Below are 72,089 nucleotides of genomic sequence, written 5' to 3'. Positions count from 1 at the left end.
AGGTACGTGGACATGCAATCGACTACCATAAAGATCTTTGCATGGACATAGCAGTCAGGGAGAGCTCTAGGGGTTTTATAGGGCTCACCCATATGCTTCTTAGTTTGGGATCAAGCCAGTCGGATGTTTATTTATAAGTTCCAGCTTTCTGCAACACCATCCGTGACAGCAGGCCAGCACCTCCAATGCATAAAGGGCAAGCTCAGGCCATGTGTCCAATTTGGAAACCCAGAAGTTGAATGGGGCTGACCCATCAGTCAGTATGTGTAGGCGTGTGCACACGTACTGTTCCACCATGTTGCTTAAATGCTGCCTCCTGCTAAGACATTCCGTATCAGCTAGTGGTGCTGGTTGTTGTGGTGTGCTGACAAAGCTTTTCCACATTTTGGCCATACTAACCCTCCCTTCTTAGGTGCTGGCGGTGCCCCAGCTGTGTTGGCGACTTCTTCCTCCTCCTCTGCCCTTGCTTTGTGCTTTCACTGAGCTCCCGCTGTTAGGTGGGAATGCCATCAGCAGTGCATCTACCAGCGTGCGCTAGTACTCGCGCATCTTCCGATCATGCTCCAGTGATGGAATTAGGGACAGCACGTTGTCCTTGTAGCGGGGATCCAGCAGGGTGGAAATCCAGTAATCAGCACTGGTTAGAATGTAGGCAACTCAGCAGAGCAGGCACGGCAGCATGTGTGCCAGGCTGCCCAGAGGCAACAACAAGCTATCCTCTGTGGGAGGTATATAGTATGTGTCCTCTGTATCCCCCAAGCCATGCTCCAGTGATGCACATGAGCTGATTTTAGTGCCACCCTGTTGTGAACATGGTTCCTCCTCCTCATCATCCTCCTCCTCCATATCCTCTAGAACTGTGTCATGGCTGGACAGTTGTGTACCTGGCCTCTGTTGGTGCAGGAACCCACCCTCCGAGCCACTTGTGAATGACTGGCCTGATCACCGTGGAAATTATGCTTCTTCTTTCTCCTCTTCCTCCTGTGCCACATCCTCTTTCATCATCGCCCAAAGCGTTTTTTTCAAGGAAACATAGAAGTGGTATAGTAACGCTGAGGACTGCGCCATCAACACTGGCCATGTTAGTGGAGTACTCGAAACAGCACAATACGGCACACACGTCCCGCATGGAGGTCCACTCGTTGGTGGTGAAATGGTGCTGTTCCGCAGAGTGACTCACTGAAGCTCCACTATCGCCTGCTGCTGCTCACACAGTCTCTCCAGCATGTGCAAGGTGGAGTTCAACCTTGTGGGTACCTCGCATATGAGGCGGTGAGCGGGAAGGCCAAAGTTAAGCTGAAGAGCAGACAGGCGAACAGCAGAAGTGTGAGAACCCTGAAAGGGCGCACAGACGGCCCGCACTTTCTGCAGCAGCTCTGACATTTTGGGGTAATTTTTCAGGAACCTCTGCACCACCAAATTCAGCACATGTGCCAGGCAAGGGATGTGTGTCAAACCGGCTTGGCCCAGAACTGCTATGAGATTTTGCCCATTATCGCACACCTTGAGGCTTGAGGCTCTGTGGCACCAACCATTGATCTGTTGTTCCATGCCCGTCCACAGCTTCTGCGTGGTGTGGGGATTTTCCCCCAAACAAATGAGTTTTAAAACAGCCTGCTGTCATTTCCCCCTGGCTATGCTAAAGTTGGTGGTGCAGGTAATTTGCTGACTGGATGAGGAGGCGGTAGAGGAGGAAGTGGAGTAGGAGGAGGAGGCAATTGTAGGCAACGAGAAGCGTCCTGCAATCCTTGGTGGCGGAAGGACTAGCGCCAAACTGCTATCTGCCTCCGGCCCAGCCGCCACTGTATTTACCCAGTGTGCAGTTAGGGAGATATAACGTCCCTGCCTGTGCTTAATGGTCCACCCATCAGTGGTTATATGGACCTTGCCACAGATGGTGTTGCGCAGTGCACACCTGATTTTGTCCACTTGGTTGTGCAGAGCAGGGCTGGCTCGCCTGGAAAAGTAGTGGCGGCTGAGAACCACTTACTGTGGGACAGCCAGCACCATAAGGTTTTTAAAAGTCTCCCTCGCCATCAGATGGAATGACAGCATTTCAAAGGCCAGGAATTTTGAAATGCTGGCATTCAGAGCCAGGGATTGCTGGTGGGTAGGGGCTACTTCATCTTTCTCTCCAGTGTTTGGGGGATAAACAGCTGAACGCTTTTATGGGACAGTGTGGAGATGCTTGGTGATGGTGACGATGGTGGTGTTGCTGGAAGAGGACGAGACTGCAGCAGAAGAGGGAGCAGGAGGAACTTGGGAACTTTTGTGGTTTTTGCGGTGTGTAGTCCACTGCAGCTCGTGCTTTGCGACCGGGTGGGAGACAATGTGAAGGAACTGGAGGCACTGTCAGCCACCCAATCTACTACCACCGCTACTTGTTCTAGCCTCACCATTCGTACACAGGTATTCGGGCCTACAAAGTAACGCTGAACATTCTGTTGCCTATGTTCACCTGAGGAAGGTGTTTTTTTTTTGGGTGTGTAGCTGGCACAGATCGACCACGTCCTTTCCCTGCAACAGGAGCTCCACCAACACCAGCAGCACTACGACCTGGGCCACGTCCCTTATTTGATGCTCTCCTCATTATTTGAAGTCACCCACTGAACTAACAGACAGATTAACTATATTAATTTACCTGTTACGTATGCAGTGCAGGTGTACCTGACACTAAAAATTGGTATATGTCACCCACTTATCTAACAGATGGATTAACTATATTATTTTCCATGTCACGGATGCAATGCAGGTGTACCTCACACAAAAAATGGTTATATGTCACCCACCGAATTAACAGACGGATTAACTATATTCATTTCCCTGTCACGGATGCAGTGCAGGTGTAACTGACACAAAAATAGGTATATGTCACCCACCAAACAACCAGACGGATTAACTATATTAATTTCTCTGTCATGCATGCAGTGCAGGTGTACCTCACACCAAAATAGGAATATATCACTCACCGATCTAACAAACGGATTAACTATATTAATTTCCCTGCCACGGATGTGTACTTCACACCAAAAATGGGTATATGTCACCCACTGATCTAACAGATGGATTAACTATATTCATTTCCTTGTCACGGATGCAGTGCAGGTGTATCTCACAAAAAAAATGGGTATATGTCACCCACCGATCTAACAGACGGATTAACTATATTAATTTCCCTGTCACGGATGCAGTGCAGGTGTATCTCACAAAAAAAATGGGTATATGTCACCCACCAAACTAACAGACGGATTAACTATATTAATTTCCCTGTCACGTATGCAGTGCAGGTGTACCTCACACCAAAAATGGGTATATGTCACCCACCAAACTAACTATTATATTTTTGTGTCAGGGGTACAAAGATGGTGCATTGCACCCACACAAAAAAATCGCTATTGGTCACCCACAGAATTAACAGCCAGATTAATTATTATATTTCTGTGTCAGGGGTGCAAAGCTTGTGTATTGCACCTACAAAAAAATAACTATAGGTCACCCACAGAATAAATAGTCATATGAGATTCCTAACACTTTCCCTCACTTCAGCTGCCTGCTTCCTGTCCCTGCACTATTCAGAGCTGATGGGCGGTGCTACATGTGATCTAGCTTGTATAGAGACTGGGTCATATGATGCACTGGCCAATCACAGCCATGCCTTTGCTAGGCATGGCTGTGATGGCTTCTAAGTGCCCACAGCTTAAAAGATTGTTGATTGGCTGCCCTGCAGCCTTTCAACAAGCTTTATTAAATGCCCGAACACCAAACTTGAACTCAAACTTTTGCTGCAAAGTGCGGGTTCGGGTCCGGGTAATCAAACTCTCAAAGTTAGGTACATACCCAAACTTTTCAGTTCGGGTTCTCTCAACACTATTCCTGATTCCAATCAGACAATCAGAAGAACTTTCTGGATCAACGACCCTTCTCCAGAATTTTAGTAACTATAACCGGTAATATTTTTACACTCCAGAAATACATCCAGGTCCCTCTTGAACTCTTTTAGTGAGTTCACCATCACCATCTCCTCAGGCAAAGAGTTCCATAGTCTCACTGCTCTAACAGTAAAGAATTCATGAATGAATTCATGAAAGAATGTGGATGTACCGTAGAAACATTCATTTCTCTAGATGTAGAGGACAGGGGCGTAGCTATAGGGGGTGCAGAGGTAGAAGTCATTTCGAGCCCAGGAGCCTGAGGGGGCCCAAAGACCCTTGTGCCACATAAGAAGACACCAGTGTTATAGAAAGTTCATGCTGGTCAATTTAAACCTCTGGCTGGAGGGAAGGGGTTAGGTCAAGAATTTTGCCGGGGGTGGGTGCTTAGGCAGCACGAAGGCTATGTGCATCCCTGCCCCTGACTACAAAGCACTGAGGGAAGGGGGGCCCAAGTTGAACTCTTGCACCAGGGCCCGAGCCTTTAGCTACACCTATGGTACAGGATGTCCCCTTATCACAGTCACAGTCCTGGGTATGAATAGCTCATAGGAGATGTTCCTGTACTGACCCCTGATATGTCTATACATAGTTATTAGATCGCTCCTTAGTTGTCTTTTTTTCTAAACTGAATAACCCTAATGTTGACAATCTTCCTGGGTACTGTAGTCCACCGATTCCAGTTATTACTTTAGTTGCTCTCCTCTGAACACTCTCCAGCTCTGCTGTGTCTGCCTTGTTTAGAGGAGCTTAGAATTGTACACAATACTCCATGTGCAGTCTAATGAATAATTTGTAAAGTGGAAGAACTATTCCTCTTTTGATGTATCCAATAATCTTATTAGCCTTTGCGGCAGCTGTCTGTCGCTGGTTGCTAAAGTTTACTATACTGTCAACTAAAATTCCTTATTCTTTTCCAGTCAGTGTTACCAAGAGTTTTACCATTTAGTATGCACTGCTGACTTTAATTTTCCATTTCCATGTGCATAACCTTAGATTTATCAGTGCTAAAGGTAATTTACCACTTCTCTGCCAAAGTCTCCAATCTTTATCAAATATTCACATATAGGCAGTTAATTTCTGATAAAAAGGTTTGATGACAGTGTTCCTTTAATACTCCAGTTTCCTCGCTGTGCACCCACAAACCACCTGTGTAATGAATTGAGAGGACTATGGAGCATGTGAACATAAAGGAGCAGACTCCAGGAGGCGTCCTCTCAATGCATTACAATGCATGCCATTTTGCGAGTATCGGTTGTGCGATATAATTAAAAATCCCCCAAAATTTCCTAAAATAAAAAAACTGATTATAATCACCCCTTTCTTTCTTAGAACGCTGAGTACAGTGATTAGTTGCAGTGATCACGTGTTGAGGACTGGAACAGAGTCACATAGATTGGCATTGAAGAATAGAGATGTCGCGAACATAAAAATTTCCGTTGGCGCATAGATTGGCATTGAAGAATAGAGATGTCGCGAACATAAAAATTTCCGTTGGCGAACGCGAATTTCCGCAAATGTTCGCGGACGGCCGAACCGGGCAAACCGCCATAGACTTCAATAGATCTGAGTTCCTAATGGTTGTATTGCTAGAATTGACGAATATAACGGATATAGCACTATATTCTCAATCTTCGTTATATGCTAGCAATACAACCATTAGGAACCCAGCTCTAAGTTGAATTCGCAATGCGATTTATATAACCTGTATTAATCGCATTGCGATTACAACTTAGATCCAGTGGCGTTGCGAGGGGGGTGCGGTGGGTACGGGCCGCACCGGGTGACACCAGTCTGGCGCAGGAGTTCTCACTCACAAGTTCAACTTCTAAACTTCGCAAGCAAGCTTGTCGCGCCGTCATGTGGTAAAGGGGGACGGGGGTGTGACTCACTGCATCCTGGTCAGTGGTGGGGCGCCGCGGCAGCTGCCCTGCAGGAGTCTCTGGTGCCGGGAGGAGGAGGTAGGTAGAGCGGCTCTGACTTTATAGACCAAAATATTTTAATAATACCCCAATAATAATAAGTTATATAATAATAAGTTAATAACCTAACCCCTTTCATAAATTACTGGTGGATTATTATAGAGACGGCCACAGGCCAGGAGACATAAGGGGTTGGGTTGAACTGTGGGCTGGGGCCACCCGGCCACATTTACTAATCTTTGCTCAGGGGGGTCCTCATAAATATAGACCCACATGGTGTGGACTGGTCATTTTTACTAAGGAATATAGTTTAAACGTTTATGTGCAAAAGAGAAAATAAGAAGTCAGCTCCAATCCGATATCTGCACATAGACAAAGACTCTGGGTCTATGCAGATATCTGATTGGAGCTGACTTAGTGACTATTATGGCTTCGGGGGGGAAGGGGGGGGCAGGGGTGACAACATTTTCTACCGCACCGGGTGACACCAGCCATAGCAACGCCAAACATTAGGAACCCAGCTCTAAGTTGAATTCGCAATGCGATTAATATAACCTGTATTAATCGCATTGCGATTACAACTTAGATCTGAGTTCCTAATGGTTGTATTGCTAGATTTGACGAATATAACGAATATAGCACTATATTCTCAATCTTCGTTATATTCTAGCAATACAACCATTAGGAACCCAGCTCTAAGTTGAATTCGCAATGCGATTAACATAACCTGTATTAATCACATTTCGATTACAACTTAGTCAAATTTGTGACACTGCAGCTTCAGAATGAATCTAAGATGTATGCTGTCCTTACTTTTTGATAGGAGGTGGGAGGGTCTGGGAGGGAGGGTATGCTGATTGGCTGGAATGTGTCTGCTGACTGTGAGGTACAGGGTCAAAGTTTGCTCAATGATGATGTATAGGGGCGGACCGAACATCGCATATGTTCGCCTGCCGCGGCGAACGCGAACGCGCTATGTTCGCCGGGAACTGTTCGCCGGCGAATAGTTCAGGACATCTCTATTGAAGAAAGGGGTGAGTATATATGTGAGGAAACGCTACCTCTATATTTAACATTATTGTTACAATAAATAATGTGGTGGCATGACTGCTTCAGGAGAAAATACTGCATAATGTGCAGTGTGTTGTGTATTTTATAGCACAGATTTTATACTGCAACTACTGTACACAGGGTTGTCAATTACAGTGGGATGCGAAAGTTTGGGCAACCTGGTTAATCGTCATGATTTTCCTGTATAAATCGTTGATTGTTACGATAAAAAATGTCAGTTAAATATATCATATAGGAGACACCCACAGTGATATTTGAGAAGTGAAATTAAGTTTATTGGATTTACAGAAAGTGTGCTATAATTGTCTAAACAAAATTAGGCAGGTGCATAAATTTGGGCACTGTTGTCATTTTATTGATTCCAAAACCTTTAAAACTAATTATTGGAACTCAAATTGGCTTGGTAAGCTCAGTGACCCTGACTACATACACAGGTGAATCCAATTATGAGAAAGAGTATTTAAGGGGGTCAATTGTAAGTTTCCCTCCTCTTTTAATTTTCTCTGAAGAGTAGCAACATGGGGGTCTCAAAACAACTCTCAAATGACCTGAAGACAAAGATTGTTCACCATCATGGTTTAGGGGAAGGATACAGAAAGCTGTCTCAGAGATTTCAGCTGTCTGTTTCCACAGTTAGGAACATATTGAGGAAATGGAAGACCACAGGCTCAGTTCAAGTTAAGGCTCGAAGTGGCAGACCAAGAAAAATCTTGGATAGACAGAAGCGACGAATGGTGAGAACAGTCAGAGTCAACCCACAGACCAGCATCAAAGACCTACAACATCATCTTGCTGCAGATGGAGTCACTGTGTATCGTTCAACCATTCGGCGCACTTTACACAAGGAGATGCTGTATGCGAGAGTGATGCAGAGGAAGCCTTTTCTCCGCCCACAGCACAAAAAGTGCGCTTGAGGTGGGCTAAAGCACATTTGGACAAGCCAGCTTCATTTTGGAATAAGGTGCTGTGGACTGATGACACTAAAATTTAGTTATTTGGCCATAACAAGGGGCGTTATGCATGGAGGAAAAAGAACACAGCATTCCAAGAAAAACACCTGCTACCTACAGTAAAATATGGTGGTGGTTCCATCATGCTGTGGGGCTGTGTGTCCAGTGCAGGGACTGGGAATCTTGTCAAAGTTGAGGGACGCATGGATTCCACTCAGTATCAACAGATTCTGGAGACCAATGTCCAGGAATCAGTGACAAAGCTGAAGCTGCGCCGGGGCTGGATCTTTCAACAAGACAACGACCCTAAACAGTGCTCAAAATCCACTAAGGCATTTATGCAGAGGAACAAGTACAACGTTCTGGAATGGCCATCTCAGTCCCCAGACCTGAATATAATTGAAATCTGTGGTGTGACTTAAAGACAGCTGTCCATGCTCGGAAGCCATCAACCTGAATGAACTAAAGATGTTTTGTAAAGAGGAATAGTCCAAAATACCTTCAACCAGAATCCAGACTCTCATTGGATCCTACAGGAAGCGTTTAGAGGCTGTAATTTCTGCAAAAGGGGGATCTACTAAATATTGATTTCATTTCTTTTTTGTGGTGCCCAAATTTATGCACCTGCCTAATTTTGTTTAAATAATTATAGCACACTTTCTGTAAATCCAATAAACTTCATTTCACTTCTCAAATATCACTGTGGGTATCTCCTATATGATATATTTAACTGACATTTTTTATCGTAACAACCAACGATTTATACAGGAAAATCATGACGATTAACAAGGTTGCCCAAACTTTTGCATACCACTGTATGTCTTGATATGTAATACATTAAGTGGGTCGCATGGCATAGACATAGATAGCGGTCGGCTGATGCTCCGCTATTTTCAGTAGTCCGATAGAAATTAAAGAGTTGCGCAGTCCGCTCTCCTTCACTTTGCAGGCTCCATTCGGGAGATACATGCGGGTCACAGAAGTAGGACCCACAACTATCAGTAATTGGGGGTATAACTTAGCTATATGCCCTCAATGTATGAGACTAGAACCTCCAATATTAGTGGTCATCTAATCTTTTTTTACAAACAATACGAAAGGGTCACAATAAAGTATGAATATGGTACAGATTTATTAATCCAACTATGACAGAATTTGCTTTATGATATGTCAATAGCTGGTGTACATGCACCAGATTTATTGATGGCTTGATCCGGCTTGACACATCTTCACATTGCCTCATTTAAGTTTTCTCTGTCTAATATTTGACAATAGGAAATATGAACCATTATGTTAAGAGTGCATATATATTTTCTAAAATATATTGGCCACATTTACTAATGTGAGTGCACCTAAACATTGTGCATTTCTCTTGATCACTTTTAACCCCTTAAGGACCGGGCTCATTTTCACCTTAAGGACCAGGCCATTTTTTGGAAATCTGACCAGTGTCACTTTAAGTGCTAATAACTTTAAAACGCTTTGACTTATCCAGGCCATTCTGAGATTGTTTTTTCGTCACATATTGTACTTCATGACACTGGTAAAATGAAGTCAAAAAAATTATTTTTTTTGCACAAAAAAAATACTTAATTTACCAAAAATTTTGAAAAATTTGCAAATTTCAAAGTTTCAGTTTCTCTACTTCTGTAATACATAGTAATACCCCAAAAAATTGTGATGACTTTACATTCCCCATATGTCTACTTCATGTGTGAATTGTTTTGGGAATGATATTTTATTTTCTGGGGATGTTATAAGGCTTAGAAGTTTAGAAGCAAATCTTGAAATTTTTCAGAAATTTACAAAAACTAAATTTTTAGGGACCAGTTCAAGTCTGAAGTCGATTTGCGAGGCTTACATAATAGAAACCACCCAAAAATGACCCCATCTAAGAAACTACACCCCTCAAGGTATTCAAAACTGATTTTGCATACATTATTAACCCTTTAGGTGTTGCACAAGAGTTATTGGCAAATGGGGAGGAAATTTGAGAATTTAATTTTTTTGTCTAATTTTTCATTTTAACCTATTTTTTTCCACTAACAAAGCAAGGGTTAACAGCCAAACAAGATTGTATCTTTATTGCCCTGACTCTGCCGTTTACAGAAACACCCAATATGTGGCCGTAAACTACTGTACGGGCACACAGTAGGGCGTAGATGTGAAAGGTGCGCCGTATGGTTTTTTGGAAGGCTGATTTTTATGGACTGGTTTTTTGACACCATGTCCCATTTGAAGCCCCCTGATGCACCCCTAGAGGAGAAACTCCCTAAAAGTGACCCCCATCTAAGAAACTACACCCCTCAAGGTATTCAAAACTGATTTTACATACGTCGTTAACCCTTTAGGTGTTGCACAAGAGTTATTGGCAAATGGGGATGAATTTGAGAATTTCATTTTTTTGCCTAATTTTCAATTTTAACCCATTTTTTCCACTAACAAAGCAAGGGTTAACAGCCAAACAAGACTGTATCTTTATTGCCCTGACTCTGCTGTTTACAGAAACACCCCATATGTGGCCGTAAACTACTGTAACGGGCACACAGTAGGGCGTAGAGTGAAAGGTGGCGCCGTTTGGTTTTTGGAAGGCTGATTTTGCTGGACTGTTTTTTTGACACCATGTCCCATTTGAAGCCCCCCTGATGCACCCCTAGAGTAGAAACTCCATAAAAGTGACCCCACTAAGAAACTACACCCTTCAAGGTATTCAAAACTGATTTTACAAACGTTGTTAACCCTTTAGGTGTTGCACAAGATTTAATGGAAAATAGAGACACAATTTAAAAATTTCTAATTTTTGGCAGATTTTCCATTTTAATATTTTTTTTCCAGTTACAAAGCAAGGGTTAACAGCCAAACAAAACTCATTATTTATGGCCCTGATTCTGTAGTTACAGAAACACCCCATATGTGGTCGTAAACAGCTGTACAGGCACACGGCAGGGTGCAGAAGGAAAGGAATGCCATAGGTTTTGGAGGCAGATTTTGCTGGACTGGTTTTTTGACACCATGTCCCATTTGAAGCCCCCCTGATGCACCCCTAGAGTGGAAACTCCAAAAAGTGACTCCATTTAGAAACTACAGGATAGGGTGGCAGTTTTGTTGGTACTAGTTTAGGGTACATATGATTTTTGGTTGCTCTATATTACACTTTTTGTGCAGCAAGGTAACAAGAATAGCTTTTTTGGCACGTTTTTTTTTTTTTGTTATTTACAACATTCATCTGACAGGTTAGATCATGGGGTAATTTTATAGAGCAGGTTGTCACGGACGCGGCGATACCTAATATGTATACAATTTTTTTTATTTATGTAAGTTTTATACAATTACTTCATTTTAAAACCAAAAAAATGTTTTAGTGTCTCCATAGTCTAAGAGCCATAGTTTTTCAGTTTTTGGGCGATTATCTTGAGTAGGGTCTCATTTTTGCGGGATGAGATGACGGTTTGATTGGCACTATTTTGGGGTGCATATGACTTTTGATCGCTTGCTATTACACTTTTTGTGACGTAAAATGGCAAAAAATGGCTTTTTTTACACTGTTTTTATTTTTTTATTTTTTACGGTGGTCATCTGAGGGGTTAGGTCATGTGATATTTTTATAGAGCCGGTCGATACGGACGCAGCGATACCTAATATGTATACTTTTTTTTTATTTATGTAAGTTTTACACAATGATTTCATTTTGAAACAAAAAAAAAATCATGTTTTAGTGTTTCCATAGTCTAAGAGCCATAGTTTTTTCAGCTTTTGGGCGATTATCTTGAGTAGGGTCTCATTTTTTGCGGGATGAGATGACGGTTTGATTGGTACTATTTTGGTGTACATGCGACTTTTTTGATCACTTTTATTACCTTTTTTGGGAAGTAAGGTGGGCAAAATTTCAATTTTCTCATAGTTTTTATTTTTTTATTTTTATGGCGTTCACCGTGCGGGGAAAGTAACATGACCATTTTATAGATCAGGTCGTTACGGACGCGGCGATACCTAATATGTGTAGTTTATTTTATTTTTTAATTTTTATTCAGTGATAAATGTGTTTTTTTTATCTTAACTTTTTTCACTTTTTTTTTACATTTTTTTGACCCAGACCCACTTGGTTCTTGAAGATCCAGTGGGTCTGATGTCTGTATAATACAGTACAGTACAATATATATTGTTCTGTACTGTATTTTACTTACACTGAACAGATCTATGCTTTCAGCACAGATCTGTTCAGCACCATGGACAGCAGGACGCCTGAGCAGGCGTCCTGTTGCCATGGGAACCCTCCCCGTCTGCTCAGAACTTCGCAGACGGGGAAGGGTAAGCACGGGGCTGAGGGGGGCTCTCTGGGGGCTCTCTCCCTCTCCATCGGGGGGCTGCAAAGGCACAGCAGCCCCCCGATGGAGAGGGAGTGAGCTCCCTTACCGATGACAGTTAACTTTTTCCATACAGCGGTCCGTACGGACCGCGGTTATGGAAAGGGTTAAACGGCTGACATCTGCACAGATGTCAGCCGTTTATACCAGGGTGCCAGCAATGTGCTGGCACCCTGGTATAACCACTAGAAGCCAACGATCATTCATGGGAGGCGGCGGGGGATCGCGATCCCGCCTGCCGCACCGCCCGCCTCCCGCAACGCCCCCACCGCATGCGACACCCCCCCCATAAAGTGGCATTTACTAGTGTTGAGCGAGCATGCTCATCCGAACACCATTTTACTCGATCAAATTGCTCGAGTCTCCTCCCGCAAGTTTGTTGGCTGTCTACGCAGCCAGTAAACATGCAGGAAGTACCTGGCACTCACTGTAATGCGTAGCCATGTTTGTTACTGTCTTACAGTGATTGGCTGGCCGAAACGCGCCATCCATGACACATGGTTCGGCTCAGTCTTAGTCAGGGAGAGTTGCAGCAGAAGGGACAGATAGTGTAGGGACAGGAAGTGCTTTTTTTTAGGCAGGGTTTACTGGTGAAAGGTGTTAGAGACCCAAAAGTCCTTTTAAGGACTATTGTTTTATCTGGCTGCAATATATATTATTAGCGCAACCTGCTCTAAATTGCGTGCAATTGTTTGGCCGCTGCTGACAGTGACACAAGCTCTACTACATCTGTTGTGTTGCATTTGCACATCCTAAATATCTGTGACATTCAGCGCAATTGTTTGCCGCTGCTGACAGCGACATTACCTGCGCTACATCTCCTGTACTACGTTTGCCCATCCTAAATATCAGTGACATTCAGTTTAATTTTTTTTGCGCTAGTGACAGCGACATACCTGCGCTACATCTCCTATATAACGTTTGCGCATCCTAAATATTTGTGACATTCAGTTAAAATTTTTTGCGCTGGTGACAGAGACATTTACCTGCGCTACATCTCCTGTATAACGTTTTCACATTTTAAATATCAGTGACCATTTCTAAAAAAAAATTTGCCGCTGGTGACAGCGACATTACCTGCCGCTATTTCTCCTGTATAATGTTTGTGCATCCTAAATATCAGTGACATTCAGTTAAATTTTTTCACCACTGGTGACAGGAATATGCGCTACATCTCTGTATAACATTTGCGCATCCTAATAATCTGTGCTAAACAGGGAGTGCAGAATTATTAGGCAAGTTGTATTTTTGAGGATTAAATTTATTATGAACAACAACCATGTTCTCAATGAACCCAAAAAACTCATTAATATCAAAGCTGAATATTCTTGGAAGTAGTTTTTAGTTTGTTTTTAGTTTTAGCTATTTTAGGGGGATATCTGTGGTGTGCAGGTGACTATTACTGTGCATAATTATTAGGCAACTTTAACAAAAACAAATATATAACCCATTTCAATTATTTATTTTTACCAGTGAAACCAATATAACATCTCAACATTCACAAATATACATTTCTGACATTCAAAAACAAAACAAAAACAAATCAGTGACCAATATAGCCACCTTTCTTTGCAAGGACACTAAAAGTCTGCCATCCATGGATACTGTCAGTGTTTTGATCTGTTCACCATCAACATTGCGTGCAGCAGCAACCACAGCCTCCCAGACACTGTTCAGAGAGGTGTACTGTTTTCCCTCCTTGTAAATCTCACATTTGATGATGGCCACAGGTTCTCAATGGGGTTCAGATCAGGTGAACAAGGAGGCCATGTCATTAGATTTTCCTTCTTTTATACCCTTTCTTGCCAGCCACGCTGTGGAGTACTTGGACGCGTGTGATGGAGCATTGTCCTGCATGAAAATCATGTTTTTCTTGAAGGATGCAGACTTCTTTCTGTACCACTGCTTGAAGAAGGTGTCTTCCAGAAACTGGCAGTAGGACTGGGAGTTGAGCTTGACTCCATCCTCACCCGAAAAGGCCCCACAAGCTCATCTTTGATGATACCAGCCAAACCAGTACTCACCTCCACCTTGCCTTGCGTCTGAGTCGGACTGGAGCTCTCTGCCCTTTACCAATCCAGCCACGGGACCATCCATCTGGCCCATAAAGACTCACTCTCATTTCATCAGTCCAAAAACCTTAGAAAAATCAGTCTTGAGATATTTCTTGCCCAGTCTTGACGTTTCAGCTTGTGTGTCTTGTTCAGTGGTGGTCGTCTTTCAGCCTTTCTTACCTTGGCCATGTCTCTGAGTATTGCACACCTTGTGCTTTTGGGCACTCCAGTGATGTTGCAGCTCTGAAATATGGCCAAACTGGTGGCAAGTGGCATCTTGCAGCTGCACGCTTGACTTTTCTCAGTTCATGGGCAGTTATTTTGCGCCTTGGTTTTTCCACACGCTTCTTGCGACCCCTGTTGACTATTTTGAATGAAACGCTTGATTGTTCGATGATCACACTTCAGAAGCTTTGCGATTTTAAGAGTGCTGCATCCCTCTGCAAGATATCTCACTATTTTTGACTTTTCTGAGCCTGTCAAGTCCTTCTTTTGACCCATTTTGCCAAGGAAAGGAAGTGCCTAATATATGCCACACCTAATATAGGGTGTTTTGATGTCATTAGACCACACCCCTCTCATTACAGAGATGCACATCACCTAATATGCTTAATTGGTAGTAGGCTTTCGAGCCTATTCAGCTTGGAGTAGACAACATGCATAAAGAGGATGATGTGGTCAAAATACTCATTTGCCTAATAATTCTGCACTCCTGTACAGTTTAATTTCTTTGCGCATACACTTACAAAACTTGTGCTACTGTACGTATGACATACTTGCAAGCATATATAACATTTAATATGGTCAGGCGCAGTAAGGGACGGGAAAGTGGCGTGCTGCTGATGGTGCACGCAGAGGCTGTGGCTCTGGGTGCAGTGAAACTGTGTCTGCTGCCAGAGCACAAGAAACACACTCATCCACGATACCTAGCTTTATGTCCAGTTTGCAGGGCAGAGCAGGACACCACTCTTGAAGTCAGACCAGTGCGACCAGGTGGTCAGTTGGATTGCAGCAGATAATGCTTCCAGTCGGTTAAGCACCACCATGTCTTCCACAAAGTCCAGTCTCAGTAGCCAAGAGTCTGGTCAACAGAATCCTCACCCTGATCCTCCTTCCTCCCAACATGGAGAGTCTTGGCAAACAAGTGATCCCACATTTGGATATTCCAAGGAGCTCTTTCATCGCCATTCCTTGATTTGGCCCTCTCGCCAAGCCCGCTTGAAGAGGGACATGAGGAGATCTTGTGCACTGATTCCCAAACTCTTGAGAATCCACAGTCAGAAAAATATTACGGTGGGGAGCTGCAATTAGTGTTTCATGAGGTGGATGATGATGATGAGACACAGTTGCCAATAATTTACCGCAATGAGTGTCTCAAGAGGTTCATGATCAGGATGAGACACAGTTGTCAATAAGTGAGATTGTTGTTAGGTAAATAAGTAAGGAGGATGACCAGACTGAGGAATTGGAAGAGGAGGTGGTGGACGATTAAATCACTGACCCAACCTGGGAAGGTGGCAAGCCGAGTGAGGACAGCAGTACAGAGGGGGAGGCATCCACAGCACCGGCTGGAAGAGGCAGTGGGGTGTTCCCCAGAACACCCCCTTGCGGCAATCTCCCTTGCCAAGGGGTAGGTGTTCCGCAGTTTGGCGCTTTTTGAGGAAAGTGTGGACGATAAAAGAATTGTCATTTGCAACCTGTGCCGTACCAAAATGAGCAGGGGCGTGAACACTAGCAACCTCACCACCACCAGCATGATCCGCCACATCAAACACCCTAATAGGTGGTTCGAATCGCGTGGGTCCACAATCAGTGTCTGCAGGTCATACCACTGCTTCCTCTTCCCTTGTGTTACGTGCTGGCCAATCCCCTGTCCAAGACGCAGGCCCGGATGCCTCACGCCCTGCACCTGGACCTTTCCAAGCACCATCATCTGGCACATCCACTTCTGTGTCCCAGCGCAGCGTACAGATGTCCATACCCCAGGCCTTTGAACGAAAATGCAAATACCCAGTCACCCACCCACAAGCCATAGAAATAAATGAGCACCTTTCCAAATTGCTGGCCCTGGAAATGTTGCCATTTAGGCTTGTGGACACAGAGGCTTTCTGCAGCCCAATGGTGGTGGCCATCCCTCGTTACTCACTCTCCAGGCGCCACTATTTTTCCTGGTGTGCCGTCCCTGCCATACACCAGCATGTGTTCCGTAACATCACCCGTGCCCCTGAACAATGCAGTTATTGGGAAGGTCACTTAACGACTGACACATGGACAAGTGCTTTTGGCCAGGGAACGCTATATTTCCTGAAGGCACACAGGGTGAACATTGTGGAGGCCGGGAGCGAGTCGTACCCTGGGATGGCACAGGTGCTACCGATGCCAAGGATTGCGGGCCCTACTTCCATCAGGATTTCTGCCACCACCTACAATAGTGGCTGCAAATCCTCCCTTCTCCTCCCCCACCTCCTCCTCCACTTCCACCTCTTAATTCTCATCTTGCAGCACCAGTCAGCCATCAGTCAGTAGCTGGAAGCAGTGTAGCGCTGCAGTGGGGAAGCGGCAACAGGCCGAGCTGAAACTAATTTGCTTAGGTGACAAACAGCACACCACCGCAGAACTGTGGCAGGGTATAAGGGACCAGACTAAGCTGTGGCTCTCACCACTCAACCTAGAACCAGGCATAGTTGTGTCTGATAGTGGGCGTAACTTGGTGGCGGCTTTGGAGATCGGCAAGCTCACACACATACCATGCCAAGCCCATGTGTTCAACTTAGTGGTTCAGCGGTTTCTCAAAACCTACCCCAATTTGCTTGAGCTACTAGTGAAGGTGCGCCACATGTGTGCCCATTTCTGAAAGTCATCTATAGCTTCCGCTGGTCTGGCAACGCTGCAGCAGCGCTTGCAATTGCCAGCTCACCGACTGTGCAATGTGAGCACGCGCTGGAACTCCACGTTCCACATGTTGGCCAGGCTTAGTGAGCAGCAGAAGGCAGTAGTGGACTACCAGCTGAAACATGGTCGTCGCCTTTCCAGTCAGCTTCCGCTCTTCACAAGCGACCAGTGGGCATGGATGTCTGACCGCTGTGAGGTTTTACGCAACGTTGAGGAATAAACACAGATGGTGGGCGGCGATGCCGCTATTATCAGCATAACCATAACACTTCTGTGTCTACTCAAACGCTCGCTGCTCACAATGAAGGCGGACGCTTTGCATGTGGAAGAGGTGGAAATGGGGGAAGAAAGTACACAGGGTGATAGCCAGACCACCCTACGTTCGTCTGCGAATTGGATGATGAGGAGAACGAGGAGGAGCAGGAGACGGTTTCCTCCACTACAGAGGGTAGTACCCATAGCAAGTTTATTCCATCTGTTCAGTGTGGATAGGCCGAAGAGGAGGAAGAGGATGAGGAGATTGAGAGTCATCCTCCTGATGAGGACAGCGAAGTCTTGTCTGTTGAGACTCTAGCACACATGGCTGACTTTATGTTATGTTGCCTTTCCCGTGACCCTCGCATTATACGCATTTTGGCCAACACCGACTACTAGTTGTTCACCCTTCTCTACCCCCGCTACAAAGAGAACTTCTTATCTTTCATTCCTGTAGTGGAGAAGACTAGCAAAATGGTGCAATACCAGAAGGTCCTTGTGGATAAACTGTTCTAAACATTTCCATCTGACATTACTGGCGGCAGAGTACATAGTTCCTTGGGCAACCAAGGAGGGAAGATGAGGAGAACACACAGCAGTTCCAACAGAGTCAGGACAACACTCTCCAAGGCCTGGGACAGTTTCATGACACCCCTCCAGCACCCTCACCATGATACCCAGCCTAGTGTCACAAGGAGGGAAAGGTTTTGGAAGATGTGAAGGAGTATGTAGCAGACCGTGTCAGCATCCTCAGTGATCCCTCTGTGCTTTACAACTATGGGTGTCCAAGCTGGACACATTTGCACAAACTGGCGCTCTACGCCTTGGAGGTACTGGCCTGCCCCTGCCCACCAGCATTTTGTCGGAGCGAGTATTTAGTGCTGCTGGGGGCATATTAATTGATAAGTAGAGTTGAGCGGACACCTGGATGTTCGGGTCCGAGGGTTCGGCCGAACCTTCAGATTTTCGGGACCCGAACTTTTGCTCAGAACTTGACCCCGAACCCGAACCCCACTGAAGTCAATATGGACCCGAACTTTTGAGCACTAAATGGCTGTAAAAATGTCATGGAAAGGGCTAGAAGGCTGCAATTGTCATCAAAAGGTGGTTAAGAGCAGGCAAGTGCTCTGCAAACAAATGTGGATAGGGAAATGACTTTAAATAACATAAAAAACTTAGAAATAAAAAATAATAATCTTGATCTAGGAGGACAAGGTCCATATGGAGTAGGAGGTTGAGGAGGCGGTGGATGTGGCGGTGTAGGTGAAAGTGGCGGTGGAGGAGGAGGAGGTAGCCTACACTGCTTTTTGGTTTAAAATTTATTTTTATTTTATTTAAATTAGGGTACACCCCAAAACATTGGGAAATATAACCCCCCAGTCGTGCTAAACACACATTCAGACAATACACTGGCTGCAGGGCAGGCCAGCACCTCAATGGGTAAAGGCAAGCTCAGGCATGTGCCCAATTTGGAGACCCAGAAGTTGCCGGGGCTGACCCCTGTCAGTCAGTTCGTGTAGGTGTGTGCATACTTACTGCCCCACCATGTTGGACGTCACCGTAATGTTCACGATCCACTTTGATAACTGCTCTATCAATATTCGATGTTCTTTTATGCGCCTACCATGGTGATCACGGGTGGCGGGGAATCAGGGTTCCAGGCCAGAGAGGGAGCGTGAGAAAAGAGACCAAATTTAAGGGAGATAAATTTATTTTAAAAAATTGGGATCGAGCAGAAATCGTGGGAAAAGCTATTGAGGCGAAAATGTTGGACAAATTTCAGAAGCCTAAATGTGGGCCAAAAGAGTCAAGCGGAAATGTGGGAAAAGCTAAAGAGGCGCAAATGTTGGCCAAAGAGTATAGCGGAAATGTGGGACAAATTATTGAAGCCTTCGCCTTGTGCTTCCACTGTGCCCCCACTGTCAGGTGGGAATGCCACCAGAGGCGCGTCTACCAGCGTGTGCTTGTACTCGCGCATCTTACGATCACGCTCCAGTGAGGGAATTAGGACGTTGTCCTTGTAACGGGGATCCAGCAGCGTGGCCCCCCAGTAATCAGCACAAGTTAGAATGTGGGCAACTCGGCAGTCGTTGCGGAGACACTCCAGCATGTAATCGCTCATGTGTGCCAGGCTGCCCAGAGGCAATGAAAAGCTGTCCTCTGTGGGAGGTGTATCGGCTGTGTCCTCTGTATCCCCCCAGCCATGCACCAGTGATGGCCATGAGCTGGTCTGGGTGCCACCCTGCTGTGAACATGATTTCTCCTCCTCCATCTCCTAATCCCCCACCTCGTCATCCTCCAGAACTGTGCCCTGGCTGGACAATTGTGTACCTGACGTTTGTGGGTGCAGGAACCCACCCTCAGAGCCACTTGTGAATGATAGAGATGTTGCGAACATAAAATTTTCCGTTCGCGAACGGCGAACGTGAATTTCTGCAAATGTTCGCGAACGGGCGAACCGGTAGAACCGCAATAGACTTCAATAGGCAGGCGAATTTTAAAACCCACAGGGACTCTTTCTAGCCACAGTAGTGATGGAAAAGTTGTTTCAAGGGGACTAACACCTGGACTGGGGCATGCCGGAGGGGGATCCATGGCAAAACTCCCATGGAAAATTACATAGTTAACGCAGAGTTGGATTTTAATCCATAAAGGGCATAAATCACCTAACAATCCAAAATTTTTTTGAACAACGTGGTTTAAAACATCCAGTGTGTGTATACGATCAGGTATGATGTTGTATCGATCAGGTAGTGTAAGGGTTATGCCCGCTTCACAGACATTGACAGACCAAACTCCCCTTTTAATGCTCCGCAAACAACCGCAAACAGTCCATTTGCCCAACCGCAAACTTCCCATTTGCACAAGGTTGGATACCAAGCTAGCTATGTCCCGTCGATGTCATTGAAGGTTTCTTCCTCCACCCAGCCACGTACAACACCAAGGGTCCCCGAAAGGTGAATTGAATTGATTTTTCGAACGGGGAGATGGTTAAAAAAACACTGGCTCCCTCCCCTTTGTTTGAATCCACGCCACGGTCACTGCGTCTGCGCCGTACAATTTACTGTCACACCCGATATGAGTGCTATTTTCTGTAGTTCTCTCTTCTCATCAGTTTAATCCCTGTTACGTCCCCAATCTAGGGTCCATTTATTAAATTGATTTTTTGAACGGGGAGATGGTTAAAAAAACACTGGCTCCCTCCCCTTTGTTTTAATCCATGGTCAATGCGTCTGCGCCGTGCAATTTACTGTCACACCCGATATGAGTGGTATTTTCTGTAGTACTATTCGCATCAGTTTAATCCCTGTTACGTCCCATATCAGGGTGGGATTGCCTTTTGTGAAAAAAAATTTAGGCCGGGTACCTTCGACTGCCTTCACAGTGACAGACCAAACGCTCATACACCAAACTGAATTGATTTTAGGAACCGGGAGATGGAAAAAGCAGCTTGGTTGGTCCTCTTACTCACAAGTTGGGGCACTGCGCGTGCACTGAGCAATGTGCTGTGACACCCTATATGAGTGGTGTCTTAACTAGTACTATTCCTATCAGTTTAATCCCTGTTACGTCCCCTATCCGGGGACGTGTGTCGAATTGATTAACCATTGTCGAATTAACGAACCATTACGACATCCTGGAATAATTTAGTTCTGAGCTTTGTACTTGCTTTGTATTGGAATTGATGGGGATTTTTTTTAATTGTCTGCATTATTTCTAATAAACTATTAAGAGACTTTATTATGATTTTTTTATTTTATGTATTAAAAACCCACTCAACTTAAAAAAAAGAAATAAAAAATTTAAGTTTTTTCTATGAAAAATTATCCAGCCGATCGCTTTTGGTCTGATCATAATGAAGCAACGGCCTTATCATCTGGGGTGTGGCAACATTGCCAACACACTCATAGAGGTGATGATCGCTTCATTGTGATACGCAAGCCCCTTCACCACAACAAGGTAACGATCACGAAGGGGAATTGACACTTGTATGTGCCTTTTTTTTGTTTTGTTTTTGCAGCCACAGTGCAGCCCCAGAGGCCAGAAAAATTAGGCATGTACACATGCCTGAAAAATAATGTTATTGTTGCAGCCGCTGTTGTAGCAGCGGCCGGAAAAATTTATGTTTTCAAGGCAGAAAGGTGACTAAAACATTGCGGCTTGAACCCTAGTTGGTGGCGGAGAATTCACGAAAGTCATCCGGTATGCAGACATTAAATACAGCAGCGTGGGGACCATTTTGAGGCCAAGGCATGTCATCAGGCCTTTTGTTAGTCAAACGTATCCCCCACTGTCAGTCCCTTCGGGATCCATGCCTCATTCATCTTAATGAAGGTGAGGTAATCAACACTTTTTTGACTGAGGCGACTTCTTTTGTCAGTGACAATGGCTCCTGCTGCACTGAAGGTCCTTTCTGACAGGACACTTGAAGCGGGGCAGGCCAGAAGTTCAAGGGGTTCATCGCTCCTCAGAGGGTCGATATCTGCAGTTAAGGCGAGGTAGTCTGCTACCTGTCGGTTGAATCATTCTCTAAGGCTGGATCCCGAAGGGCTGTGGCGATGTGTAGGACTGAAAAAGCTCTGCATGTCCTCCATCAACAACACATCTGTAAAGCGTCCTGTCCTTGCCGCCGTGGTCATGGTAGGAGGAGGATTACATTAACCTCTTCCCCTGTTAGATTCCCGTTGTGCTGTGACATCCCCCTTATAAGCTGTGTAAAGCATATTTTTTAGTTTTGTTTTGAACTGCTGCATCCTTTCTGACTTTCGGTAAGTTGGTAACATTTCCGCCACTTTCTGCTTATACCGGGCGTCTATTAGCGTGGCCACCCAGTACAGGTCGTTCTCCTTCATCCTTTTGATACGAGGGTCCCTCAACAGACATGACAGCATGCAAGACCCCATTTGCACAAGGTTGGATGCCGAGCTACTCATTTCCCGTTCCTCGTCCTCACTGATGTCATTGACGGTCTGTTCTTCACCCCAGCAACGTACAACACCACGGGTCCCAGATAGGTGACAACAACGAGCACCCTGGGATGCCTGCTGTGGTTGGTCTTCCTCCTCCTCAAAGCCACATTCCTCCTCTGACTCCTCTTCCTCATACTCCTCTTGCAGCATTGCCGCAGGACCGGCAAGCGATGATGACAAGGCTGTTTCTGGTGGTGATGGTGACCACAACTCTTTCTCTTCCTCTTTACGCTCATCTACAGCCTGATCCAGCACTCTTCGCAGGGCACGCTCCAGGAAGAAAACAAATGGGATGAGGTCAATGATGGTGCCTTCAGTGCGACTGACTAGGTTTGTCACCTCCTAAAAAGGACGCATGAGCCTACAGGCATTGCGCATGAGCGTCCAGTAACGTGGAAAAAAAAATCCCAGCTCCGCAGAGGCTGTCCTAGCACCCCGGTCATACAAATACTTGTTGATGGCTTTTTCTTGTTGGAGCAGGCAGTCGAACATTAGGAGTGTTGAATTCCAAGGTGTCGGGCTGTTGCAAATCAAGCGCCTCACTGGCATGTTGTTTCAGAGCTGAATGTCTGAAAAGTGCGCCATGGCCGTGTAGAAATGCCTGAAATGGCCACACACCTTCCTGGCCTGCTTGAGGACGTCCTGTAAGCCTGGGTACTTAGACACAAAGCGTTGTACGATGAGATTAAACACATGTGCCATGTGACCACTTGCCCACATTCAATGCCGCCAACAAATTGCTTCCATTGTCACACATCACTTTGCCGATCTCCAGTTGGTGCGGGGTCAGCCACTGATCCACCTGTGCGTTCAGGGCGGACAGGAGTGCTGGTCCGGTGTGGCTCTCTGCTTTCAGGCAAGTCAACCCCAAGACAGCGTGACACTGTCGTATCCGGGATGTGGAATAGCCCCTGGGGAGCTGGTGGGATTCAGTTGATGTGCAGCCAGACACCGCAGCAGAAGAGGACTCAGCCGAGGAGGTTATGGAAGAGGATGGAGTAGGAGGAGTAGAGGAGGTGGCAGTAGGCCTGCCTGCAAGTCGTGGCGGTGTCACCAACTCCGCTGCAGAGCCACGCATTCCATGCTTGTCAGCCGTCAGCAGGTTGACCCAATGCACAGTGTAGGTGATATACCTGCCCTGACCGTGCTTTGCAGACCAGGTATCAGTGGTCAGATGGACCCTTGCCCCAACACTGTATGCCAGAGATGCCATGACTTCCTTTTCAATCACTGAGTAGAGGTTTGGGATTGCCTGTGGTGTCCCAATAGCGACAAATTTTTTGAAGGTCTCAGACTCCACCAGCTGGTATGGTAAAAGCTGGCGGGCTAAGAGTTCCGTCAAGCCAGCTGTCAGACGCCGGGCAAGGGGGTGACTCTGTGACATTGGCTTCCTACGCTCAAACATTTCCTTTACAGACACCTGACTGTGGGCAGATGAGATGGAACTGCAGAAGGTGAGAGGCAGAGTGGCGGGTGGTTGAGAGGGGGCAAGGAGGACAGCAGTGGTTGACGTGGCTGAAGATGCTGGACCAGGAGGAGGATGGTGGCTTTGAGCTTGTGTGCTGCTTCTACTCGTCATCATGTGTTGATCCCATAGGCGTTTGTGATGTGCGATCATGTGGGTTCGCAAAGCAGTTGTACCTAGGTGGGTGTTGGATTTTCCACGACTCAGTTTCTTTTGGCACAGGTTGCAAATGGCATCGCTGTTGTCAGAGGCAGACACACAAAAAAAATGCCACACTGCTGAACTTTGCAATGACGGCATTCTGGTGGTGGCAACAGCATGTGTTGATTGGTGTGCTGTCTGGCTGACCCCGGGTGCCGATACATGCTGTCTGACTGTGCCACTAGCTTCTTGCGACGACCTCCCCCTGCTTCCAACTCGTCTCCTCCTTCTCTCTGTCTCCCCTTCTGAACTTTCCCCCTCTTCTTCTTCTCTTCGAGCAGGCACCCACGTGGCATCCACAGACACATCGTCATCATCAACCACTTTACTTGTATCTGACACCTCAGCAAAGGAAGCAGCAGCGGGTACAACATCATCATCATCACACTGTACGTCCATGTGTGTAATGCTGCCTGACTGAGACATATCCCTGTTATCTCCATCCTCTGGCAATAATGGTTGTGCATCACTAATTTCATCCAACTGATGTGTAAATATCTCCTCTGAGGGATCAAGTGAAGCGGCTGTGGTGGCTGTGGTGGTAGTGGTGGTGGTGGCGGCGGGCGGGAGAGTGGTAACTTGAGAGCAGGTGACCAAAGCTGAGCTGGAGGAGGATGGTGCGTCAAGGTTCTTAGCGGAAGCTGTTGAAGATTGGGTGTCCTGTGTAAGCCAGTCAACTATTTTCTCCGAATTTTTGGGGTTCAGGGTACGTGGCCTCTGAACACTGGGCATTATTCCATGGCCAGTGGAAATCACAGCACCACGAACACGACGGCCCCTGCGGCGTGGCCTGCCTCTGCCTGTCATTTTTTATTAGATAAGTGTTACTATGCGTGCAAGGTACTGTGCCACCCTATATAAGTGGTGGGCAGTGGGCACAGTACAGTCTGTGTGGGCCTGACACACACTGGCTTGCAACTGTGATTATATCACAGAAAAATATTAAATATAATTTTTTTTGATCTGCGAGGTATTTGTGAGTGAGTGACACCCTGTAACGGTATAAGTGGAGAGCTAGCCTGTAGCCAGTGGCCACAATACAGTCTGTGTAGGCCTGACACACACGGGCTTGCAAATGTGATTATATCACAGGAAAATATTAAATAGATTTTTTTTTTATCTGCGTTGTATTTGTGAGTGAGTGACACCCTGTAACGGTATAAGTGGAGGCCTAGCCACTAGCCAGTGGCCACAATACAGTCTGTGTGGGCCTGACACACACGGGCTTGCAAATGTGATTAGATCACAGAAAAATATTAAATTATTTTTTTTTTTATCTGAAAGGTATTTGAGTGAGTGACACCCTGTAACGGTATAAGTGGAGGCCTAGCCAGTGGCCACAATACAGTCTGTGTGGGCCTGACACACACGGGCTTGCAACTGTGATTATATCACATAAAAATATTAAATCAAATTTTTTTTTATCTGCGAGGTATTTGTGAGTGAGTTACACCCTGTAAAGGTTTAAGTGGAGGCCTAGCCACTAGCCAGTGGCCACAATACAGTCTGTGTGGGCCTGACACACACTGGCTTGCAACTGTGATTAGATCACAAAAAAAGATTAAATAGATTTTTTTTTTTATCTGCGAGGTATTTTCTGTCACACCCTGTATGAATGGTGTTCACACAGTACTGTCTGTGACTGAGCCTGCAGCGTCTCACACACGGGCAGGCAACTGCAATATATATATATATATATAAAAAAGCAGACTGATGTACCAGCCCTGAAAAGGGCTTTTTGGGGTGCTGTCAGGACGCTGTCCTTACAGCAGATGAGTCTGTGGACACAGAACAATGCCCTAGCTAACGCTTTCCTTATTGAATCAGCAGCAGCAGCACTGTCCCTCCTCTCACTGAGAATGCAGATTCCGAATTAATCTAAAATGGATGCTGTCCAGGAGGTGGGAGGGTCTGGGAGGGAGGGTCTGCTGCTGATTGGCTGGAATGTGTCTGCTGACTGTGAGGTACAGGATCAAAGTTTACTCAATGATGATGTATAGGGGGCGGACCGAACATCGCATATGTTCGCCCGCCGCGGCGAACCCGAACAAGCTATGTTCGCCGTGAACTATTCGCCGGCGAACTATTCGGGCCATCACTATTTCCCAGTCCCTGCTGCTGAAAAAACATCCCCACAGCGTGATGCCGCCACCACCCTGTTTCACTGGGGATGGTGTTCTTTGGGTGATGTGATGTGTTGGGTTTGCCCCAGACATAGTGTTTTCTTTGATGGCCGAAAAGTTAAATTTTAGTCTTATCAGACCAGAGCACTTCCCTCCATACATTTTGGGAGTCTCCCACATGCCTTTTCGCAAACTCACAACGTGCCTTTTTGTTTTTTGCTGAAAGTAATTTCTTTCTTCTGGCCACTCTGCCATAAAGCCCAACTCTATGTAGCGTACGGCTTATTGTTGTCCGATGTACAAATGCTCCAGTCTCTGCTGTGGAACTCTGCAGCTCCTCCAGGGTTACCTTTGGTCTCTGTGCTGCCTCTCTGATTAATGCCCTCCTTGCCTGGTCCGTGAGTTTTGGTGGGCGGCCGTCTCTTGGCAGGTTTGCTGTTGTGCCATGTTCTTTCCATTTAGTTCTGATAGATTCGATGGTGCTCCTGGGGATCATCAATGATTTGGATATTTTATTATAACCTGACCCTGACTTATACTTCTCAACAACATTGTCCCTTACTTTTTTGGAGAGTTCCTTGGTCTTCATGGCAGTGTTTGGTTAGTGATGCCTCTTGCTTAGGTGTTGCAGCCTCTGGGACCTTTCAAAAAAGGTGTGTATATGTAATGACAGATCATGTGACACTTTGATTGCACACAGGATACATTATTTGACTTATGTGACTTCTGAAAGCAATTGGTTACACTAGAGCTGTTTATGGGCTTCCTAACGAAGGGGGTGAATAGATACGCACATGACAATTTTCTGTTTTCTATTTCTAAACAATAGTTTTATTTATATATTTTTCTCATTTCACTTCACCAACTTAGACTATTGTGTTCTGATCCATGACATAAAATTCAGATTAACAACAACATTGAACTTAAGGCTGTAATATTAACAAAATACGAAAAAAGTCAAGGGGGTGAATACTTTTGCAAGGCACTGTATATATATATATATATATATATATATATATATTATTTAATTTTTTTTTATATATTTTTTTGCAATATCTTAACATAGTACATAAGGCCAAAAAAAGACATTTGTCCATCCAGTTCGGCCTGTTATCCTGCAAGTTGATCCAGAGGAAGGCAAAAAAAAAACCTGTGAGGTAGAAGCCAATTTTCCCCACTTTAGGGGAATAAAAAAATTCCTTCCCGACTCCAATCAGGCAATCAGAATAACTCCCTGGATCAACGACCTCTCTAGTAGCCATAGCCTGTAATATTATTACGCTCCAGAAATACATCCAGGCCCCTCTTGAATTCCTTTATTGTACTCACCATCACCACCTCCTCAGGCAGAGAGTTCCATAGTCTCACTGCTCTTACCGTAAAGAATCCTTTTCTGTGTTTGTGTACAAACCTTCTTTCCTCCAGACGCAGAGGATATCCCCTCGTCAAAGTCACAGTTCTGGGGATAAATAGATGATGGGATAGATCTCTATACTGACCCCTGATATATTTATACATATTAATTAGATCTCCCCTCAGTCGTCTTTTTTCTAAAGTGAATAACCCTAATTTTGATAATCTTTCAGGGTACTGTAGTTGCCCCATTCCAGTTATTACTTTAGTTGCTCTCCTCTGGACCCTCTCCAGCTCTGCTATGTCTGCCTTGTTTACAGGAGCCCAGAACTGTACACAGTACTCCATGTGTGGTCTGACTAGCGATTTGTAAAGTGGTAGGACTATGTTCTTATCACGGGCATCTATGCCCCTTTTGATGCAACCCATTATCTTATTGGCCTTGGCAGCAGCTGCCTGACACTGGTTTTTGCAGCTTAGTTTGCTGTTTATTAAAATTCATAAATCCTTTTCCATGTCAGTGTTACCGAGTATTTTATCATTTAGTATGTACGGGTGACTTGCATTATTCCTTCCCATGTGCATAACTTTACATTTGTCAGTGTTAAACCTCATCTGCCACTTATCTGCCCAAGCATCCAATCTATCCAGATCCCTCTGTAGTAGTATACTGTCCTCTTCAGTGTTAATTACTTTACACAGTTTAGTGTCATCTGCGAAAATTTATACTTTACTATGCAAGCCTTCTACGAGATCATTAATAAATATATTGAAGAGAATAGGGCCCAATACTGACCCCTGAGGTACCCCACTAGTGACAGTGACCCAATCTGAGTGTGTACCGTTAATAACCACCCTCTGTTTTCTATCATTGATCCAGTTACTTACCCACATACAGATGTTTTCTCCCAGTCCGAGCATTCTCATTTTATATACTAACCTTTTATGTGGTACAGTGTCAAATGCTTTGGAGAAGTCCAGATATACGACATCCATTGATTCGCCACTGTCAAGTCTAGAACTTACCTCCTCATAGAAACTGATTAAATTAGTTTGGCATGACCGATCCCTCACGAAGCCATGCTGATATGGCATTATTTGCTTATTTCCGTTCAGATGCTCTAAGATAGCATCTCTCAGAAAACCTTCAAACAGTTTACCCACAACAGATGTTAAACTTACCGGCCTATAGTTTCCAGGCTCTGTTTTTGGACCCTTTTTGAATATTGGCACCACATTTGCCATGCACTAATCCTGTGGAACATTCCCTGTCAGTATAGAGTCCGCAAATATCAGAAATAAGGGTCTGGCTATGACATTACTTAATTCCCTTAGGATACGGGGGTGTATGCCATCTGGTCCTGGCGATTTGTCTATTTTAAGTATATGAATTTATTACTGTACTGTTTTCATGTGGGCCTTTGGTCTGGTTACCCCTTTAAAGAGACACAGACATGATTCATCTTGATTGCTCTGGGTAGCTAAGTCTGAAAGTGCAATTCTGATGTAATTTGAGTCAAACAACTTCTCCTTATTTCAGCTTATTTACCATTGATTTTTGTGGGATATGATTGTCATAAAACAATATCATATTTGTAAAAAGTTAAAGTTAACATTCCTAAAAATCCCAAACTATTGTGTTGCTGTACTTTAAAACATCCATCTACATAACATGTAATACAATCCCTACATACCCTAAGGTCAATTTCGTAAGTAACCAATTTTGTCTATTTGTGTATTTTTGGAGTGTGGGAAGAAACCAAAGTGTTTCCTGCTACACTCCCATGCAAACATGGGGAGAACATATAAACTCCAAGAAAATGTTACTGCCCCGGGTTTAATTTTTATTGGCATGAAGGTTTATGTTTTTATGGCATGAATATATGGTTGAAGGCACACTATGCTATCCATGCTATCAAATATAAAATGGCTCCTGATAGGAACCTTAACTGTCGCTCCACTGTTTGGAAGCCCTGAAGATAATGTGACTAGGGCCTTAATGTCTGAACAGGCTCCAATATATGATAAATTTTTACTGATTATTATCAACATGTCAATTTATGATTCATAGGTATAGCAGTCTACCTAAAACCACACATTTTTTGTCTTGTTATTATTATTATCATCATATCAGCTTATGTTATTCAGATATAACAGTGTTTCTACAACCATACATTCTTGTTTTACTGGATTTTTCCTGGATTTGCTTGGTATAATACCCTGATCTCACCCTTAGCTTCCACCCAACACCCTACCCCCCTATCATTAGTAGATCATGTGGCATGTGCACCTGTTTGAGTGCAGTTTTCTTTAAACACAAAAGAGATTCATTTGTTTCATATCATAAAAAAGGAATGAGTACAGTCCAAAATGCGTTGACTGGTGTGGGGAGATGCCCTGTTGTGCGCCATTTTTGGACCTTTTAAAAGATATTTGAAATAAAAAAAATTCATGGGCCGAGTGCTGGACCCACTACTTTTTTTTCTTAATGTATTCTATGCCGTTAAATCACAATGTAAGATCAATGACCATTTTTAAACCTAAGATTATTTTTGACATGGAAAAAAAATGCACTTTACATATGTTAGTGGTTATCCTGAGTAAAATAATTAGGTTGCACCAAGTTTCAATATGCAGTCTCTGTTCATTCATTTTTAGAATGCCTGATATTCAGTTTGCAACCTGCTCCTTTTTTCATATGACTTTTCGAATGTGGATCTGTCCAACCTAGTAATACATGATGAATGCATTAAACAGCCTGTATAATTCTTTCCCTGCAAACTGTCTTGTGTGTACTTCCTGTATACACCTTGCATGCATTCCTTCTGTCTCTATATTTTTCTGCAGCTACATCCTCCTCCCCCTCCCTGCTGCTGTCTTTAACAGTGAGAGAAGGGAGGAGGAGGGCAGAGAAAGCTGTTAAAAACTAAAGCAGTGCTCTGTCAGATTTATGTAGGATTCAAAAGCACCAGTATCTAAGTAAAGTACTTATACACACTCTGCAAAAGCTTAATGGTAGAACATTTCAATGAACACTAGATAGTTGCTTAATTTTGCATTTATTGAGCAAATTCAGCCAAAAGGTGTCCATAGTTTTTAACAGTATCTTTTACTGTCCTCCCAAATATTTTATATAATATAGGAAGAAATAATTTATAACATTTAGAGTACTTTCAATGTTTTTTTTTCTCTTGAAAACACAGATACCGTAAATGCTGAAGATGAGTCCTACTTTTTGCAGACTGTGTTGATTTGCAAGAATTCTTCCCTTTGTTTCTACAATGCAGCAAAATTCTTGAGTAAAACTTTTGCTAAAATATTTTTAATGACAGCTTGATTATTCTATGTCGTCTCTGCCATAGTGGATTATGATGTTATTGTATTAAATCTAGATAAAGGCTTTAAAAATAAGAGATGGTTTTGAAAAGCTGACAAAAGGCACAATAAGACAAACACAGATTTCAACAAAGATTAATATTCATAAAGCATACAAGTGTAACGTGCATTCTTATACAAGCCTTCAAGCTCCAACATGTAACAGATTAAGAAGCAGAAATAGATTTTTCATTTGAAATAATAAAACATTGCTGTAGTTTAATGGATTCACACTGACTAATCTTATACTTAACAGATTGAACTCAGCAGTGCCATATGGCAAAACAGGCATATCATTTAGAGTTTAAATATATTGTATGCTGTCATTCCACGTATGTTAAAATACTAGATTTTTATTAAAAAATTGGATATCCAGAGGTGTCATGCAGACTTTCAGTTATGAAAGTTCAGAGCAGTTCTGGCATCAGTGAAGTAAAAGCTATGAAAAAGTGGGTTTAAAGATTTAAAATATGGTTTTGACTGCATTCTAAAGAATACATAGCAGTCAGACATCTTAGTTAATTATTTCTACATAGCTTATGTGTGAAATGTATAAAGAGATCATAGCTTCCTTCCTTCCTTAATTCCTTAATCCTCGATTACTTCCTTCCTTTTCTATCTTACCTTATCTGTCTTCCTTTAAAACCATAGGTAAAGTGAATAACATTGGTTATCTTGTTTACAATGGCACCTGTCAAGTGGTAGTGAAATGTCAGGAAGAAAGTGAACAGTAAGTTCTGAGGTCCCTCTTCATAACCTACTAGGATACAGAGACTTCTTACTAAGCTTCTACAGAATCACCAACTAAAATATCACTGACAGAAGGGTGTTTTTACAAAACCTCCACAAATAGATACGAGCCAAAAAGTGAGGAATGAATTTAAAACTGAACATTTAGTAGAATCTATAAAAATGGAGGTGTCATGCACCAATGAGAAGCCACAGACAAATTGTATAAATAGAAATAAGCTGTAAAACAAAAAACAAAAAATAAATAAAAATAAACAACATCCAAGCATCAAAGTTGCAGCCAGAATCAATTGGTTGTTAACACTAAGACTGACACATGGTAACAGAAAAATAGAACAGTCTTATCAAAGATCGGGATGAGTGCCGGCAAAATGACAGTACACCTGTACAAATGGTGTAGGATCCAGACTGGGTCAGGGTGCTAGAGTGTACCATTAATGTCATCAGCAGGAAGGGCTGTCACTACTGTGCCCTATAATAATGGGAGGGGACTCTTTAAAACCCTACCTATATGCAGAGAAACTGCTCTGATAAAGGTGCCACTATCCAGAACTTGACCCTAAATGGGCCACTAAGCCCTATAATGGCCCTCGCTGTACACCCAATTTAACATGTTTCTGTCTGTCGTCATAGGACTAGGAGCTAAGTAAAACAAATAGAATACGTACAAATAACACTGTATGGCTAGTGAGCTAACAACCTCCCAAAACACAATCTAGGAGGTGGCCAGCATACATTATTATTCCATGCACCTGCAGGGCTCAATAGGAACTATGGTGGAGATTTATCAGGATCGGCACTTTCTGTGCCGATCTTGATATCTCCTGCGCTGCTGGAGGATGTGCCTAATTTATGATAAGACACAGCCTCATCATAAATCGGATGCATCCTCCAGCAGTCCATGTGCCTAAAAGAAAGAGGCCCTTGTGACTTTTTTTTTATAAAGTGGCATTTAAAGAGTCACAAATACAAAGCCACTTTTCCTGGCGCAAGGGAGATGTTAAAATTCCCCTTATAACTGCAATAGCCTAGGTTTCTTCAAAGAAGACCCAGTTTATTGAAGACAATGAATGACTTCCCAAATTGCCATGTGGGGGAGCAGGAGTGTGGAAATATATGCTGCCAGAGGGTTGGGTTAATATGTTTTTTTATTTCATAATTTAGGTTTAAACTGCAAAAAAAATTCCTGGTAACTAGGTGCAAAATGTCCAAAACACCCCTGGCAGCGAAAGGGTTGATGAAATATGACTGCAATTCACTAGACCAGCCACAGAACTACACTGAAGTGTATGGAAAATACACGTGCAGGTGCAGTCTGACCTGGAAAACACAGATATTAATATGAAAAGTTTGGCCAAAACTGCAGCAGCTTCAGCTGTGAGACCTCCTAATTTAGAAGGTTATATGGTGGAATGCAGTCTGTGGGGAAACATAGACTCCCAGCAGGTCATAAATGTCTGCAACTATCATGGCATGAATGGAGTTTTAGTTCCTCATAGAGGGAAATAGGATAACCACATTTTTTTAATTTATATATTTTGGAAACATAGAAACTAGAATGTGTCGGCAGATCAGAACCATATGGCCCATCTAGTCTGCCCAATATACTGAATACTATGAATAGCCCTGGGCCCTATTTTATATGAAGGATGGCCTTATGCCTATCCCATGCATGATTAAACTCCTTCACTGTATTTGCAGCTACCACTTCTGCAGGAAGGCTATTCCATGCATCCCACTACTCTCTCAGTAAAGCAATACTTCCTGATATTACTTTTAAACCTTTGCCCCTCTCATTTAAAACTATGTCCTCTTGAGCAGTTTTTCTTCTTTTTAAATATTCTCTCCTCTTTTACCTTGTAGATTCCCTTTATGTATTTAAAAGTTTCTATCATATCCCCTCTGTCTCGTCCTTTCTTCCAAGCTATACATGCTGAGGTCCTTTAATCTTTCCTGGTAAGTTTTATCCTGCAATCCATGTACTAGTTTAGTAGCTCTTCTCTGAACTCTCTCCAAAGTATCAATATCCTTCTGGAGATATGGTCTCCAGTACTGAGCACAATACTCCAAATGAGGTTCTCACTAGTGCTCTGTAGAGCGGCATGAGCACCTCCCTCTCTACTAGTAATGCCTCTCCCTATACACCCAAGCATTCTGCTAGCATTTTCCTGCTACTCTATGACATTGTCTGCCTACCTTTTAGTCTTCTGAAATAATGACCCTAAATCCCTTTCCTCAGATATGAGGTTAGGACTGTATCACGAATTTTATATTTAGCTGCCTTGTAGGTGATGGAACATATACCTTTTTCAGAAGTAACCTCTGACTGTTTCTGTCCTGGAGGTTAATTTCAGTAGCCTGCTGCCTGGCTCTTGCCTTGGAGTAGTGCCCCCTGTTATCTGAGCTGGGGCTACATACATATACAGCAGCAGAAGCAGACCTTAAGCAACAACCAAAATTATATGATGATTGTGAAGGTAATGATATTAACCCATCCCTTTCACAGCTTTTTTAATTAAGTGATGTGTAGAGCTTACTATGCACCTCTGCTCATAAATGAGTTGCTGGCACAGAGTGACGCAAACAGGTCATTGCCTGCTTACCCTGAGAGGTATAAACTAATTGCCTTCACCATAAGAGATTTTGTGCGGATTCTTCAATCATGATGGGTGCGACGGCCCCTCCGTGATAAAATGGATAAGGTGAATTTTTTTTTAACCCTGATTAACCCTGAAAAGCCTAATTTTAATGTCAGATGCCGCAATCGCAATGAACGCAGCATCTGAGAGGTTCATGACGAGGGACATTGCCATTCCCATCATGGCGTCCGCAACATACTATGGAATGTGATCGTGACGAAGCAGCTGAAACAATTTTTTTTAATAACTTCGCTCATCTCTAAAATAATGGTAACAATCAGTGTTTTTATTTGTTCTACTGTACTTTTATTTAATTTAGATGCCCATGAACAGCATAGGTTTATACTACAAGAGAATTTAGACTAGAACCTTCGGCTTCCGCAGATGGGTCCCTAACACTAAATATACTGCCTCTCTTTGGACTTATCTAAGCCTACAATATTCATGGCAGTGTAGGAACCAGCTACATACGTACTCTGCTCAGAAGTCCCAGGTAGATGTGCGTGTTCAGTCAAAAACAAGCGATACCCTCAATATTATACTACAAGAGAATTTAGACTAGAACCTTCAGAATCACAGGTGCATATCCATGAAGCCAGCCATGATATAAAAATTTAATGGCTGCACACCATTATACATACAAACAATAGAGCTAAGAAATGGGGGTCATTCTAAATAAAAGTGGTACAATACCGACTATAAATGAGTTAAGGAAGCTCTAGCGCACATATTTGATCAAATTTGTGTCGGGCCCATCTGCCAGGCGTCAAGGTGGCTTCGCAGATTGGTCCCTAACACTAAATATACTGCCTCTCTTTGGACTTATCTAAGCCTACAATATTCAGGGTAGTGTAGAGACCAGCTACATACGTTCTCTGCTCAGAAGTCCCAGGTAGATGGGCGTGTTCAACAGTGATGAGAGATACTGAATAAATGTCAACATTATATGTTTTTACACTATAGACAACATTATATCCGGCAGAAAGACCATTCTTGGCTCATTATTCTTTACATTATCAGTTGAGTCATTGAGTCTATAGATGAGTCTGATTGTGAGTACTTAAAAAGGAAAGGAAAAATAAAATAATACACTATATTTAAGTGTGATAATAACACTAGAGGTTTGGTAATTAGAGTTGAGCGAAGAAAGCTTCGGAAGCTTAATCCGCACTTCCTCAGTTCAAACTTCGGAATAATACTGTACAGACATCTGTACAGTATTAGAATGTATGGGCTCCAATGAGCCGAAGTAATTTATTCACAAAGTTGTGTGTGACTTCGTTGAATAACTTCGGTAGTTTTTCTTTATAGTGGAAAACCACTTTAAAACTTGAAACCGAACTCGACTAGTACCTTGGAACTGAAGCTGAGTTCTGTTTCGCTCAACTCTAATGGTAATTAGTGTTGGGCGCGAATATTTGAATTGCAAATTTTAATCGCGAACATCGCGACTTCGAGAATTCGTGAAGATTTAGAATATAGTGCTATATATTCATTATATTGAATATTTGTCATTTTTTCCATCTGAACACGATTCCTCCCTTCTTTCTTGCTTGTGGGCCAATGAGAAGGCTGCAATGTCTTTGTCTGAGCTTAGCAACATCCCTAGCAACCAATAGGAAAGTTGCCTACCCCTTACTATATAAGAACCTCCCCAGCAGTCATTTTCTGCAGTGTCATTGCATTAGATAGTTAGTTAGCTTATATATATATATAATACAGATAGTTAGTGGGAGATAGTAAGTGAAGGTTAGGTAGTGATATAGTGTAGCTGATCTACAGTACAGACCAAAAGTTTGGACACACCTTCTCATTCAAATTGTTTTCTTTATTTTCATGACTATGAAAATTGTAGATTCACATGAAGGCATCAAAACTATGAATTAACACATGTGGAATTATATACATAACAAACAAGTGTGAAACAACTGAAAATATGTCATATTCTAGGTTCTTCAAAGTAGCACCTTTTGCTTTGATTATGCTTTGCACACTCTTGGCATTCTCTTGATGAGCTTCAAGAGGTAGTCCCCTGAAATGGTCTTCCAACAGTCTTGTAGGAGTTGGAAGGGTACCTCAAAATTGTGACTTTGGGGTTTCATAAGCTGTAAGCCATAATCATCCAAATGATAAAAAAAGGCTTGAAATATCTCGCTTTTGCATGTAATAAGTCTATCTCAATGTTAGTTTCACCTTTTAAGTTGGATTAGTGAAATAAATTGACTTTTCTCAATATTCAAATTTTCTAATTTCACCTGTAGATATGTGATAATTACAAATATATAGATTTCAGCGCTGTGTCACTCATGAGCTAATAGTATGTGGTCGCCGTCTACGATTGTTTATGGCAAACTCTGCCAAAGACAAAAATGGAAGACCCACCTCCTGGTTCTCAGACACAAAACATCTCAAGTAAGTCTCCATAATCTGATTTGTGCCTCCGTCTGTTCCGTTCAACTGAGGATGAAAAGCTGAAGAAAAGGGACAGTTGTACTACTAGTTTAGTACAGAACGCCTTCCAGAAACTGGAAACAAACTGAGTCCCACGAACCAAGACCACATCAGAGAGATTGCCATGGAGTCTGACAATGTTGTCAACAAATTTTTAGCATTAGGTCGGCCCGGCAACGCTATAAAGTGCACCATTTTTCTAAATTAATCAACTACCACTAGAATATCTGTCTTTCCTGAAGAATTAGGTAGATCAGTGATAAAATCCTTGGATAAGTGTGTCCATGGTCTGGATGGGATGGGCAACGGAAGTAGAGATGTGGAAGGCCGAGTATGTGTCACCTTAGCACGTGCACAGGTACTAGAGGCTGACATAAAGTCCTTAACACACTTACGCAACCCCGGCCACCAGAATCTACGAGAGATGAGGTCGGCAATGGATCTACTCCCAGGGTGTCCCGTAATAACCGTACAGTGATGTTCCTCAAACACCTTGTGATGCAATTCCGATGGCACAAACAGTTCCCCGGAGGGACAAGAATCCGGTGTCTCTCTCTGGGCCTCTAGGTCAGGGTAAAGAGCGGATATCACCACCCCTTCCGACAGTATAGGACTCGAATTTCCAAACTCGCCACCTCCAGGAAAACTATGTGACAAGCCATCTGCCTTGACGTTCTTAACCCCAGGACAATAAGTGACAATGAAATTGAATCTGGGGAAAAACAAAGACCATCTAGCTTGTCTCGGGTTCAGTCATTTAGCCGACTCCAGGTAAGCCAGGTTTTTGTGATCTTTGAACACCGTGATCGGATGAATCGCCCCTTACAACCAATGATGCCATTCCTCAAAAGCCAACTTAAAGGGTCTCTGTCATCAGAAATAGCGTTATGTAGCTGACTGACATTAGCGATGTGCTAATATACATAACAGTATGCTTTTTAACTCCCTGCCTGCCACTGTTCTCTTAAAATAAAGACTTTTAAAATATGCTAATGAGCCTCTAGGTGCTACTGAGGCATTGCTTCAACACCTAGAGGCTCGGTTTACTCACCCTTTGGCACGCCCAGGTCCCGTTGATTGACTGTCGAGTTCTCCTCATCGTCACATAAATCCAGTGCCCTTCGCCGTCCCGTTTAGTATTCGGCGCTGGCGCAGTAAGTGAAGGACCACAAGCAACTTAAGCAGGGAGGAATTACGACTTCAGATGGAAAAAAAAATGACGAATATTCTAAAAAACGAATATATAGCACTATATTCAATAAAGTGCTATATATTCGTATTTTAGAATATTCGTCATTTTTTTCCATCTGAAGTGAAGAGTGTTCAGTGATCAATTCAGATGGAAAAAAATGACGAATATTATAAAATACGAATATATAGCACTTTATTGAATATAGTGCTATATATAATTTTTTAGAATATTCGTAATTTTTTTCCATCTGAAGTCATGATTCCTCCCTGCTTAAGTTGCTTGTGGGCCAATGAGTCAAGCAAGAAACACTGAGGAATCATGTGTTCAGATGGAAAAAATTATGAATATTCGATATTCTAAATATACACTAATTCTAAATATTCGCAAATTCTCGAAGTGGCGATATTCGAGATACAAATATATTCTAAATATTCGCAAATTCTCGAAGTGGCGATATTCGAGATACAAATTTGCTTTTTGAATATTGTGCTCAACACTATATCTAACCTACACTGACTAATCTCCCACTAACTATCTGTATTATATATATAAGCTAACTAACTAAACTAACTAACTAACTATCTAATGTAATGACACAGCAAAAGCATAGAGCACATCAAAAGACACTGCTCTCTCTCTCAGAACTTAAAAAACCAGCAGAAAATGGCTGCTAGGTAGGTTCTTATATGTAAGGGGTAGGCAACTTTCCTATTGTTTGCTAGGGATGTTGCTAAGTTCAGACAAGACATTGCAGCCTGCTCATTGGCCCACAAGCAAGAAGCAGGGAGGGATCATGGGTTCAGATGAAAAATTGCAAAATATGAATATATAGCACTATATTCTAAATCTTTGTGAATTCTCGAAGTGGCGATATTCGCAATTTAAATTTGTGATTCGTATATTCGCGCCCAACACTATTGAAACATTCTTTTTCAGGCAGGCTTATCATGCTTCCTAAACTGACTTTTCACCTAATAACCCCCCTCCCCCAATTCTTCAGACCAGTACACAATCTTCTGACAGTAATCCCCACACCCAAAGCATATTCACAGAGCTGAAAAGCTGAAGATACGAGGATGGTAGAGACCATGGGAAAGTAACTAAGGATACCTATACTTAAGCTTCCCCTTATTCTGCCTCAGCCCAGAGATGCACCTTAATGGTAAGTGCACTCTGTCCCCTGTACCTAATGCTAATGTGCCCTTACAAACCCTATAAAATATACATGGAATACAAAGTCCCAGGTCCCAACTCGTTTCCCCTTCACAATAAAAAGGTTCATCAGGGGACAAAATATAAGGATACTCAGTAGATGCTAATAGTGAAATGGAAAACCTCAATGATACACCCTTGTCATGTATGGAAAGAATTAATAGTTATATGGGTGCAGAGTTAATATTCTCCAGTAAAAAAGACATAATGTGATAGATAACTCTCATGCGCCCATCGGCAGGGCTGAGAGGACTCCATGGAGCTAGATGACCGCTGGCCTGTGAAGGGAAAATCCCAATTGCGCTTTAATAGCAAGAAATCCAAGTGGCCAATAGTGTTGCTGAACAAGGATCGGTTTCCCCACATAAGTCTGAACACTGGACGCAATTGAGCCAGCGGTCCGACGCAGGAATATGACGTGCATACAATAGGATGTGTCTCATGTGCGTTCCAAAGGTGCATTGCATGCCCCAGAACAGTTGGAGCTGGTGAAGCACACTGCGAGTAGGCCATTCACGTGATTGTGGGTTAGATCACGCCCGATCATGTAGACAAGTGTGTAATGTAACCCACATGCGTTCCACCAATGCGTTCCACACTGACAGCAGAGGCTCGGTTGAAGCCATAACGATGTGGATTTTTTGCGATAGAAGGTGGACATAAGTATTGTGGGATTCGCTCTGGTAGGCAGTGTAAGCACACGCAGAACAGAGGCAAAACAACCAGTTTGTAAAACAAAACTTCAGTGTTTATTCACACAGGAGGAAAAAACAAAGCAACATTTTTCAGTCCTTAGTGTTCGTTCACACAAGGAAAAGGACCAAACAACAAAACAGTCACCTTGTTAGCAGTTTTTTTCAGCGGTCCACTAAAGGCTTTAGGGGGCCTGTTTCCCCGCATGCGGCCCTCAACCCTCTTGTACAGTACCATGCCTCAGATCCCAAAACAGAGACCTGGATTCTGACCCCAGATGCCTATTTAAAGGACAGCCAGGTGCTGCCCAAACCCGGACCGGCACTTAAACTCCGGTCCGGTATTTGATTCACCTTGCTGAAAATACCTACAGTACCTTCCCAAACAAAACCCCTTGCTATGTCACCCCTTTGATCAACGCCTGGAGGGGGTAGAACACACGCCATGCCAGAGTACCCGGGGACAGAGCACCTCGCATTTCCCTGTAACCGGCCTGCCCTCTGTTCTACTGTTAACTTAATGTTTTGCAAGGACAAGAAAAGGCTTTAAGCGCATCTACCGACCACGAGGAAAAATCTACCCCCTTTTTAGTCATACAGTCCTGATCAAAAGTTTAAGACCACTTGAAAAATGGCAAAAAATCATATTTTACATTGTTGGATCTTAACAAGGTTCCAAGTAGAGCTTCAACATGCAACAAGAAGAAATTAGAGTGAGACAAAAAAAAATTTGAGCATTCAATTAATTGAAAATAACGATTAAACTAAAACAGGCTGTTTAAAAGGCCAAATCTGTGCAAAGATGTGGATTCATTGTCATTTTCTGTCAGGTAGTCACACGTTGTGTTGGCAAAGGCAAAAAAACTCTCCCTTTTTGAACGTGGTCGGGTTGTTTAACTGCATAAGCAAGGTCTCTCACAGCGCGCCATCGCTGCTGACGTGGGACGCAGTAAGACAGTCATTTGGAGTTTCTTAAATGATCCTGAGGGTTATGGAACAAAAAAGCCAAGTGGAAGACCCAAAAAAATTTCATCAGCACTGAGCCAGAGGATCCAATTGGCTGTCAGTCAAGACACTGGACGATCCTCGACCCAAATTAAGGCCCTTACTGGTGCTGACTGCAGCCCCATAACCATCAGACGGCATCTGAGACTGAAGGGCTTAAAAAAGAAAAAACGTCTTCAAAGACCTCGTCTCCTTGAACGCCACAGAACTGCTCGTTTTGGACTTTGCAAGAGAGCATCAAACATGGGACATTCAAAGATGGAAGAAAGTTTTATTCTCTGATGAGAAAACATTTAACCTTGATGGTCCTGATGGTTTCCAACGTTACTGGCATGACAAGCAGATCCCACCTGAGATGTTTTCTACACGCCACCGTGGAGGGGGCGCCATAATGGTCTGGGGTGCTTTTTCCTTCAGTGGAACAATGGAGCTTCAGGAAGTGCAGGGGCGTCAAACGGCCGCTGGCTATGTCCAGATGTTGCAGAGAGCATTCCTCATGACTGAGGGCCCTCGTCTGTGTGGTAACGACTGGGTTTTTCAACAGGACAACACTACAGTACACAATGCCCGCAGGACAAGGGACTTCTTCCAGGAGAATAGCATTACTCTTTTGGCCCATCCTGCGTGTTCCCCTGATCTAAATCCAATTGAGAACCTTTGGGGATGGATGGCAAGTAGGGATGAGCGAACCCGAACTGTATAGTTCGGGTTCGTACCGAATTTTGGGGTGTCCGTGACACGGACCCAAACCCGAACATTTTCGTAAAAGTCCGGGTTCAGGTTCGGTGTTCGGCTCTTTCTTGGCGCTTTTTGAAAGGCTGCAAAGCAGCCAATCAACAAGCGTCATACTACTTGCCCCAAGAGGCCATCACAGCCATACCTACTATTGGCATGGCTGTGATTGGCCAGTGCAGCATGTGACCCAGCCTCTATTTAAGCTGGAGTCACGTAGCGCCGCACGTCACTCTGCTATGATCAGTATAGGGAGAGGTTGCAGCTGCGACGTTAGGGCGAGATTAGGCAGATTAACTCCTCCAAAAGACTTTATTCTGTGATCGATCTGCAGCTGTGGATCATTGAAGTGCTATTATTGACTTGCTCACTTTTTTGAGGCTTCCCAGAGCGTTTTTAGATCACTTTTTTTCTGGGGTGATCGGCGGCCATTTTGTGACTTGTGGTGCGCCAGCACAAGCTATCACCAAGTGTATTTAACCATCGATAGTGTGGTTATTTTGTGCTATATCCTACATCAGCTGCAGGCTGAGCCTGTGTCACCGAAGTGCATTTAACCATCGACAGTCTGATTATTTTTTGGCCATATACTACATCTGGTGCAGGCTGAGCCTGTGTCACCCAAGTGCATTTAACCATCAACAGTGTGGTTATTTTTTGGCCATATATTACATCAGGGGCAAGTTGAGCCTGTCACCCAGCGCCTAAAAAATAGACCTGACATTTCTATTCAACCAAATCTGTACTGTTTTAGCTGGTCAAGTTATTTGTAGTGACCGTAAAAGCACACTTTTTTTTCTGGGTTGAAAAACCATTCCAAAATTTGCCATTCTAAAAATAACTAGTTTCTGGTATTTGAGGCCTACTTGAAATCTATCCCAAAAAGAATATCTTACATTGAAGCTAGTGATAGTGTCATTCAGAAAAACCTAAGACACATGCTAGCGTGCTGATAGAAATCTGATTCTGTGTCTAAACCTATACCTGTCACACAGGGCAAAAAAAAACAGGCCTCACATCTCTATTTAACCAAATCTCTACTGTTTTAGCTGGTCAAGTTATTTGTAGTGACCGTAAAAGCACACTTTTTTTTCTGGGTTGAAAAACCATTCCCAAATTTGCCATTCTCAAAATAACTTGTTTCTGGTATTTGAGGCCTACTTGAAATCTATCCCAAACAGAATATCTTACATTGAAGCTAGTGATAGTGTCATTCAGAAAAACCTAAGACACACGCTAGTGTGCTGATAGAAATCTGATTCTGTGATTAAACCTATACCTGTCACACAGCGCAAAAAAAAACATTGCCTCACATCTCTATTTAACCAAATCTCTACTGTTTTAGCTGGTCAAGTTATTTGTAGTGACCATAAAGGCACACTTTTTTTTCTGGGTTGAAAAACCATTCCCAAATTTGCCATTCACAAAATAACTAGTTTCTGGTATTTGAGGCCTACTTGAAATCTATCCCAAAAAGAATATCTTACATTGAAGCTAGTGATAGTGTCATTCAGAAAAAACCTAAGACACACGCTAGCGTGCTGATAGAAATCTGATTCTGTGATTAAACCTATACCTGTCACACAGCGCAAAAAAAAACAGGCCTCACATCTCTATTTAACCAAATCTCTACTGTTTTAGCTGGTCAAGTTATTTGTAGTGACCGTTAAAAGCACACTTTTTTTTTTCTGGGTTGAAAAACCATTCCCAAATTTGCCATTCGCAAAATAACTAGTTTCTGGTATTTGAGGCCTACTTGAAATCTATCCCGAACAGAATATCTTACATTGAAGCTAGTGATAGTGTCATTCAGAAAAACCTAAGACACACGCTAGCGTGCTGATAGAAATCTGATTCTGTGATAAAACCTATACCTGTCACACAGCGCAAAAAAAAAACATTGCCTCACATCTGTATTTAACCAAATCTCTACTGTTTTAGCTGGTCAAGTTATTTGTAGTTACCATAAAGGCACACTTTTTTTTCTGGGTTGAAAACCATTCCCAAATTTGCCATTCTCAAAATAACTAGTTTCTGGTATTTGAGGCCTACTTGAAATCTATCCCAAAAGAATATCTTACATTGAAGCTAGTGATAGTGTCATTCAGAAAACCTAAGACACACGCTAGCGTGCTGATAGAAATCTGATTCTGTGATTAAACCTATACCTGTCACACAGCGCAAAAAAAAACATTGCCTCACATCTCTATTTAACCAAATCTCTACTGTTTTAGCTGGTCAAGTTATTTGTAGTGACCGTAAAAGCACACTTTTTTTTCTGGGTTGAAAAACCATTCCCAAATTTGCCATTCTCAAAATAACTTGTTTCTGGTATTTGAGGCCTACTTGAAATCTATCCCAAACAGAATATCTTACATTGAAGCTAGTGATAGTGTCATTCAGAAAAACCTAAGACACACGCTAGCGTGCTGATAGAAATCTGATTCTGTGATTAAACCTATACCTGTCACACAGCGCAAAAAAAAACAGGCCTCACATCTCTATTTAACCAAATCTCTACTGTTTTAGCTGGTCAAGTTATTTGTAGTGACCATAAAGGCACACTTTTTTTTCTGGGTTGAAAAACCATTCCCAAATTTGCCATTCGCAAAATAACTAGTTTCTGGTATTTGAGGCCTACTTGAAATCTATCCCAAAAAGAATATCTTACATTGAAGCTAGTGATAGTGTCATTCAGAAAAACCTAAGACACACGCTAGCGTGCTGATAGAAATCTGATTCTGTGATTAAACCTATACTGTCACACAGCGCAAAAAAAACAGGCCTCACCATCTCTATTTACCCAAATCTCTACTGTTTTAGCTGGTCAAGTTATTTGTAGTGACCGTAAAAGCTCACTTTTTTTTCTGGGTTAAAAAACCATTCCCAAATTTGCCATTCTCAAAATAACTAGTTTCTGGTATTTGAGGCCAACTTGAAATCTATCCCAAAAAGAATATCTTACATTGAAGGTATTGATAGTGTCATTCAGAAAAACCTAAGACACACGCTAGCGTGCTGATAGAAATCTGATTCTGTGATTAAACCTATACCTGTCACACAGCGCAAAAAAAACAGGCCCTCACATCTCTATTTAACCAAAATCTTTACTGTTTTAGCTGGTCAAGTTATTTGTAGTGCCGTCACAGCACACTTTTTTTTCAGGGTTTGCCATTCTCAAAATTGTGTGTGAACGGGAACAATGAGGAAAAACATCTAAAAAGGGACGCGGACGTGGACATGGTCGTGGTGGTGTTAGTGGACCCTCTGGTGCTGGGAGAGGACGTGGCCGTTCTGCCACAGCACACGTACCTAGTGAACCAAACTACCTCAGGTCCAGTAGCCAGCAGAATTTACAGCGATATTTGGTGGGGCCCAATGCCGTTCTAAGGATGGTAAGGCCTGAGCAGTTGCAGGCATTAGTCAATTGGAGTGGCCGACAAGTGGATCAGCACGTTCACATTATCTCCCACCCAGTCTTCTGCAGAAAGGCACAGATGGCGCATGAAAACCAAAGCCATCGGTCTGTCACATCACCCCCATGCATATCAGGGAAACTGTCTGAGCCTCAAGTTATGCAGCAGTCTCTTATGCTGTTTGAAGACTCTGCTGCCAGGGTTTCCCAAGGGCATCCACCTAGCCCTTCCCCAGGGGTGGAAGAGATAGAATGCACTAACGCAACAGACCACTTATTTTTCCTGATGATGAGGACATGGGAATACCACCTCAGCACGTCTCTGATGATGACGAAACACAGGTGCAACTGCTGCGTCTTTCTGCAGTGTGCAGACTGAACAGCGAGGTCAGGGATCAAGACTGGGTGGGAAGACGCTGCAGGGGACGATGAGGTCCTAGACCCCCACATGGAATGAAGGTCGTGCCACTGACTTTCACAGTTCGGAGGAAGAGGCAGTGGTGAGACCGAGCCAACAGCGTAGCAAAAGAGGGAGCAGTGGGCAAAATCGAAACACCCGCCGCCAAGATGACCTCTGCCTGCTACTGACCGCCGCCATCTGGGACCGAGCACCCCAAGGCAGCTTCAAGGAGTTCCCTGGCATGGCACTCTCTTCAAACAATGTGCTGACGACCAAGACCCCGAGTGGTTTGCACGCTGTGCCTCAGAGCCTGAAGCGAGGCATTAACGTTCTGAACCTTAGCACAACCTGCATGACCAGGCACCTGCATGCAAAGCATGAACTGCAGTGGAGTAAAACCCTTAAAAACAAAGAAGTCACTCAGGCTCCCCCTGCTACTCTTCTGCTGCTGCTGCCTCCGGCCTCTTCTGCTGCTGCCGCCGCCTCGGCCTCTTCCTCCGCCTCTGGAGGAACGTGGCACTGCCGCCCAGCAAACATGGGATGTACCACCAACACACCACCTGCGTCACCAAGCATCTCAACCATGTCACACGGCAGCGTTCAGCTCTCCATCTCACAAACATTTGAGAGAAAGCGTAAATTCCCACCTAGCCACCCTCGATCCCTGGCCTGAATGCCAGCATTTCTAAACTACTGGCCTATGAAATGCTTGTCATTTAGGCTGGTGGACACACACAGCTTCAACACAGCTCATGTAAACTTGCTGTCCCACAGTATGTTGTTCCAGCCGCCACTACTTCTCCAAGAGAGCCGTGCCTTCCCTGCACAAACAAGTGTCCGATAAAATCAAGTGTGCACTGCGCCGCAACGCCATCTGTCGGCAAGGTCACCTAACCACAGATCGTGGACCAGTATGCATGGCCAGGGACGCTATATCTCCCTAACTGCACATGGCTAAATGTTAAGTGGCGGCTGGGCCCCAGGCGGAGAGCTGTTTGGCGCACGTCCTTCTGCCGCAAGGATCGCAGGGCAACATTCTTTTGCTCCTGTCTCCTCCTCTCCTACTCAGCTTCCTCCTCCTCTTCTTCCACCTGCTCATCCAGTCAGCCACACACCTTCACCACCAACTTCAGCACAGGCACGTTTGTAAACGTCAGCAGGCCATTCTGAAACTCATATGATTGGGGGACAGGCCCCACACCGCACAGGAGTTGTGGCGGGGTATAGAACAACAGACCGACGAGTGGTTGCTGCCGGTGAGCCTCAAGCCCGGCCTGGTGGTGTGCGATAATGGGCGAAATCTCGTTGCAGCTCTGGGACTAGCCGGTTTGATGCACATCCCTTGCCTGGCGCATGTGCTGAATTTGGTGGTGCAGAAGTTCATTCGCAACTACCCCGACGTGTCAGAGCTGCTGCATAAAGTGCGGGCCGTCTGTTCGCGCTTCCGGCGTTCACACCCTGCCGCTGCTCGCCTGTCTGCGCTACAGCGTAACTCGGCCTTCCCGCTCACCGCCTCATATGCGACGTACCCACCAGGTGAAACTCCACCTTGCATATGCTGGACAGACTGTGCGAGCAGCAGCAGGCCATAGTGGAGTTTCAGCTGCAGCACGCACGGGTCAGTCGCACTGCGGATCAGACACACTTCACCACCAATGACTGGGCCTCCATGCTAGACCTGTGTGCCCTGTTGAGCTGTTTAGAGTACTCCACCAACATGGCCAGTGGCGATGACGCCGTTATCAGCGTTACAATACCACTTCTATGTCTCCTTGAGAAAACACTTAGGGCGATGATGGAAGAGGAGGTGGCCCAGGAGGAAGAGGAGGAAGAGGGGTCATTTTTAGCACTTTCAGGCCAGTCTCTTCAAAGTGACTCAGAGGGAGGTTTTTTACAACACCAGAGGCCAGGTACAAATGTGGCCAGACAGGGCCCACTACTGGAGGACGAGGAGGACGAGGATGAGGAGGAGGTGGAGGAGGATGAGGATGAAGCATGTTCACAGCGGGGTGGCACCCAAAGCAGCTCGGGCCCATCACTGGTGCGTGGCTGGGGGGAAACACAGGACGATGACGATACGCCTCCACAGAGGACAGCTTGTCCTTACCTCTGGGCAGCTGGCACACATGAGCGACTACATGCTGCAGTGCCTGCGCAACGACAGCAGAGTTGCCACACATTTTAAAGTGTGCGGAATACTGGGTTGCCACCCTGCTGGATCCCCGGTACAAAGACAATGTGCCCACCCTTACTTCCTACACTGGAGCGTGATAGGAAGATGCGCGAGTACAAGCGCACGTTGGTAGACCGCTACTGAGAGCATTCCCAAATGTCCAGGCGAAGGCAGAGGAGGAGCAAGAGGTCGCCAACGCAGCTGTGTCACGGCCAGCTCTCTGAGGGCACGGGTTAGCATGGCAGAGATGTGAAAAGTTTTGTCACCACGCCACAGCTAACTGCACACCACCTGATACGGAACGTGTTAGCAGGAGGCAACATTTCACTAACATGGTGGAACAGTACCTGTGCACACCCCTCCACGTACTGATGATGGTTCGGCCCCCATTCAACTTCTGGGGTCTCCAAATTGTCCACGTGGCCAGAGCTAGCCTTTTAAGCCTTGGTGGTGCTGGCCTGCCCGGCGGCCAGAGTTTTGTACTGAACGTGTATTCAGAACGGCAGGGGGGCGTCATTACAGACAACGCCAGCGCCTGTCTCAGCAATGTGGGACAAGCTGACGTTCATAAAAATGAACCAGGCATGGATCCCACAGGACCTGTCCATCCCTTGTGCAGATTAGATATTAACTACCTCCCCTAACATATATTATTCTACTCCAGGGCACTTCCTCATTCAATACTATTTTTAATTTCATTTTACCATTATATTGCGGGGGCAACCCCAAAGTTGAATGAACCTCTCCTCTGTCTGGGTGCCGGGGCCTAAATGTGTGACAGTGGCCTGTTCCAGTGGTGGGTGACGTGAAGCCTGATTCTCTGCTATGACATGAAGACAGATTCTGCGCTGACATAAGGCCAGATTCTCTGTTACGGGACCGCTCTCCTCTGTCTGGGTGCCGGGGCCTAAATGTGTGACAGTGGCCTGTTCCAGTGGTGGGTGACGTGAAGCCTGATTCTCTGCTATGACATGAATACAGATTCTGCGCTGACATAAGGCCAGATTCTCTGTTACGGGACCTCTCTCCTCTGCCTGGGTGCCTGGGCCTAAATGTGTGACAGTGGCCTGTTCCAGTGGTGGGTGATGTGAAGCCTGATTCTCTGCTATGACATGAAGACAGATTCTGCGCTGACATAAGGCCAGATTCTCTGTTACGGGACCTCTCTTCTCTGCCTGGGTGCCTGGGCCTAAATGTGTGACAGTGGCCTGTTCCAGTGGTGGGTGACGTGAAGCCTGATTCTCTGCTATGACATGAAGGAAGATTTTGCGCTGACATAAGGCCAGGATTCTCTGTACGGGACTCTCTCCTTGCCTGGTGCCTGGGCCTAAAATGTGTTGGACAGTGGCCTGTTCCAGTGGTGGGTGACGTGAAGCCTGATTCTCTGCTATGACATGAAGACAGATTCTGCGCTGACATAAGGCCAGATTCTCTGTTACGGGACCTCTCCTCTGCCTGGGTGCCTGGGCCTAAATGTGTGACAGTGGCTGTTCCAGTGGTGGGTGACGTGAAGCCTGATTCTCTGCTATGACATGAAGTTTGATTCTGCGCTGACCTAAGGCCAGATTCTCTGTTACGGGACCTCTCTCCTCTGCCTGGTGCCTGGGCCTAAATGTGTGACAGTGGCCTGTTCCAGTGGTGGGTGACGTGAAGCCTGATTCTCTGCTATGACATGAAGACAGATTCTGCGCTGACATAAGGCCAGATTCTCTGTTACGGGACCTCTCTCTCTGCCTGGGTGCCTGGGCCTAAATGTGTGACAGTGGCCTGTTCAGTGGTGGTGACGTGAAGCTGATTCTCTGCTATGACATGAAGGACAGATTCTGCGCTTACATAAGGCAGATTCTCTGTTACGGGACCTCTCTCCTCTGCCTGGGTGCCTGGGCCTAAATGTGTGACAGTGGCCTGTTCCAGTGGTGGGTGACGTGAAGCCTGATTCTCTGCTATGACATGAATACAGATTCTGCGTGACATAAGGCCAGTCTCTGTTACGGGACCTCTCTCCTCTGCCTGGGTGCCTGGGCCTAAATGTGTGACAGTGGCCTGTTCCAGTGGTGGGTGATGTGAAGCCTGATTCTCTGCTATGACATGAAGACAGATTCTGCGCTGACATAAGGCCAGATTCTCTGTTACGGGACCTCTCTCCTCTGCCTGGGTGCCTGGGCCTAAATGTGTGACAGTGGCCTGTTCCAGTGGTGGGTGACGTGAAGCCTGATTCTTGCTATGACATGGAAGACAGATTCTGCGCTGACATAAGGCCAGATTCTCTGTTACGGGACCTCTCTCTCTGCTGGTGCCTGGCTAAATGTGTGACAGTGGTGTTCCAGTGGTGGGTGACGTGAAGCTGATTCTCTGCTATGACATGACGACAGATTCTGCGCTGACATAAGGCAGATTCTCTGATACGGGACCTCTCTCCTCTGCCTGGTGCCTGGGCCTAAATGTGTGACAGTGCCTGTTCCAGTGGTGGGTGACGTGAAGCCTGATCTCTGCTATGACATGAAGCAGATTTCTGCGCTGACATAAGGCCAGATTCTCTGTTACGGGCCTCTCTCCTCTGCTGGGTGCCTGGCCTAAATGTGTGACAGTGGCCTGTTCCAGTGGTGGGTGACGTGAAGCCTGATTCTCTGCTATGACATGAAGACAGATTCTGCGCTTACATAAGGCCAGATTCTCTGTTACGGGACCTCTCTCCTCTGCCTGGGTGCCTGGGCCTAAATGTGTGACAGTGGCCTGTTCCAGTGGTGGGTGACGTGAAGCCTGATTCTCTGCTATGACATAAAGACAGATTCTGGGCTGACATAAGGCCAGATTCTCTGTTACGGGACCTCTCTCCTCTGCCTGGGTGCCTGGGCCTAAATGTGTGACAGTGGCCTGTTCCAGTGGTGGGTGACGTGAAGCCTGATTCTCTGCTATGACATGAATACAGATTCTGCGCTGACATAAGGCCAGATTCTCTGTTACGGGACCTCTCTCCTCTGCCTGGGTGCCTGGGCCTAAATGTGTGACAGTGGCCTGTTCCAGTGGTGGGTGACGTGAAGCCTGATTCTCTGCTATGACATGAAGACAGATTCTGCGCTGACATAAGGCCAGATTCTCTGTTACGGGACCGCTCTCCTCTGTCTGGGTGCCGGGGCCTAAATGTGTGACAGTGGCCTGTTCCAGTGGTGGGTGACGTGAAGCCTGATTCTCTGCTATGACATGAATACAGATTCTGCGCTGACATAAGGCCAGATTCTCTGTTACGGGACCTCTCTCCTCTGCCTGGGTGCCTGGGCCTAAATGTGTGACAGTGGCCTGTTCCAGTGGTGGGTGACGTGAAGCCTGATTCTCTGCTATGACATAAAGACAGATTCTGCGCTGACATAAGGCCAGATTCTCTGTTACGGGACCGCTCTCCTCTGTCTGGGTGCCGGGGCCTAAATGTGTGACAGTGGCCTGTTCCAGTGGTGGGTGACGTGAAGCCTGATTCTCTGCTATGACATGAAGACAGATTCTGTGCTGACATCAGGCCAGATTCTCTGTTACAGGACCTCTCTCCTCTGCCTGGGTGCCGGAGCCTAAATGTGTGACAGTGGCCTGTTCCAGTGGTGGGTGACGTGAAGCCTGATTCTCTGCTATGACATGAAGACTGATTCTGCGCTGACATGAAGCCAGATTCTCTGCTATGGCATGAAGAGACTGATTCTCTGCTGACATGAAGCCAGATTCTTTGCTATGGCATGAAGAGACTGATTCTCTGCTGACGTGAAGCCAGATTCTCTGCTACGGGACCTCTGTCCAATTGATATTGGTTCATTTTTATTTTTTTAATTTTTATTTTAATTCATTTTCCTATCCACATTTGTTTGCAGGGGATTTACCTACATGTTGCTGCCTTTTTCAGCCCTCTAGCTCTTTCCTGGGCTGTTTTACAGCCTTTTTAGTGCCCAAAAGTTCTGGTCCCCATTGACTTCAATGGGGTTCGGGTTCGGGACGAAGTTCAGATCGGGTTCGGATCCCGAACCCGAACATTTCCGGGAAGTTCGGCCGAACTTCTCGAACCCGAACATCCAGGTGTTCGCTCAACTCTAATGGCAAGGGAAGTTTACAAAAATGGACAAAAGTTCCAGACAGTAGATGGCCTTTGTGCTTAGAGAAATGTTCCCACTCACCTCATGGAAATGCTTGCATCAAGCAGGCCGAAACTAATTTTTGAGGTGATAAACAATAACAGCGGAGCTACTCATTACTGAGTTCATGTTTGGAAGTTGGATTTCTGTTTTGGGGGGTTTTTTTTTTTTTTTGGAGGTGTGGTCCTAAACTTTTGATTAGCTGAAAAACAGCCTGTTTCAGTTTATTAGTTGTTTTCATTAAATTGAATGCTCAAAAAATGTTTTGTCTCACTCCCATTTCTTCTTGTTGCATGTTGAAGCTCTACTTGGAACCTTGTTAAGATCCAGCCATGCTAAATATGATTTTTTGCCATTTTTCAAGTGGTCTTAAACTTTTAATCAGGACAGTATCAGTGAGTGGCTTAACAACAGAGGAATAATTCAAGATTAACTTTCTGTAATAATTGGCAAAACCCAAAAAACGCATCAGCGCCTTCTGATTCTCAGGAAGCTCCCAATCAAGCACAGCGCGGACCTTCTCAGGATCCATCCGAAAACCAGAAGCGGAGAGAAGAAAACCAAGAAATTGAATCTCCGTAACTGCAAACACACATTTCTCCAGTTTAGCGTACAATTTATTCTCCCGCAGAATCAGCAAGACCTGACATAGGTGGTCCCCATGAGTCTTGAAATCAGGAGAAAAAATCTAAATGTCATCTAGATACACCAGTACAAATTTCCCCATTAAATGATAAAAAATGCTGTTCACAAAATGTTGGAAGACGGCCGGAGCATTCATTAAACCAAAGGGCATAACCAAATTCTCGAAATGACCCTCAGGGGTATTTAAGGCCGTCTTCCATTCATCCCCTTCCCTGACCCTGACTAGGTTGTATGCCCCTCTTAAATCCAACTTAGAAAAAACTTTAGCCACAACAATCTGGTTAAACAGGTCCGGGATCAGAGGGAGCAGATAAGGGTCACGAATCATGATACGGTTCAGCTCCCTGAAATCCAGACAAGATCTTAAAGAAGCATCTTTTTTCTTAACAAACAAAAAAAAAAAGCGGCAACAGGTGACTTCGAGGATTGGATGTGTCCCTTTCTTAGGCTCTCAGAGATATAAGTACGCATAGCGACTCTTTCAGGTTGGGAGAGATTGTATAATCGTGATTTTGGCAGCTTGGCGCCTGGGATGAGATTAATAGGGCAGTTGTACTCCCGGTGAAAGGGAAACTCCTGGACACCACTCTCGGAAAACACATCAGAAAATTCAGAGAGAAAAGATGGCACAGTCTTGGTAGAAACCTCTGAAAGAGACGCCGTGAGGCAATTCTCTCTGCAAAACTCACTCCAACCATTTATTTGCCTTGCTTGCCAATCAATGGTGGGGTTATGTTTAGTGAGCCAGGGAAGCCCCAACACTAGAGGAGTAGGTAATCCACTTAAGACCAAACATGACATATCCTCAACATGAGCGTCACCCACAGTCAAACGGATATTGTGAACTATGCCCTTTAACGATCTTTGAGAAAGTGGAGCTGAATCGATAGCAAAAACAGGTATATCCTTTTCCAAAGTGCACACCTGGAAACCATGCATTGTTGCAAATTGATTATCAATGAGATTGACAACTGCTCCACTATCTAAAAAAATCTCACAAACAATGTTCTTGCTGTCTAGCGCCACCCTGGCAGGTAGGAGAAAACGGGAACTACAAGCAAACGGCAAACCTTCAATTTCCGCATCAACCTTGCCAATAGTAGCAAATGGAAAGTTTTTAGAGGGTTTATTTTTTTATTTTTTATTACCCTCCATGAAAACTTCATGAATCTCCTAGAGGGGCAAACATTAGCCAAATGATTTATACCCCCACAACAGAAACAAACCCTCCTCTGAGAGCTGAATCCTCTACTATCAGAGGCAAGCAAACCCAGCTGCATGGCCTCCTCCTCAGAGGGGATTGAGAGAGACTAAGACCCCTGCGCACTGAATGAGACAGCCCCACTGTCCTTGGGCTGAATATGACAGGAAAGAGTAGTCTCCTCTCTCTCTAAGACGCCTGTCAATATGAACAGCTAGAGACATGGCAGACTCTAACAACGCTGGTCTCTCATGAAAAGCAAATGCAAATCTTTCTGAAAGACCATGGCAAAATTGACTTCGGAGTGCAGCATCATACCAACCAGTATCAGCTGCCCATCTCCGAAATTCAGAACAATATATCTCTGCGGACTGTTTATCCTGGCATAAAAGACGCAGTTTAGATTCAGCCAGAGCAATACGATCCGGGTCATCATATATCTGCCCCAGGGCTACAAAAAATTCATCCACCAATCGGAGGGGCCGTGCCCCCACCGGCAGCGAAAAGGCCCAAGACTGAGCGTTATCACTGAGCAGAGAGATGATGATCCCCACCCTCTGCTCCTCATCACCAGAGGAATGGGTAAGTAGGCGAAAATGGAGTTTGCAAGCCTCTCTAAAGCGAACAAGATTCTCACTACCCCCGGAGAACGTATCCGGAAGCGAGATCTTAGGCTCGGAACAAACTCTATGAATGCCAGCAGAACCAGTCACCTGAAACTGAGACACAGTTTTACGGAGATCTGCTACCTCCAGCGAAAGACCTTGCATGCGGTCAATCAAGGCTAAAACCGGATCCATGCTTAAGACGGTTTTGGCGGTTTATAATGTCACGGATGAATTTGCAGATAGCTGGAACTTATGAATAAATGACCGACTGGCTTGATCCCAAACTAAGGAGCATATAGTTGAGCCCTTTAAAACCCTAAGGGCTCTCCCTGACTACTATGCACATGCAAGGGTCTCAATGGTAGACGATTGCATGCCCATGTACCTAAGACTGTGTGACACCTGAAAACCCTATAATAGTGAGGGGACACGACCACCGCCTCCCTGCACTTAATACGGACCGAGTCATGGTCACCTAGAATCAAGCTAGCAAGGAAACACAATAAAGGAAAAGACTTATCTGAGCAAACAGCAGCAGCAGCCTCCAGCAGTGAACACTTCATCCAGTAAGTTGTATAAACCGCAAAGTGAGGCAGTATGGGAGGGAATATAAAGGAAGACGATTAGTCTAAATAAGTGACACCTGGCAGAAGGAAAGGAGATGACAAAGTGAAACCAAAACAAAGAACGTCATACAAGAGGTAGAGAAGAACGTCTGTCAGACTTTCTCACAGAACTGGCGGTGACAGCCGCAGCATGAGCTGCTTTTACTCCGATATGGCTTGTCACCGAGCCTCGGGTACCCGGTATGGCTTTAACCGGACTTTTGCCTGAGTCTCAGTGACGCTGTCATGCTGGATCTTGGAAGTGCATCCAGGGAGGTCCGAGAACATATCCGTGTTCTGACTAACGAACTCCCTGGTCTCCTTAGCCTGTTTAGAGGAGAGGCTGTCAGCTATTTTTACTGTGGCAACCACTTCCTTTGCATCAGACATAGGAGCCGGAAACTCTTCCCCTAGAAAACCCGGTCACGGGCTGCCTTCAGTACAGGTCTCCCTATCTTTCCAAGGTTTAAGTAAATTAACTGTCATGCCCTGCTCAGACGATGTGCAGAGGTCTAAAAAAAACTCTGTAGGCTGTAAGCCCAGGAGAGGCATGTTAGAGTAGGACCCATCTGATTAGAAGCGACCTTGACGACCGGTAGATGGGCCCGAAATATTTTTGATCAATTATATTCGCAAAGAGCTTCTAGCTGCATTTGCAGTAAGTATGGCCACCAAGCAGTTATTTTTTCAGTGTTTGCTTATATCTTTGTGCAATTGACTAGCGGAGTGCTGTTACCTGTAGTTCTACTAATCCAGATGTGCGGAGGTCTGTCAGATTAGCAGCACGTGTCTAATCATTTGTTTTGTTTTGGAGTCGTGCTAGATCCGCCTCCCTTCAGGTGCTCTGGGTGGGGTCATTGGCTTAAATAACTTCACTCCAGGGGGCCATGCGGTTATAGCTCAGTCAGTCTGTGGAACTAAGGAGTGAAGGATTGGCTTTTCCAGCTCAGATAAGATAAGTTGGTTTCTTATTTCTTTGGTTTGCTGTTTTGGCTTTTGTGTGTCGTCTGTCCTCTCCTGGTTCTGAGGGAGCAGGCTGTCCCTTTTTCCCCTTTCCCCATCTCATGGATTCTAGGGTATTCCCAGCCCAGGCACGAGGACACATTATTCCTACCTTCAAGGTCTGAATGTGGGCAAAGCAGAATAGGGAGAGCAGTTAGGGATTAGCTAGGAGGTGACCTTATCCCCAGCTTCTCGCCTAGAAAACTTGTTTTGTGATTTATGTATCTTATATCCTGTCCGCCGTGACATTATAACCCGCCATACTGTGACTGCCATTACTCAGCGGTTTTTGTGATGGCGTCAATTGATGCGCTAGTTGACCGCATGCAGGGATTATCCCTAGAGGTTGCGGATCTGCGTAGTTCGGTCACACGGTGTCAGAGTGTTCTGGCATCAGGTGCAGGTCAAATTTTTGGGGTGCCTAAAGTCGCTCTTCCTGAGAGATTTACAGGGGGTGCTTATGATTTTATCCGTTTAAAGAGTCATGCAAATTGTATTTTCGGCTGCGTCCATCTTCGTCAGGTGATGAAAGTCAGAGGGTTGGTATAATCATTTCTCTGCTTAAAGGGGACGCGCAATCCTGGGCCTTTTCTCTGCCGCCTGGTTCTCTGGCCCTCCGGTCGGTGGAAGAATTTTTCAAAGCCCTGGGATTAATTTACGATGACCTAGATCGGGTGTCGATGGCGGAATCTAAATTGCATAATTTATTACAGGGTGAACATACTGCAGAGGTTTACTGCATTGAGTTTAGGATATGGGCTACAGAGTCAGAGTGGAATGACCCTGCGTTACGTAGTCAGTTTTGCCAAGGGTTATCTGAGAGGTTGAAAGATGCCCTGGCTTTTCATGAGTACCCGGATACTTTAGAGAATGCTATGTCTTTGGCAGTACGGTTAGATAGACGTATCAGAGAGAGGTGTAAGGCTCCCTCCGCGCAAGGGATCCCTTCTGTGAGTGGCTTCGTCTCACCTGCTTCCCAGGGTGATATTACATATAGCTCTGGGGTAGGGGAGGAACCCATGCAGCTGGGTCATATATCTTTCCGTTCTGGTAGTAGAGACTTTAGGAGATTGCATAAACTATGTTACTACTGTGGGAAAAGTGGTCGTTTTGTTTTTGCTTGTCCTTTTGTTAAACCGCATGATGATAAGAAAGAGAAAAAGAAAACCGTCCTGACTCTTGGTAGCGTGAATGGAGTGGTGGAGCAAGCAGGTATGCAAGCTCCCTGTAATACTCATTTTATCCTTCCAGCTATGGTGGCGCTAGACTCAAGAAATTTTTTTGTTCAGGTATTCATTGACTGTGGTGCTGGGGTAAACCTTATTGACTTTCTTTTTCTTCAAAATCTGGGTCTAAGTACTTGCACTTTATAAAGAGAGATTCCCGTGTTTGCAATAGATTCTTCCCCTCTTTCTCAAAGGAGTCTCACTCATATTGCTCATGGTATTCAGTTAAGGGTGGGTGATTCACATGTTGAGATTATGTCTTGTTTTGTCATGAAGGATTTGCCCGCTCCTATAGTCTTAGGGTTACAATGGTTGACAAAACATAATCCAATTATAGATTGGCAAGCAAGACAAATCATTGGTTGGGGTGAATTTTGTTCGAATAATTGTCTTGGCACATCTATCTCTGGTGTATCCACTACAGTTCTACCTCAGTATCTCTCAGATTTTGCGGATGTCATTTCGGAGGGTGGGGCTCAGGAATTGCCCCCTCATGATGACTATGATTATCCAGTTAATCTCATCCCTGGGGCTAAGTTGCCAAAGTCTCGGCTTTACAATCTTTCTCAACCCGAAAGAGAGGTCATGCGGATGTATATCGCCGAGAGTTTGGCAAAAGGTCATATTAGGCCATCTAAGTCTCTGGTGGCAGTAGGTTTATTCTTTGTAAAGAAAAAGGATGGATCGCTGAGACCTTGTTTGGATTTCCGGGAATTGAACCGTATTACGGTCCGGGATCCGTATCCCCTTCCTTTGATCTCCGACCTTTTTGATCAGATTGTTGGTGCCAAGGTGTTCTCCAAGTTGGATTTGAGAGGGGCCTACAATCTGATCAGAATCAAGGAAGGGGATGAGTGGAAAACGGCCTTCAATACGCACGAGGGTCATTTTGAGAATCTGGTTATGCCTTTTGGGTTGACGAACGCGGCAGCGGTATTTCAGCGATTCGTCAATGACATTTTTCATCATTTGGTGGGGAGGTTCATGGTAGTTTACTTGGATGACATTTTAATTTACTCTCCTGATCTGAAGACCCATCAGGATCATGTGAGACAGGTTTTGACGATCCTTCGGGAGAATAAATTATATGCCAAATTGGAGAAATGTGTGTTTTCTGTGCAGGAGCTTACGTTTTTGGGATATCTGCTTTCTGACTCTGGTTTTCGTATGGACCCCGAAAAGGTCCGGGCGGTTCTGGAATAGGACCGACCAGAGAATCAGAAAGCTTTGATGCGGTTTTTGGGGTTTACTAACTATCATCGAAAATGTATTTTGAACTATTCTACCATTGTAAGACCTCTGACTGATATGACAAAGAAGGGCGCCGACGTCTCTGTTTGGTCGGATGAGGCATTGCAGGCCTTTTCGACTATTAAGGAGTGTTTTGCGTCTGCTCCCATTCTGGTGCAGCCCGATGTGTCTCAGCCATTCGTGGTGGAGGTTGATGCATCAGAAGTGGGGGTTGGAGTGGTGCTTGTTTTGTGATTTATGTATCTTATATCCTGTCCGCCGTGACATTAACATGGTAAACCTGGTGTACCTTGTAATTTACCTCTCCAAATTTCTCGAGTACCTCATAGGGCCCCTGCCATCTAGCCAGGAACTTACTGTCTACGGTCGGTACCAGAACCAAAACCCGATCACCCGATCACCAAGGTTAAAGATCCGGACCCGAGGCTGCCGATTATAGATCCGACTCTGGGCTCGCTGAGCGGCCTCCATATTCTCCCTGACAAGAGGCAAAATGGTCTCTATCCGCTGTTGTATCTTGATAACATACTCCAGGACACTTTTATGCGGAGTGGGTTGCTGTTCCCATGCCTCTTTGGCCACGTCTAACAGACCACGAGGATGTTTGCCATAAAGCAATTTGCAGGGCGAGAACCCAGTAGAAGCCTGGGGTACCTCTCGCACAGAAAACATGAGATAGGGCAGAAGAAGGTCCCAATCCATCTTTAGACACCACCCTTTTTAAAATAGTTTTTAGAGTTTTGTTAAACCTTTCAACCAGACCATCTGTTTGCGGATGGTACACGGACGTCCGTAACTGTCTGATATGCAGCAACTTACAGAGTTCCCTCATGACCTTGGACATAAAAGGGGTCTTCTGGTCAGTCAAAACCTCTTTAGGTAGCCCCACTCGGGAGAACATCTCCATTAGCTCCTTAGCTATAAGCTTTGCCGATGTATGTCGCAGTGGCACCGCCTCCGGGTACCGAGTGGCGTAGTCCAGGACGACCAAGATGTGTTGGTGTCCTCTAGCGGACTTCAGTGCTGGGCCTACGAGGTCCATAGCGATTCGCTCAAACGTCACCTCGATGATCGGGACAGGTACCAAGGGACTGCAAAAAAGGTACCGGGGGCTAGTTACCTGGCAGGTCGGGCAAGACTTACAGAATTCTTCCACCTCCCTAAACACACTGGGCCAGTAAAACCGTTGTAGTATCCGGTCATGTGTCTTCTGCATTCCCAGATGACCCCCGAGAAAATGTTAGTGGGCTAACTCTAACACAAGTTTGTGATAAGTCTGGGGCACCACCAACTGTCCAATGGATTTACCTCGCAGCTGGTTTACCCAGTACAACATCTCCTGATGAACCACAAAACGGGGGAACACCGACTCTGCCCCTGGTTGTTGTGGTTCGCCATCTACTATTAATACATTTTACCAGGCTCGGGATAGGGTTGGGTCCCGGTGTTGGGCGGTACCAAAATTATACCCGGAGACATTGAGGTCTGCCAGCTCAGGACCTGGCGGCAAGTCCTCCATGTCTCCCACCATCACACTCAGCGGGGTTGTCTCCCCCTCTTCCACCAAAGTGGCGGTCACCCCTACCGCTGGCCCACTGGACTTAGGTTCCCAGGGTTCTGGTCTCCCCCCTGAGCCAGGTCACTCTTCTGGGGTTACCCCTGTGTCATGGGTATCAGTCACTCTCATAGCAGGCCACAGTGCCGGGAAGCCTGGGAAGTCATTCCCTATTATAAGTTCATAGTGTAGATTGGTGGCAACAGCCACCTCGTGGGTCCACCTGCCTGCAACCGTGGATAGAGACACCATAGCAGTGGGGTAGTCTTTTAAGTGAATACACATGATCCCGACTTTCCGGCCAGTATACTCAGTGGACCGTACCAGGTGAGCTCTTACCAGGGTCACCAGTCTCCAAAAGAGCCTCCGCTGGAGTGTCTCCCACCTCCATCTGGCATAGGTGATTCAGAGTCTCCGGGGCACCCACTGCACACAGCTTCCTAGCATATAACGACAGACGGAAGCCCTGTAGATTCCGGGTAGCCTCATAGCGCTCCAACAGGTCGACCATCTCGAGAGCATTACCTGGAGAGACCTGGCCGATCCATTGCTGGAGAGGGGGTGGCAAAGCCCTCCAGAATATATCAGCCAACAGACGGTCCAGCATAGCAGTGGGGCTCAGCACATCAGGCTGTAGCAACTTTTGCAAGAGGTTAAGTAGGTTATAATACTGGGGTCTCATGGGCTCAGCCGGCTTAAACCCCCACTGATGCACCCGCTGGGCCCGGACCAACACATTCACCCCCAGTCTTGCCAGAAACTCACCCTTGACTTTCTGATAGTCGGCCGCTTGATCGTCCTGCAAGTTGAAATACACCCGCTGGGAATCGGATGTCGGGAACGAACCGATAACCTCAGCCCACTGATTTCAGGGTAGATTCTCCCTTGTGGCCACCTTCTCGTACATCGCCAGGTAGGTTTCGACGTCATCTGATGGTGTCATCTTGGGGATCGCCGCACAGACCGCTTTCAGGACATCATGGACACTGTGGGACGCTCCTGCCGTCTGTAAAGCCATCACATGTTGTAACAGCAGCTGGTTTGTTTCTTGCTGGTCTTGGTTAGCCTCCACGAGAGCTTTCATTACAGCCTCCATTTTGTCACTTGACACAGGTTCAAATTTAGCTGGTTTTATCCAGAACATCCAGCCGTACCCGAAAAAAATATTTCGGCGTTTACGCCAGCCGGACTGTGTGTGCCTCCTCCAAGCCACCAATTGTGGGGATTAGCTATGGTAGGCAGGGTAAGCGGATGCAGAACAGAGGCAAAAGAAACAGTTTGTAAAACAAAACTTCAGTGTTTATTCACACAGAAGGAAACAACAAAGCAACATTTTTCAGTCTTAGTGTTCGTTCACACAAAGGAAAGTCCAAAGAACAAAACAGTCACCTTGTTAGCAGTTTTTTTTTTAGCGGTCCACAACAGGCTTTAGGGGGCCTGTTTCCCCGCATGCGGCTCTCAGCCCTCTAGCACGGTACCATGCCTCAGATCCCGAAACAGAGACCTGGATTCTGAGCCCAGCTGCCTATCTAAAGGACAGCCAGGTGCTGCCAAAACCCAGACCGGTCCAGTATTTGAACTCACCTGGCTGGAAATCAGCCCAGCCACCCATGTTGGGAGGAAAATGCCTGCCTTCCCAAACAAAACCCCTTGCTATGTCACAGTATCTAAAAATATGCAGAATGTTGATGTTATAAAAAAAGGGAAATAAAGCATACATAATGATTCTAATTACTGCATGTAACACTCTCATTTGACTGGCGAGATATAGTGCATAACACCCAATTTTCACAAATCAAAAAAGGACCAATGGGGCCCTATTTAACCCCTGAGATAGACAACACTGAGGAGGGAAAATATTGAGGCAAACACAGAGTCAAAAATAAATAGAAAAATAGATAAACTAGGATATCTGCATACTCAAAAAACAAAATAAAAACTTCCCCTCAAAATAAAAATCCCTCCATTGTTTTATTACGCAAAAAGAAGGAGACACATAGGGCTAAATAAAACAAATGAATGTAAGCCTCTCATTTAAACCACCAGGTGACTGAGAGCGAAAGCGATAAATCCATTCAGATTCTTTCTGAAGGATGCATTAGTCCCAGTCACCTTTTCTGGGGGAAGGTAGGACCAATTCCAGTGCAGAAAAAGACAATGCCTGTGGGTCACCACCATGAAAATGCAGGATGTGATTGGCTACAGGGGTGTTGTTATCTTTCTTAATGTAATTGATGTGTTAAAAGATTCTCCGCCTCAGTTCTCTATATGTTTTGCAAACTTAGTCTAACGGACAAGTACATTGGCAAAGATATATAACTCCTCTACTCCTGCAATTAATGAAGTCCCTGATGGTGTAACTAAGGCCAGTGAGTGAACAGATATTAATTTTGGTATTCTTCACGTACCTACTAGTGATGAGCGGCAGGGGCAATATTCAAATTCGCGATATTTCGTGAATATTTGGGTGAATATTCGCCATATATTCGAGAATTCGCGAATTCATGATCTCCAGGCATTATTTTCTTGATTGCGAAACTTCGCATAAAATTCACCTAAAATATTTACATAAAAATTTGCATGAACTGGTATTTTTTTAAAGATCTATTATTCGCGATTACTAATATATTTTACGAAATTCGAAATATTTGCGAATTCTCGAAGTGCCTATATTCACAATTAAAATTCGCAATTCGAATATTCGTGATCAACACTAGTACCTACAAGCTTTCCATGAGCCACACCTGAAAATCCCCAGGGGTTTACGATCTAACCACGTACCTGGAGGTCGTGGGTGAGAGTAGTGACTGTGCACTAAACGATCTCACAGGCTCCCCACACCCAAAGCACTAGCACACACAGATCTGCCTACACCACTGGACCACTTCATATTACAATCAACTACCTTTTGTTTCACCCCCACTTCGTTATAAATTGTAAGCTCTTGCGAGCAGAGCCCTCAGTCCTAGTGTTTTGGTTGTATATTAGCCAGTAACTTTTGTTTTGTACATGAATTGTAAAGCGCTGTGGAATATAGTGGCACTATATAAATAAAGATTATTATTCTATGGGCTGAGTACGATACCAAGCACAGCTACCATACAATATATGGCGCTATGATTGGTAAGCTGCGAGAAGGCCGTGGTGCTCACAGCGCCAGTGCCTTCTTAAGCAGATGATTGGCCAGGAGTGGAGATGTTGGACCACCACCGATCAGATACTGATGACCTATCCTTATCCCTAAAATCCCAGCTTCTAGTAATCCTAATACGCTAGATTTCTCAGCATAAGCTATACCTATTTCCCTCCAACATTCTTTAATAATTACACCTTCCTCTCTACTAATCGATGCCAACTGTGAAGACAAATAATATTCATAATAATTTAGTAGTGACATACTTTCTCCCAGGTTACAAATAATCTATCCAGTCTTATTTGTACTCTTTTACCATTCAATACAATTTTCTGTAAATGTGAAAGCACATTCACAATGAAGAGATATGGTAAGTACAGGGAGTGCAGAATTATTAGGCAAGTTGTATTTTTGAGGATTAATTTTATTATTGAACAACAACCATGTTCTCAATGAACCCAAAAAACTCATTAATATCAAAGCTGAATATTTATGGAAGTAGTTTTTAGTTTTAGCTATTTTAGGGGGATATCTGTGTGTGCAGGTGACTATTACTGTGCATAATTATTAGGCAACTTAACAAAAAACAAATATATACCCATTTCAATTATTTATTTTTAACAGTGAAACCAATATAACATCTCAACATTCACAAAATATACATTCTGACATTCAAAAACAAAACAAAAACAAAATCAGTGACCAATATAGCCACCTTTCTTTGCAAGACACTCAAAAGCCTGCCATCCATGGATTCTGTCAGTGTTTTGATCTGTTCACCATCAACATTGCGTGTAGCAGCAACCACAGCCTCCCAGACCTGTTCAGAGAGGTGTACTGTTTTCCCCTCCTTGTAAATCTCACATTTGGATGATGGACCACAGGTTCTCAATGGGGTTCAGATCAGGTGAACAAGGAGGCCATGTCATAGATTTCTTCTTATATACCCTTTCTTGCCAGCCACGCTGTGGAGTACTTGGACGCGTGTGATGGAGCATTGTCCTGCATGAAATCATGTTTTTCTTGAAGGATGCAGACTTCTTCCTGTACCACTGCTTGAAGAAGGTGTCTTCCAGAAACTGGCAGTAGGACTGGGAGTTGAGCTTGACTCCATCCTCAACCCGAAAAGGCCCCACAAGCTCATCTTTGATAATACCAGCCCAAACCAGTACTCCACCTCCACCTTGCTGGCGTCTGAGTCGGACTGGAGCTTCTGCCCTTTACCAATCCAGCCACGGGCCCATCCATCAGGCCCACCAAGGACTCACTCTCATTTCATCAGTCCATAAAACCTTAGAAAAATCAGTCTTGAGATATTTCTTGGCCCAGTCTTGACGTTTCAGCTTGTGTGTCTTGTTCAGTGGTGGTCGTCTTTCAGCCTTTCTTACCTTGGCCATGTCTCTGAGTATTGAACACCTTGTGCTTTTGGGCACTCCAGTGATGTTGCAGCTCTGAAATATGGCCCAAACTGGTGGCAAGTGGCATCTTAGCAGCTGCACGCTTGACTTTTCTCAGTTCATGGGCAGTTATTTTGCGCCTTGGTTTTTCCACACGCTTCTTGCGAGCCTGTTTGACTATTTTGAATGAAACGCTTGATTGTTCGATGATCACGCTTCAGAAGCTTTGCAATTTTAGGAGTGCTGCATCCCTCGGCAAGATATCTCACTATTTTTGACTTTTCTGAGCCTGTCAAGTCCTTCTTTTGACCCATTTTGCCAAAGGAAAGGAAGTTGCCTAATAATTATGCACACCTAATATAGGGTGTTGATGTCATTAGACCACACCCCTCCTCATTACAGAGATTGCACATCACCTAATATGCTTAATTGGTAGTAGGCTTTCGAGCCTATACAGCTTGGAGTAAGACAACATGCATAAAGAGGATGATGTGGTCAAAATACTCATTTGCCTAATAATTCTGCACGCAGTGTAGTGTCATTACCACTTTTCATGTATTAATAACTCCTTCAACTATGCAGAACACAGTAACTTGCCTATGAAGGTAAAGACTGCTCCCTGTATTTTTTCTTTTACTGATCCAGTAAAAAAAAAAAATTTATATTGATGAGAGTGTCCCTTTAATGAACTGTAATGTCTAAACAGATGCTGCTTATAAAGTGCTGCAGCCGTTGTGATAAGCCTTGGGTGCTGGAACTCATATTAAGTGGCAGGCTGTAGTTCATCCTTTGAGCTATACTACATTATGTTTTTACAGATGTTATGATAATGAAACAACTTGCAAATTGTTTATTGTTCCTATTTTTGCAGTCAACAACACACTATCCTTCTTGCCCTTATGTTTGTCAAATTAAATATTTTCATTTATGTTTCCAGATTATTGCAATACATTGTAAACTGTGTATTAACAGTGTAATTTCCAGTCAACATGCATACAAACTATCAAAGGGATTGTTCCATGAAAAATATTCTACAGTAACGGACAGTGTGCCAACTAACCAGTTTGACTTTGGACTAAAGCCTAATGGCATACATGTGTAGTCGAGGTAGCAGTTCCAATGTCAGGTGGCAAGGGGTAGTATTAGGTAGACAGGTAAAGTATGGTACACGGGTAGACAGACAAGAGATCCCACCTTTACTGGTTACTAGAGTCTAGAAAACCTCAAAGCTCAGGCTAGAAAGTGAAACCACATCTCAGCTAAATAGGAAGGCTGATCAACACCTTAAAGGGGTTCTCTGGGAATTAAGAAAATGAAAATACTTTATTATAAATATATTCCCAAATACCTTTCATTAGTTATAATGGCTTGCTTTGTCTGCGGAGCAATCATCAGGGGATAAAATGGCTGTCATCCTATTTATGCACATAACTCCTGTCATAATCACACATGAGGACAAGTTACTTCAGAGGGCTGAGCTAAAGAGATGCCGCATCCTACTCCTACTTGTCAGGGATTATGATCTTGAATACAGTTTAATATGATTGTGACGACAGAGGGTAGGGATAAGGGCAGCCCTAAACTCCACCCCACCTCTGTCCCTGCCTACTTGCACGACCTGTCCTAACCGACGGCGTACAACTTGGCGGCAGTCCCTTGCTTAGATATGTGCAGGGGCCTAAGAAGATAACAGAAGTAAACGTAACGAGTCAGACAAGCCAAGTCAAAGCCAGGAGGTCACGCAGGAACACAGGGAGCAATTCGATAATGAAGTCAAAACACAATCCGAAGTCTGAAGTTAAGAGGTCACTTCAATTCCAGGGAGGTCACAAGGTCAAGGTCACAAACAGAGCCGAGGTCCTAAACACACAGAAGGCACAATACAAAAATGCTGGTGAGGGTAGCAAGACCATTCACAGGCGAACTGTGGCCAGCAGGCTGCATCCTTTAATAGCAGAACAAGTAGGTCGCATGACGTGACTAGTGTCACGTGATCCAAGTCCAGCCCAAACCATCTGAGCGCCAATAAATTTTGATCAGCGCTCAGTACCTCTTTCAGCTAGAAGGATGCCGGCCTCGCTGACGAGGCTGCAAGGCTGGGTCATCACCTCCCCCTGGTCCCCAAGGAGACGAGGACGCAGGCCGCGTCCTTGCTCCTGCACAGATGCGGTAATGCTGCAGAGCACCCGAGCACAATGGAAGACAATGGGAGAACCATAGTGTTACGGTTGCCTCAGACTGGCTGAGGGTTCGACCGCTTAGATGTCATTGTCCCCGAATTCTAGAGAGCGCTGTTAGGTTCCTTTTAGCAGTCAACCATGCTCCTGTAAGTGTAGATGAAATCCAGAGAGCTCTTACAAGGGCTAGTGATTAGTGATGCTCTACAAAACGAGTCAAAGCATGAATTGAGGGTAAGAAGCAGAATCTCTCTTTACTGAGGGCTACCCGCCCGTATTTATGCAGGTCCCCATCTGGTAGACACTCCCCTAGGGGGACCAGATGGAAGATTGTGACACAGGACAGATAAACAACAATTCAGGACACACAGACACAATACATCCCCACTATGCATCCTGGTTTCCTCCTCTCTGCCCCGGAGACAACCGAGGAGTAATTAAATTATCTCTCAGGACAAAGGGAGATCGAAACTATACGCATGGGGACAACAGGACAGAGATCACCATTCAAACATATAATGTTACAACCCTTGCAGTAAACATAGACACGTACCCTGGAGACAACCGAGGAGTAATTCCATTATCTCTCAGGACAAAGGGAAATCGCCACTATACATGTGGGGACAACAGGACAGAAATCACATAGTCTTTCGTTATCCAAATGGGCTCCATGGCATAGCAATCTGGGGAATCACTTTTCAATCAGGCAAGTACCAAATGACCGGCTTTCCATGTCTTAAATAACCGAAATACATTGTTGCAACAAAGTATCAGCAGAGTGTAACTGTAACATAGCTCCCTCCTTGTGGAACACTCTGGCAGACATGGGGCAACTTGAGGCTGTCCAGAACAACTTTACTCTGGGCTGATATCAGTCTGCCGGGACAAACCATAAACTACGGCGCCCGGGCTCCCTATCGTACCATACTTTCTGGCATCTCTGTGCGGTCTGGAGCTTGCTTGGACAGATCTGGCTAGTTGTTCCATCCGGTCCCTAAGCTTTAATACATATGGCACGATAGGGACCCCCGTCATTCTCAGTGACTCCCCTCCAGTGTTCCCTAATAAGGTCCAAGGTCCTCGCACTTTTCTCCCATAAAGTAGATCAAACAGGAGAAACCTGTGGATTCCTGCGGCACCTCTATATAGCAAACAGTTGGTGTGGCAGGAATCACCTCATATCCCTATATTCACTGGTAAAGGTCTTGAGTAGAGTTGAGCGAACACCTAGATGTTCGGGGAGTTCGGCCGAAATTTAAAAAAAAGTTCGGGTTCGGGACCTGAACTTGATCTGAATTTGGACCCGAACCCAAACCCCATTAAAGACAATGGGGACCCGAACTTCACTTTATTATTTTCCGTTATAACATGGTTATAATGGAAAATAATAGTATTAGCTTTTTCAGATCTGAGTTTTCGCGATCGTGAAAACTCAGATCCAACAGTATACAGTTGCAAGAAAAAGTATGTGAACCCTTTGGAATGATATGGATTTCTGCACAAATTGGTCATAAAATGTGATCTGATCTTCATCTAAGTCACAACAATAGACAATCACAGTCTGCTTAAACTAATAACACACAAAGAATTAAATGCTACCATGTTTTTATTGAACACACCATGTAAACATTTACAGTGCAGGTGGAAAAAGTATATGAACCCTTGGATTTAATAACTGGTTGAACCTCCTTTGGCAGCAATAACTTCAACCAAACGTTTCCTGTAGTTGCAGATCAGACGTGCACAACGGTCAGTAGTAATTCTTGACCATTCCTCTTGACCATTCCTCTTGACCATTCCTCTTGACCATTCCTCTTTCAGTTCAGCAATATTCTTTGGATGTCGCTTTCTTGAGGTCATGCCACAGCATCTCAATCGGGATGAGGTCAGGACTCTGACAGGGCCACTCCAGAAGGCGTATTTTCTTCTTTTCAAGCCATTCTGTTGTTGATTTACTTCTATGCTTTGGGTCATTGTCCTGTTGCAACACTCATCTTCTAGGGTTCGCTCAACCCTAGTCTTGAGCATTTGCGTTCCATTGAATGGCTCACACAAACCGTTTGTTTGGGGATGGTAGGGAGAACTGAGTAAAGATTTTATGTTACACACGTGCCACAGCTGTTGGGTTAGTTCTGCTGTAAACTGGGTGCCTCTATCGGATAGGATTTCCCTGGGAAACCCAACACAGGAAAAAATATGTACCAAGGCATTGGCTACAGTATCGGCCTGAATGTTTGATAGCGCTACAGCCTCTGGGTACCGGGTGGCATAATCAACTACAGTAAGGATGTATTTATTTCCTGAGGGACTAGGGGTGGCATCACAGGTCCTACAATGAGTACGCACATCATTATGTACTCCCTAGGTAACGTACGGGTCATTCCTAGATGCCCTGCTAACGGAATGTCATGCCCTACTTTTAATATCTCCTTGCGGTATTTTAACGGAATTACCAACTGGCGTTTTGGGTGGTTTCTCTTATTCTCTGTTAACCTGTACAATTTATTCTGTTCCCAAACAAACATTTCATTATCTAACCCCCCTATGCCTTGTACAGCTTTCTCCCTATATTTCTGTAGCGTCAGGTCAGTCTTAGTCTCAGCTTCAAATGTCTCAGGAGTATCCATTGGACTGGGGGCTGAGGAAAGTCAGGGTAGGAGTTCGTCTTTTCTGTGGCTCCGCACTGGTGAAGGTCTCTCTCAGTCCTGGCTTGTGACCTAGGTGGTTACAGGATGGGCTGTTTGCACCAATAGGAGGGGCATAGGCAGATGTCATCGGCCCCAAGTCATTGCCCAATAAAACTTCCGCTGGTAAATTGTCCATGATGCCCATATTCACTTGACCCTCCCCTGCACCCCAATTGAAATTTACTTGGGCTGTGGGTACCTGGTATACTGCTCCTCCTGCCACTCGTACAGCCACAGTTTGCCCAGACCTTTTGTGAGCCAGAATAAGACTGCCTTTAACTAGCGTGATGGTTGGCGCCAGTATCACGTAGTCCTTCCACTGACTGCCCTTCTAATTGTACCTGCCTGTCTGTGGTGTTGACGGTTGTCATCTGATGCTGCGTATATAGGGTTGGCCTCATGGAGTTGGACCGCTTAGATGTCATTGTCCCCGAATTCTAGAGAGCGCTGTTAGGTTCCTTTTAGCAGTCATCCATGCTCCTGTAAGTGTAGATGAAATCCAGAGAGCTCTTACAATGGCTAGTGATTAGTGATGCTCTACAAAACGAGTCAAAGCACGAATTGAGGGTAAGAAGCAGAATCTCTCTTTACTGAGGGCTACCCACCTGTATTTATGCAGGTCCCCTTCTGGTGGACACTCTCCTAGGGGGACCAGATGGAAGACTGTGACACAGGACAGATAAACAACAATTCAGGACACACAGACACAATACATCCCCACAATGCATCCTGGTTTCCTCCTCTCTGCCCCGGAGGCAACCGAGGAGTAATTCAATTATCTCTCAGGACAAAGGGAGATCGCCACTATACACGTGGGGACAACAGGACAGAGATCACCATTCAAACATATAATGTCACAACCCTTGCAGTAAACATAGACACGTACCCTGGAGACAACCGAGGAGTAATTCCATTATCTCTCAGGACAAAGGGAAATCGCCCACTATACATGTGGGGACAACAGGACAGAAATCACTACTCAAACATACAATGTCACAACCATTACAGTAAACATAGACATGTAACACATCCCCAGATAGCTCCGGTCTGAGTTCATATTATTAGGTAAATGGCACTCACACTACACGAATACAGTAGAATCGCCATGGAGCCAAAGTCTTTACTTTCACATAGTCTTTCGTTATCCGAATGGGCTCCATGGCATAGCAATCTGGGGTATCACTGTTCAAATCGGGCAAGTACCAAATGACCCGGCTTTCATGTCTTAAATAACCGAAATACATTATTGCAACAAAGTATCAGCCAGAGTGTAACTGTAACACATAGCATTAAACCAGGCACCCCCTGCTCTGAAGAGGGGAGGGTGTCTGGTTCACAGGAAAATGTCAGAAATTGATGGAAACACCACTGAAATGGTTAGGGAACAGCATGGGGAGGATGTCTGGATGCATCTTGGACTCCCAGGTCGCTGCTGGAATGATGTTGTCCGAGTAGTATACCACTTTTACAGACTGACAATAATGCGCACAAAACCAAGATAAAATCATATTAGAGGAAAAATTCGATTTACCTTGTATATAAAGTGCAAGTGCTGCCAAAAATTACAAGGAAAAGGCACTCCAATACAACCTGTATATCACATAAAGGAGGGCCTCATTCACAATGTGGTACAATTGTTCAGGTAGTGGGACTCCTACACTCATAAAGCCTATACACTAAGTGAAAGGGCTGCCAGAAATTACAAGGAACCGACACTCCAATACACCCTTTGTTACACATAAAGGAGGGGATCATACACACCCTTGAAAAATGATGATTCATGGTCTGCTGGTGACCCTCAAAAACATTAGGAGCAAGGGACTGCTGGTGACCCTCTAAAACATGAGGTCCTGCTGCTGATCTAACCATCTAAAACATTAGGGGTGAGGGTCTACTGCTGAGCTGACCCTCTAAAACATTAGGGGCAAGGTCCTGCTGCTGATCTCACCATCCAAAACATTAGGGGTGAGGGTCTGCTGCTGAACTGACCCTCTAAAATCTTAGGGACGAGGGCCTGCTGATGATCTGACATCGAAAACAATAGGGGTGAGTGCCTGCTGCTGATCTGACCATCTAAAACATTATGGGCGAGGGCCTGCTGGTAACCTTCTAAAACATTAGGGGTGAGGGTCTGCTGCTGAGCTGACCCTCTAAAACATTAGGAGCGAGGGCAGCCTAATAACGGTACTTTCACACTAGCGCAAAAAATGTGAAAAAAAATAAATGCCAAATACGTTTTTCCGGATGACAGAGGAGAGACGGATCCGTAATTTCAATTCATTTGAAATGCATCAGGATCCTGATCTGCCTGACAAATGGCATCAGTTTGCATACGTTTTGACGGATCCGGCAGGCAGTTCCGGCGATGGAACTGCTTGCCGGAATCCTCTGCCGCAACTGTGAATGTACCCTAAGCATGTTGATATGATGGAGGAGCAGGAAGAGGACGAGAAAAGGAAGATTGAACCATATACCCTTTTTTGTAGTGAAAGGGGTACATGGGAATACAGTTTATTTCAATACACCATAAAAGCCACATTTAAAGTGCCTTTATGTTCAGCGCTTTCCTCTGGTGGAGATAGAATTCAGGGGCAATCCAGCCTTGTTTATTTTGATAAGAGTCAACCTGTCAGCATTTTCAGTTGACAGTCGGATGCGCTTATCAGTTTATTATGCCCCCAGCAGCACTAAATACCGGCTCTTGACAAAACACTGGCGGCAGGGCAGGCCAGCACCTCCAAGGTGGTAGAGCGCCAGTTTGTGCCACGTGTCCAGCTCGGACACCCAATAGTTGTAAGGCACAGAGGGATCACTGAGGACACTGACATGGTCTTCTATATACTCCTTCATCATCTTCCAAAACGTTTCCCTCCTTGTGACACTAGGCCGGCATCAGGGTAAGGGT

Source organism: Bufo bufo, chromosome 1, assembly GCF_905171765.1.
Source record: "Bufo bufo chromosome 1, aBufBuf1.1, whole genome shotgun sequence".
Classification (NCBI taxonomy): Eukaryota; Metazoa; Chordata; class Amphibia; order Anura; family Bufonidae; genus Bufo; species Bufo bufo.
The sequence above is the reverse complement of the archived record's forward strand: the minus strand, read 5'-3'. Positions refer to the sequence as shown.